We start from the raw sequence: 72,089 nt of genomic DNA on the forward strand, positions 1-72,089 counted from the left end.
AATCTTCTCAAAAACAATATTATTCGTCCTTCTAAGTCGCCTTGGAGTTGCTCTGCATTTTATGTTAACAAGAGTGCAGAGAAAGAGAGAGGTGCCCCAAGATTAGTTATAAACTATAAACCATTGAATGTTGTCCTTAAATGGATCAGATATCCCATCCCCAACAAAAGGGATCTCTTGAAAAGAACTTACAAAGCTAATGTTTATAGTAAGTTCGATATGAAATCTGGTTTCTGGCAAATTCAAGTACCTGAGAAAGACAGATACAAAACAGCTTTTAATGTTCCTTTTGGTCAATACGAATGGAATGTAATGCCATTTGGGCTCAAGAATGCCCCATCCGAGTTTCAGAATATCATGAACTCCATCTTTAATGATTACAGTTATATGTCTATTGTTTATATAGATGATGTTCTTATATTTTCTGATAACATAGATTCTCATTTCAAGCATCTCAACACCTTCCTGAAAGTTATTAAGAGAAATGGTTTGGTAGTTAGTGCCCAAAAGATTAAGCTCTTCCAAACCTCTATCAGATTTTTAGGTCACGACCTTTACCAAGGTTCTTATAAACCTATTTGCAGAGCCATCGAGTTCTCATCCAAATTTCCTAATGAAATTACTAATAAAACCCAACTACAGAGATTCTTAGGAAGCCTCAACTACGTTGCTGATTTTATCCCCAACATTAGACAGGTTTATGAACCTCTTTACAAATGACATAGGAAGAATCCTACCCCTTGGAGTTCAGAACAAACACAGTCTGTCATCCAAGTCAAAAAACTTGTGCAAAACCTTCCTTGCTTAGGAATCCCTAACCCAGAAGCTTCTATGATAGTTGAAACAGATGCTTCAGACATAGGTTACGGAGGTATCCTTAAACAAAAGATTTTCATTGAGTCTTCTGAACAATTGGTTCGTTTTACTTCAGGAATCTGGAATTCCGCTCAGAAAAATTATTCTACTGTTAAGAAAGAAGTCTTGTCTATAGTGCTATGTATCACTAAATTCCAAGATGATCTTGTTAACAAAGAATTTTTGGTCAGAGTAGATTGTAAATCTGCTAAAGAAATTCTTCAAAAAGATGTCAAAAATCTCGTTTCAAAATAGATATTTGCTAGATGGCAAGCTCTACTGTCTAGCTTTGATTTTAAAATCGAATTTATTAAAGGAGAAGAAAACTCTTTACCTGATTTTCTAACAAGAGAATTTTTACAGGAAAAAAATGAGGCCCTTCAGACCTAACGCTCCTTCCAGAGAAAAGGAGATCAATAAACCTCAAATGGCTAGACCATTTGTCCCTCTTCCCATTACTCCTACTAAAACATCAGCCCCTCAAAGGCCACAACTTTCTTTCCAAAACCGGTATACAGCTCTAGCTGAATACCTAAAATTACCAGCACCAATTCCAGTTCCCTCAGAGAAACTTACCAACCCCCAACCTAAGCCTTTAGAAAAAGGATCAGCATCTAGCTCTACAGTTCAGACAAAAGAGAGCTACGCCATGACAGTTCCAGAAACTTTTGCAGAAGCAGTCAACCCTTCAGTTAAGAAGGCATCACAAGAAGATCTTCACAAAGAAGAAAGGTTCGAGTACATTACCCTCCAGGTATTACCCATATTAGCTCTAGATAAGGAGTATGAAGGTCTCAGACTAGAAGACCTAATCAAACCATGTTTTACGGATTTCAATTATGTGGACACTGAAAGTCCATACAAGACGAGGAAATTCTACGAAGCTATCCTCATCGATACAGACTCCATTGAAGAAGAACATACTTTATGTGATAATAGACCAGGGTTCATTAATTACTCTAGGTTTACTATTAAAAAAATCTTATCACCCTTTGAGTGGTTTGTAGACCATTTGCACACACCAATAGCACTTACCATGACACATCGTCCCCAGACTTATAACTGGCATGATTATAAAGTAGCATGGTTTAATTTTTTGTATCATAGGCCAGGACACACTTGGTTCGTCAAGTATAGCTTAGATATTACTAAAGCTATAATTCCTAGACGGTTCTACGAATGGTGGAACTTATTTGGAGGAAACAGAGAAATCCTCCCTCAGCAATTCCTCAACAGGTTTGAAGATTTTCAGACCAAAGAGGCTATTTCTACTCTACCAGAGCACATCATAATGTGCAAGTATTTTATCCAAAAACGTATATCCTTCATTATCAGTTGGAACTTCACTAAGGCGGAATTTGATAGAATCAAATATCTATCTAAAGAAGTCAAGATCAAGGGATGGACTCCTAAACAGCAAGTCCCCAAAATCCCAAAGAACGTTCAACCAAGCTTCCGGAAAGCTTCACCTTCCAAGACAGCTCTCAAAGATAAGCTGAAACAAGCTCTACAGAACATAGACGACTATGAAGAAAATCAAATCATGCAATTGATTGAAGATGTTGCTTCTATAGGAGAAAGTAGTAATTGTGACATGTGCGATCCAAAAGAAATTGCTTTGGCGTACATGGACCCAAATTACGACTAAAGTCTACCGACAAAGTCTCCATCAGCAAAGGAATCTTATCCTTTATATTGTTCACCTTTTTAAAAGAAGACAACTTTCACTGTTTACTTTTTAAAAGATTGGACCCCCCATTACTGATTGTCGACCACCTTAGATTGTCGATTAAATCAGACAGCACAATTGTACGCCTAAGATGAAAGGCATATTTCTTTCAGTCTATTTAAGACTCCCATCTCCTATTGTAAGAGGCATCAGAAAATTCTCCAATTTTCTAAGACCTCTCCCCCCTGTACTATTCTAATATTTTCCGCTGCAATGTTTTTAATGTTCTATCAATAAAACTCTTGTAAGTTTTAAGGGGCTTTTCTTTTACTGTTTTTCAGTAATTTTATACTGCACCCGTTTCATCTCCATTTGGTATCAGAGCCATGTTGGCAGTATGCGTACTTAGTATGAGCAACTAAGTATCCAGGAAAAGGAATATCTCCTCCATAGGCTTACAAATGAACGCTTTCATAATTACAAAAATTATCATAAGCGTCCCTCATTCCCAGATATTCAATATGAGGAAAATCACTTTCTTGCCTCTACTTCTCACGAAGGAAGAAGCTTATCGAATGGAATATTGATGCTCTAGCAGAGCACCAAATATACCATAAACTCCATGAAATGGGACTTTGTATTACAGCTTACAAGATAAGAGGATCTTCTGATAAAGAAGCCACCTCTATGATTGTAGCTGGATTCACGGGCATGTTGAAATATTGGTGGGATAATTATTTCACTGAAGATGTTAGACAAGCTATTTACTCTGCTACGGCTGTTGAAACCGTAGTCAAAACCGAAGGAACTACCTCTACTGCTATGGTCATAGGTGGTACTACTACTCCTATGGAAACTACCTCCCAAATAACTAGAGAAGATGCATGTGCTACCCTTCTCTATCACATAGCAAAACACTTCATCGGAGAACCAAAACTCTTCCAAGACAGGAGTCTACAAATCCTGAACAATCTGTCTTGTCCATCTTTAGATGACTTTATTTGGTATAAAAACCAATTCATCAGCAAGGTTATGATTAGACCTGACTGTCATCTAGACTTTTGGAAAGAACGCTTCATCAGCGGTCTTCCTTCTTTATTCGCTAGCAAAGTCCGAACCAAAATCCAGGATCGTTGTGAAGGTAAAATTCCTTACCATCAGATGACCTATGGTGACATTGTTAGCATTATCAACGTCGTGGGTCTAGAACTCTGTACTGACATCAAACTTAAGAATCAGCTCAAAAAAGAGCAACATTCTTCTAAAAAAGAATTAGGAAGTTTCTGTCAAGACTTCGGTTATACAAACATTGTTGCTCCTTCTACTCATTCATCTAAGAAGGACAAAGCTTACAGGTCTTCCAGAAAGACCCGTCACCACAAAATCAGGAGAAATCTTGATGATCCTCCTAGGAAGAAATCTAAATTCCGAAGACCTTCCTCCAAAACCAAAGATGTCTGTTGGAACTGTGGTAAAACCGGTCACAGAGCCAATCAGTGCAAATCAGACAGAAAGAAGAAGAAGATCAATCTTCTAGAAATCAGTGAAGATACCAAAAAGGAACTCTTCTCAATCCTAGAAGAACCCAATTTAGATTCTTCTCCTAACTATTCCTCGGATGAGTATAGCGATGAGGAAGATATCAACATCGCCTATAACTCTGACTCAAGCCAATATGGCAACGAATGCCACTGTTCTGGAGCCTTTTGTACCTGCGACAAAACCCAGGTTTCTATCAGAGTACTTTCAGATAGCTCCAAAGAAGCTCTGTTTGATGTTGTTCCAATACATCGCTGATGATGAGTCTAGGAAGAAATACTTGATTGAACTTAAGAATCTTATTCTCACTCATCAAAATGACAGACCTAAGCCTAGGTCAGTTGTTGAACCATTCAGCATGAAGCAAGTTATGGCTCGCTTCGACAAACCAGCTGAACCTTCGATTTTAGATCTGAGAAACGAAGTCTCAGAACTTAAAGAAGAAATCAAAGTTATTAAATCTAGACTTGGAAAAGTTGAGGTTGATATCTTAACAGAACAGGTTCTCAAGCAAGCCAAGACTTATGAATATAAGTCAGAAAACGAAGAAGAACCTAGACTTCATGAGAGTGAGTATCATTCTGAGAATGAAGACTCTATCGACCTTCGTCTTACCAAGGATAAGACTTCATCGTCCCAAGCTCCTGGCCTTACGGTCATCACGAGTATCAAACCTCAGAGTTACCATATTCCTATCAAGATAGTTATTAGCAAACACTTCGCTATTAACAAAATCGCTTTGCTTGATAGCGGTGCAGATCGTAACTGCATCATGAAAGGTATTGTTCCAACCCAGTACTTAGAAAAAAGTACTACCAAATTATACTCCGCTACAGGAGAACAACTTCGTATTAATTATAAGCTTTCAAAGGCTCATATTTATAATAATGGTATTTGCTTGACAAATAATTTTATTATTACTGAAGATATTAATGAAGCTATCATTCTAGGAATTCCTTTTATCACTCAGATAAAACCTTTTATTAGTGGCTTAGACGGTATTTCTACTCAAATATTAGGAAAAGAATTACATTTTCCTTTTGTTAAAACCCTTTCACAAGATGAAAGTAATTTTATTAAAAGAAACACTGTTTTTCGTATAAACAAACTGTCTCAGCATGTTACCTTTTTAAAGGATGAAATAAGAGTTAAGAAAATCGAGCAGATTTTAAAAACCCCGAAGATAGTTACTAAAATAGCTAATCTTCAAAACAATTTTGAAAAAGAAATATGCTCTGGAATTGCCACCGGTCACAGATGACTGGGTCGTCCAAGCTTTCACCCAAGGGTTGAATGAGCAAAGTTCAATAGCATCACATCGGCTGAAACAAAATTTGATCGAGTATCCAGCAATAACTTGGGCGGATGTCCACAACCGATATCAGTCAAAAATTAGGGTCAAAGACGACTAGTTGGGAGCTCATTTCGGATCCATGCATCAGAACAGGACAACTATTAAAAACCAGAGGGACATCGACAGAGAGCAAAGGTCAAACAGAGACCGATATCAACCGTATGTCGCAGATCAAATGAACAACGGTTCAGCGCGCAATGCCGCTCGGAACAATCGAAGGAGTGATCGAGGACAAAATTCTTGGGGGCTTATGAGCAAGAGTGGCTTCGATAAATATGTCGATCCTATAGAGGCATCTCGGCTATCGAAGTAAAATTTCAGCGTCGACGCATCGGGCATTGTATCGGCGATCGGAAGAATCAAAGATACTAGGTGGCCCAGACCCATGCAAACTGACCCTTCCCAAAGGAACCCGAATTCAATGTGCAAGTATCATGGTAAGCATGGCCACAGGACCGAGGATTGCAGAAAATTAAGAGAAGAGGTAGCCCGCCTATTCGATGAGGGCCACCTTCGAGAGTTCCTCAGTGACCGAGCCAAGAATCACTTCAGAGAAAGGGATGCCGACAAAAAAGATAAACAAGAGGAGCCTCTGCATATCATTCATATGATCATCGGTGGGGTCGATACTCCATAGGAGAAAAAGGAACTCGAGGCAACATACCTGAGGGCACTTTATCATTCGGAATTGAAGAAGCCGAGGGCATCTCTCAACCTCACAATGACGCTCTGGTAATTTCTATCCTATTAAATAAAGCTCAAGTTAAGCGTGTTTTAGTGGATCCAGGTAGCTCTGCGAATATCATCCGATCTTGGGTAGTAGAGCAGCTCGGTTTGTAGAATCAGTCGTGCCCGCAGCTCAGGTCTTGAACGGCTTCAATATGGCCAGTGAAATAACTAAAGGGGAGATTACTCTACCAGCGAATGTAGCTGGAACCATCCAAAATATCAAATTCTACGTAATCGAAGGAGATATGAGGTACAATGCCCTACTCAAAGGCCTTGGATCCACAATATGAAGGCAGTGCCTTCGACCCTCCACCAAGTAATTAAATTCCCTACGTCGGACGGCATGAAAACAGTATACGGGGAGCAACATGCTGCGAAGGAAATATTTGTGGTCAATGAGGTAACACCGATACCGACGTTATCAGCCTCGAAAAGATCAAGCACTAAAGATAGAAGAGAAACCAAATAGCAATCTTAGCCACCAGTCTCGACCGAAACGGTGGAACAGGAAATAGAGGATGACGAGGAAGCATTTCTGACACCTCGATCTTTCATCGTCCCTGACGACTCCGACGCAACCAAATCTACGATCGAAGAACTGGAGACGGTTATATTAATCGAATATCTGCCCGAGAGAAAGGTATACCTGAGAACGGGATTGACCCCCGAACTCAGGGAAAAACTTATTCAATTTCTTATCGGTAACATAGATTGTTTTTCTTGGTCCCATTTAGATATGGCAGGGATCCCACCATCGATAACAACGCACCAGCTGAGCTTGGACCCTAGGTTCAAACCGGTGAAGCAAAAAAGAAGACCTCAGTCCGAGTTAAAACAAGCATTTGTAAAGGATGAGGTAACTAAAGTTCTCAAAATAGGGTCAATTCGGGAAGTACAATATCCCGAGTGGTTAGCCAACGTAGTTGTAGTCCCTAAAAAGGGGAACAAAACTTAAAATGTGCGTATATTATAAAGATCTAAATAAAGCATGCCCCAAAGATTATTTTCCACTGCCTAGCATTGATCGCATGATCGATGCCATAGCAGGCCACGAGATCCTTACTTTTCTCGACGCCTACTCCGGGTACAATCAAATTCGAATGAACTCGGAGGATCAGGAAAAGACTTCATTTATCACCAAATACGGAACCTATTGCTATAATGTAATGCCATTCAGGCTAAAAAATGCAGAAGCTACTTACTAATGCCTAGTAACTAAAATGTTCGAAGAACAAATAGGTAAGTCGATGGAAGTTTATATTGATGACATGCTAGTTAAGTCCCTGCGCGCAGAGGACCATTTGACTCATTTGCAGGAAACGTTCAAGATCTTAAGGAAATACAACATGAAGCTCAACCCCGAGAAATATGCTTTCGGTGTTGGATCGTGCAAGTTCCTTGGTTTCATGGTATCAAATCGGGGAATCGAGATCAACCCTGACAAAATTAAGGCCATCGAAGACATAACCGTTGTGGATAGCGTGAAAGTAGTGTAAAGGCTAACCGAACGGATAGCTGCCTTAGGCCGATTTATTTCGAGGTCATCAGATCGAAGCCACAAATTCTTCTCTCTACTCAAAAGGAAGAACGATTTCGCCTGGACCCCGGAATGCCAACAGGCACTAGAACAATTAAAACGGTACCTATCAAGCCCACCACTACTTCACACTCCGAGGACAGATGAGAAGCTTTACTTATACTTGGCGGTATCGGAAATCGCGCTAAGTGGCGTCCTAATTCGAGAAGAGCAAGGTACACAGTTTCCTGTTTATTATGTAAGTCGGACCTTAGGAGAAGCAGAGACTAGATACCCTCACTTAGAGAAATTAGCACTTGCATTAATAAGCGCCTCTAGAAAGTTAAGACCATACTTTCAATGTCACCCCATATGCGTTTTAACCACTTACCCACTTCGTAATATTTTGCACAAGCCCGAATTATCGGGTCGATTGGCCAAATGGGCCATCGAACTCAGTAGGTACGATATCGAATATCAACCCCGTACGACCATCAAATCCCAAATTTTAGCGGACTTCGTGGTCGATTTCATGCCAACCCTCGTACCCGAAGTTGAAAAGGAACTCTTGTTAAAATCGGGTACGTCGTTGGGGGTTTGGACCCTCTACACAGATGGTGCTTCAAATGTGAAGGGGTCCAGGCTTGGTATCGTAATGAAACCTCCCACAGGTGGAATTATTAGGCAATCCATCAAAACCACTAGATTAACTAACAATGAGGCCGAGTACGAGGCCATGATTGCAGGTCTCGAGCTAGCTAAAAGCATGGGAGCAGAAGTCATTGAAGCCAAATGTGACTCTTTACTAGTGGTGAACCAAGTAAACAAAACTTTCGAGGTTCGAGAAGATAGGATGCAAAGGTATTTAGACAAATTACAGGTAACTCTACACCATTTCAAAGAATGGACCCTACAACATGTGCCTCGAGAACAAAACAGTGAGGCTGACGCACTCGCAAATTTGGAGTCGTCAGCCGAGGAAGATAAGATCAACTCGGAGACTGTCGTTCAACTCTCGAGATCTGTAATCGAGGAGGGGCTGCCGAAATAAATTCCATGAGCTTAACCTGGGATTGGAGGAATAAGTATATTGAATACTTAAAGAACGGAAAACTCCCATCGAACCCTAAAGAATCGAGGGTTCTACGAACCAAGGCTGCTAGATTCACGCTGGTTGAATATGAAACATTATACAGAAGGACGTTCGACGGACCACTGTCGGTATGTTTGGGACCAGGAGACACCGATTATGTTTTACGAGAGGTCCATGAAGGCACTTGTGGAAACCACTCCGACGCCGAACCATTAATTCGCAAAATCATCAGAGCAGGGTACTACTGGGGTAGCATGGAGAAGGACATGATAAATGTCAAAGGTTTGCACCAATGATCCATCAACCAGGAGAGCAGCTTCATTCGGTCATTTCTCCATGGCCATTCATGAAATGGGGAATGGATATCGTCGGCCCTCTACCATCGGCCCCAGGTAAAGCTAAATTTATTTTGTTTCTGACTGACTCTTTCTCTAAATGGGTTGAAGCACAGGCATTCAAAAAAGTGAGAGAAAAAGAGATTATAGATTTCATCTAGTACCACATCGTGTGTCGATTTGATATACAAGCAGAATTAACATGCGACAATGGTAAACAATTTATCGGCGGTAAAGTAACAAAATTCTTCGAAGACCATAAAATAAAAAGAATACTATCAACACCATATCATCCTAGCAGGAACAGACAGGCCGAATCAACGAACAAGACTATCATCCAAAACCTGAAGAAAAGGTTGAGCGAAGCCAAAGGGAAGTGGAGAGAAATTCTGCCCGAAGTCCTATGGGCATATCAAACAACATTGAAGTACAGTATTGGAGCAACTCCGTTTTCCTTAGTATATGGCTCCAAAGCCTTAATTCCAGTCGAAGTCGGAGAACCCAGCGTAAGGTTCCGACATACTTCAGAAGAGTCGAACCACGAGGCTATGAATACTAGCCTCGAATTATTAGATGAAAAATGAGAAACGGTACTGGTCCGAATGGTTGCACAAAAACAACGAATCGAAAGGTACTACAATAGAAGAACTAAACTCTACCATTTTGAGGCCGGGGACTTGGTCCTAAGGAAGGTCACCATCAACACTCGAGATCCTAATGAAGGGAAGCTTGGCCCGAATTGGGAAGGACCTTATCACGTCCTTGATATAGTCGGAAAAGGGTCTTATAAACTCGGAACAATGGATGGCAAACCGTTACCAAACAATTGGAACATATCACTTCTCAAACGATATTATTGTTAAGGTATGATTTTCTCCTTTCTATCATCTATATATATATATATTCGGCACTAACTCATTGTAGGAATTCGACAAAAGATATCAAGACCTCTGGTTTTAAAGCATGCGTTGTACTCTTTTTAGGAATTCGACAAAAGATATCAAGACCTCTGGTTTTAAAGCACGCGTTGTACTCTTTTTTTCCTTAGTTCGGCTTTTATCCCAAATGGATTTTTCCGGCAAGGTTTTTAACGAGGCAACAATTATGTGCTACCTGAAGGCAATTCAACAGTATCCGAGGCTTCTTCATAATAAACCCCGAATATTGGGGGGCTACCATCAAATAAATCAAGTTCGACACAAGAAAGTTATTTCATATCAAATTCATGTCGGGCAGGGTCTCGATAGAGAAAAGTGAAAGGGCCAAATGGTCAAAACGAACCATGACCATGTAGTTTTGCTCAAACTCTGGCACAAGATACAAACATATGTATAATGACTTATAAAGGAAACCTTCTTCTTCTCAGATATCTCTTACTTTGAAAAGATCTTCCTACTTCATGATTCAAACAGGCTTAAGGGCTAACCAATATTAAAAGGCCTACGAGCTACGATATTTTGAGTTCGAGTTCGAAGCAATCACTCACTCAATCATTAAGCCTAAGGGCTATCTTACATCGAGTTCGAGCGAACCCCTTACCCGATCATAAAAAGCCTACGGGCTAAGATGCTTTGAGTTCGAGTTTGAAGCAAACACTCACTCAATCATTAAGCCTAAGGGCTATCTTACATCGAGTTCGAGCGAACCACTCACTCGATCATAAAAATCCTACGGGCTAAGATACTTTGAGTTCGAGTTCGAAGCAAACACTCACTCAATCATTAAGCCTAAGGGCTATCTTACATCGAGTTTGAGTTCGAAACAATCACTCACTCAATCATTAAGCCTAAAGGCTATCTTACATCGACATCGAGCGAACCGATCACCCGATCATAAAAGCCTACGGGCTAAGATACTTTGAGTTCGAGTTCGAAGCAAACACTCACTCAATCATTAAGCCTAAAGGCTATCTTACATCGAGTTCGAGCGAACCGCTCACCCAATCATAAAAAGCCCACGGGCTAAGATACTTTGAGTTCGAGTTCGAAGCAAACACTCACTCAATCATTAAGCCTAAGGGCTATCTTACATCGAGTTCGAGCGAACCACTCACTCGATCATAAAAGGCCTACGGGCTAAGATACATCGAGTTCGAGTTCAAAGCAATCACTCACTCAATTATTAAACCTAAGGCTATCTTACTTCAAGCTCAAAATAATCACTCACACAATTATTAAGCTTAGGGACCAACACAGCGAGAGTTTGAGGCTCTATTCTCGCTTAGAATAGACCAAAAGGGTTCCATTACTCCAAAATTCAAGATAACTCGTTCGAGCAATAACAAAATCTTCACAAAAGCAAAAACACATTCGAGCATGAAAATGAAAAGACATTCAAAAGAAGCTCTATTATTAATAAAAGGGGGTATGTACAAAGAGAACAGTCAAAAGTTTGCAAAAGAGAAACTAACTCCTAACTACGGCCGGTGTCAATGTCTCCTTCAGGAGCTGATTCTTCTTCAGGCTTTTCATCGGACCCGCCCCAACTACCTTCTTCATCATCATTGTCGTCGTCAAAAGAGACAAGCTGCCTTGCTTCAGCTTCGAGCGCCTTAGCTCGGGCGATCTCCTCGAAAAGTTTAAAATCTCGAGTGTGGATTTCCTCGAGGGTTTCCCTCCGAGATTGGCACTTTGCCAAGTCAGTAACTCATTGCTCCCGATCAGAAGCCTCCCTTAGTTACATTCGAGCAGCCTCGGCATCGGCCCGATACACAGCAATGGACTTGTCCGCCATGACTTTTGATGACTCGATCTCCGCCTTGGCCTCAGCAAGCCCTGTCTCAGCTCTTAGATCCTCCTGGCCTGGGCCGAACCTTTATGCTTGATACCCCGAAGTTGAACATCGGCCGATAATAGTTTGGCCAAGATGGTTTCTTTTTCTATAGCTAGGCTGTCCATAGTCGCCTTCCACCGATCATACTCGGCCTTGATCTGATTGACTTCTCCCCGAAGCAACCTGATCTTCTCAACCTTTTATTGCAGCTGAGATAACGAAGGGTTAGCTTCCACAGTTGGGTCGAATCCATACTCTAAAAGAACGATGCTCACCTGTTTATCCAGTTCGGCCTCTTCTTCATGAGCCTTGGCCAAATCTGCTTGGAGGTCCTTTATAACCTCTTTCTTTTGGCCACAAAAAAGCTTCAGAGCATCTCTCTCCCCCGAGACCTTTTGAAGCTCGGCCTCACACTGGCTGAGATCGACTCGAAACTTGCTAAGGGCCTACACAAAAGGAAAAAAATGCAAGTCATGCTTAGAAAAGAACGAAGAAACCAAGCGAAGTAAAATCATTACCCAAGAAATGAAACGTTGGGCCTCTTCTAGGAGAATAGAAGCATCATTAATATCGGAGGCATCATCGACTCCAGCAAAGCAATCCACTAAAGGGTTCCCTACACTAGAGCCTCCGCCCATATCGGGGGTCTTCAATTCTCGAGCTTCCCTTAACACCTCCTCGGAAAAGGTCGGAAGAGAAGGCAAGTGGCCCACTGTCATGGTCCCGAGAAAATCGCTCGGGACTCACTGATCGACCCTTGGGCTATCAGAACCGACCCCGTCCGGTGTAGCTATCATCGGCTCGGAAGGTCTGACGACGTCGAGTGCCAAAGCTTCTTCCTCTTCTTCTTCTTCTTCTTCTTCTTCTTCTTCTTCTTCTTCTTCTTCTTCATCTCTCAGTCGTTGGACCGTGTCCATCGTAAGAGCGATTACCTTTTTCTTCACCCTTCGAGTTTTGGATTTAGTGTCCTCGGACTGAGAGGCAGTTTTTCGTTTTCTATCTTTCCCCTATTTCGGAATCAGGGACTTGGTTCCTTCCTCACCACTCGAAGGCCTCAAAACGGCATCCTTGGTCACGCCTGCATAAAAGGAAGTCAGTAACGAATGGAGCACAAAAAATATTTCAAAAAACATGAGAAGTGACCCTTACCATGATTCTTGGCCTCCCACCTACCTTTCGCCAAATCACGCCAAGCGTGTTCGGCATAAGAGGAAGTCGAGGCTAACTTTCGAACCCAATCCTCGAGGTCGGGTACCGCTTGTGGCATCCAAGGGGCAGTTGTATATCGGAGGGATATATCAGATAGAATCATATAAAGGTACGAAAAGCAACGCCTTATGAAAATCACTTACGGTCGAAATTCTATTCCTCAGGGAACGACATCTTCTCTTCTGGGATAAGGTCACGGGTCCTCACCCGAATATAACGGCCCATCCAATCCTGATCCTTATCTTCATCGATGCTCAATATTAAAGATTTCGATGCCCGACGATAGAGCATGATTAGTCCTTGAAAGTTTTGAGGCCGATACAATCGTATGAGGTGATTTAGGGTGAAATCCAACTCCCCGACCTTGTTGGAGAAAAAGCGAAGTAAGATTACTATGCGCCATAGAGAAGGATGAATTTGACAGAGGGTGACCTGATATCTTCTGCAAAAATCGATGATCATAGGATCGACGGGACCCAACGTGAAGGGGTAAGTGTAAACACTTAAAAAATCCTCCACGTGAGTGATGATGCTCTCTTCGGGAGAAGGAATTTGCAGCACAACCTCGGGACCCCAGTTGCAGTCCTTCCTCACGGCCTCGAGATGGCCCTATGTTATCGAGCACATATACATCGACACATGCTCACATCGGCCCGGAACCGATGAAGGATTCTCAACCTTAAAATTGGCCTTTAGAATACACGGGCCAGGAACATACTCATGGGGAAGCGGTTCCGCCGGCGCCTTATCGCCGAACGGCCGAGAAGAGGAAGCTTTCTCCTTCAGCGGTATGATTTTTGAAGTTTTTGCCATAAGGTATAAGTAAAAGAAAAGCAAAGTAAGATAAAAGGATTATGGTGTCAAACGCTGATGGAGGTGGCTCTACCAACGACGAAATGGAGGCGGAAAGAGTAAGAAAATTTGGGGTTTTTTTGATTACATATTAAGTTTGATTTAGGACGGGCTATTTATTGGCTAAACAGAGGCGGTTCATTCTCACATAATGGCCGACATCGACTGGCACGCATTAAATGCCTCGGTAAGTTGAACCGACGGGACAGCTACCTTGTACTTCATGGTCAGACTTGATACTGATGTCAATATATGTCTAATCATACCATGGGAAATCATGTCGTTTCTCGTCACATCCTCTCCGAGAAACGAGGGGACTATCTGTATGCGGTCGAAACCTATTAAGTCAGTCGTACGGACTGGTCGAGATAACAATACTTCGATCGAAAGGTATCTATGTAAGGTCAGGTCGAGGGAAAGTGTTCGATAATACTTTTAAGTTTTCAATAGTTCTATACTTCTATTGCTCTGTAAAATCTTATCTAAGATCAACAATATCTCAAGAAAGATTAAATGGGTTGATTATATTATCAATTGAACATGAACTATTAGAGAAAATCTATTATAAAAAAATTATTAACAACTTTATATATCAAAATGTTAGTAGAATAGACTTCAAATAAAAACATATCTTATAACTTTCTTTTAGAAATTTAGGCCTCATATTAAGCTATGGTTAGGCACCTGCTGGTATATTCATTTGAATATGTTTTCTTGAATTGGTTGTTATATATGTAATTCAATAACATGTTTACAAATTTGATAAAAAAATGTTGCTATGATTACATCCATCGATATAGTCTTTTCAATATCTAAGTTCTACAGTACAAAAAGTTAATTTTAGAAAATAAAATTTTCATTTGTCGCGAGTATTAAGTTATGTTTGAATATTAGACAAGATTAAACTACAGACAAGATTGTCAAAATGTAAAATATCATATATCAAAAAGAGTCGAAAAGTAGAAAAAATCAATTAATATATGTTATGATAATTCAGATTTTTCGACGAGACAAAAGAGAAACCTCATGGCGAATTTTTTAGCAATCGGTCAAAGTGAATATCTTCAATTGTTTTTTAACCATCTGGTATTCAAGTATTCAAGACATATTCTACTATGGATGGTGTTAGCGCTCTCCCAAAGGAATTTTCATTGATTATGGGTGAGGAAACCTTTACCACCACGCATAGCTTGATGGTTCTTCAATTGTCGATTGCATATTCTGGCTGTCTCTTTTAGTGGAAACACATCAAAATAGCTTAAGCCTCATCCACATACAACGACAAATAGGACTTGAGAATCTACACTAAGATATGTGCAGCAAATAATGGTATTCACCAAATGAATAAAAAGATTATTGATGGGAAAGAGAGAGAAACAACTCATTGTCAAAAATCATTTTCCTTTTGCATTTTTTGGGTGTTTTCTGGATCTATCGATCGGCGAGATTCTTTCCATAATTGGGTTTCAATCCCCAATTTCTTGAGCTCTATGAGGCCACGCTCGACTGCAAAGTGAAAGAAAAACTTCATTAAGTTATTTGCGTTAGAAGTGGATATATTTTGTTGTCTGGCTACAACAACAACCCGGGGTAATCCTACATGTGGGGTCTGGGGTAGAGTGTACCAAACAGACTATTAATATGTTTAACTGCAACTGCGCCTCCAAAGTAGTCAATCAGTTATTACTCTTTTTTCCCCCTATATTCATTATTCTCCTTGTAGATTGAGAGGAGAGGGAGAATCTCTTACCATGAACAGCATCATGTGAAGTGAGAGGTTGACCACCTTGGTTAATCCAAAACTGTAATCTCTCCTCTGCAATATCTGGTTCCACTCCATGATTTTTGGTTCTTCTCCACAAGTATGTGAGCCACGCCTGAAAGAATAATACCAAAAGAGAATCTTTGACTACGTAATGGGAATCGGAAAGAAATTCAAAACAAGTGTATAACATCTATTTTTAAATTAATTTTCCAATAACGAGCACAACAAACTCATAGTATCTCTGAACCTATTTTTTTTTTGGTCCGTTCCAAAAAGAATGACCCATTACTAAATTTGAAAACAATTTAGCTTAAACTTATAATTCTACTCTTAATGAGAAACTTTTATAACCACACAAATACTCTGAGCCCCTTTTTGACTTGTTTAGGACCACAGATTCCAAAAGTCTTTATTTTTTCTTAAACTTCGTGCCCAGTCAAACAGGTTCACATAAATTGAAATGGATGGAGTAAATGATTAACAAGAGAAAAGAGAGGGGGACAATTGAGACCTCTTATTCAATTGTAGCTTGTAAGCTTAGAGAGCCCCCACTATAATTCTTATAAAATAGCTTTTGTTTTTATGAAGAATAGTAGTATCTATTTTGAAATGGATCGTTTAGCCTATATAGTCATTGGTTTTCTTACAGAGACAAAATTGTCACCCGGATTCTATCACAGATAAAGAAAACAAAAACAATCTTTAATCATATACTCCCTCCGTTTCAATTTAGATAAGATAGTTTGACTCGGCACGGAGTTTAAGAAATAAAAGAAAACTTTTAAACTTGTGGTTTTAAAAGCTTAAGGGGTAAAAGCTTTGTGGGACCATAATATTTTTGTGGTTATAAAAGTTTCTCATCAAGGGTAAAATGGCCAAAATGAAGATTTTAAAGTTGAATTATTTCTAAATTTAAAAATGTGTCATTTGTTTTTGAACAAACTAAAAAGGAAAGTACCTCATCTAATTTGAAACGGAGGGATTACTAGTTATTTTTATTTTTTGAATATTTCGTCAGAGAAGTTATGCACAATTCAAAATCAATGAGCAATAATTACGCAGTTTTAGTTATTCAAAGGTTTTCTAACCAGCAAGTAAGTAATAGCCTCAAGGGAAGACGGAAGGTGGAAAAAAGAGGGAAAGTCAATGTGAAGAATTAATTAAAGAGTCAAAATGTCAAATACCTGCTTAAATTGCACATCTTCTGTCTCCTCCGGACTCAATTCTGTGATACAGACATAATATTAGTAATACGAGGTAGCAAAGAAAGTTCTAATGCTAATATCTACTAACCACTCCTTTTGAAAATATAGGCAAAATTGGAGATACAATGAATGGAATGGCTAAACCTGAACTAAAAACTCGACATTAGATTATTGCGTAGTGGTGTATCAAAAGTACTCGAATCACATGGTTTGTTAAACTAGAATTAATTCACTTCCCGAGCGAAAGGCTCTCAATTTGGCATTGAATATAGGATATCTCAATAACAGCAAGGAAATAGGTTAAGCCACCTCAAATTAAGTCAACAGCAGTGAAAATTATATCCTTGACAAGAACTCCGATGGTGATTTTTGAGAAAGCTTAATCTTATACCATGGCGAAGAAAACCCATTCATACCTTTCTGGGTTGAGCCATGCACTTATTGTTACACAATGTAACTTGAATAGTTAAGATTTTCCAATGTTATATGTATAGAAGGAAGAATGTCATGCAATTAAAAATGACTTATCAAAAGCAAGTAATGTTTATTCTGTTGAAACAAGAAAAAGAAGAAAGAGAAATGATTCAATTGTGCAAAGGGTTCAAAGTAAGCTAATTGACTGACAGTAACTTGAATAAACTCACCAAATGCTTCTGAAAAGCTTTGGCCTTCCATTGGTAGCCTCATGTCATCTGCAGCCATAACATATGTAACGGCAGGTCATTATATCTATCAGTCAAGATTTGAGATGGTTTACTATGATCAGCATGGAGACTAAAAAAGTTCAGTAGCTCCAAGTCTTAACCCTACAACAAATGCATATATCTCTCAAAAAGTTAACCCAATCCGAGATGCAGCATTGTACACATTGAGGCAAATTCCTATAACCAAAAGAGAAGGAGATATGATAGAAGTCCGAACAACTCCACAAACTAACGCTCAACTTTTGGATCATCCACAATTGTGAAAACTACAACAAAGGCAGAATCCCAAACCAGTTAGGATAAACAAGAAAAAATTCAACATATACCTGACATATATTTGGTGAATGAATCCCAAGAATATAGTTAACATGTGATAAAGGTAGATACGCCATACAGTTAAATATGAATATCTACTCTGTTACCTGTAGCTTTGAGTGCAGTTAGACGCCTTTGTTGGGCCATTGCTAGGGCTACTGCTCCTTCTACCTTTAAAAAGGGAAAAAAAAGGATGAAACAGAAAACTAAATCAATTACACAAGAGATTTCATCAAATTCACAGAAAATTAAATCAATTACGCAAGAGATTTCATCAAATTCTAACACATAATACAACTTTTATTTCCATTTTTAAGCATGTGAATAGCAGTTCCAGACCATTGATATTATAACTGATTTCTCATCAACCTTTCTGCTCAGCGTTCATTGTTCAGTAACAAGACATGAAGCTTTAGCATCTTACGTTCAAGATTATACGACAAGAAAAATGAGGTTATAATTTATTATGAAACAAGTTTGAAATTATTACTCCCTCTGTTCCGTTTTGTTTGGCACTGTATCCTTATTAGTCTGTTCCAAAAAGAATGACTATATTATAATATTTCATTAATGATAATCTTTATAGCACACAAATGCTATAAAATGTTTAAAACCTCAAGTTTCAATTTTATAGCCACACAAATATTATGTCATATTTAAGATCACAAGTTTCAAAGGTCTTCCTTCGTTTATTAAACTTTGTGCCAAGTCAAACTATGACAAACAAAGTGAAATGGAGGGAGTACTTTGGTATTAATCTACTATCTTTGGTCCTACAGAATTATTGTCGGATGACCTTTCTCCAACTATTTCATGAATTTCTTGCCCCGCAACAAATAAGAAAAAAGAAGAAGACAGAAAGCAAAAACAAAAGAAAAGCTACCTACACTAGTCCTGATTTATGTTGGCCACTGTTACAGAAAATCAGTCTAATATGGCAAAAGAAGAACAACAGTTGTGCTGTCATTTTCTTCGCATTTTAGAGAAAGGAAGAGCATTTATCAGAGACGCTGAAGATAAATATTCTTAAAACAAAGTTCAGTTGAATATAATGGTGATAAATTTTTTAGGGATCTTTTATGAATAGTGTATCAGGTTCTATATCAACAAAGAACACTTATCTGGCTTGCTTGACTTCAAGTAAAACAACAATATTTGATGATTTCAGAGGTTAACGTTGAAGAAAAGTTTGCATTTTGCAAAGGCAATATACTATCACTCAAGTGGTCTAAAAGGTCTAGTAAAACTAAGCGACGTGACTCTCAGGATAAGCTGAGTGTGAAGTTTGGGCTCAAAGACCCACATACAATTTTGGCCATATTTATTCCCTGCTCACACTTTGATAACTCTTCAGATTTTCCTCCCCCCAGGGTAAAGGATCAACACAGATATACAACAAAGGGAAATGGATGGAGTTAGCAAGCAAATGAAAATGGTATTCTCTTCAATTGTCGCATTGTAATCGAAAGGGATTAGTCTAGTTTGGTAGCACCTTTTTGATAAAAGACTACATGGGTTGTAATCCTATTATCCTTGCCTACTCTTCTATTGTCTACTTCCTTGATCCTCACCGTAATTGCTTCGGTATGAGAAAACATCAAAGCTTTGCTGGAATTGTTCCACTCCTCTCATTGGAACAATTCCATAGAAGATGATTTCAATGGCCACATTGGAGCGAATTCGGGGGGTTATGATGATGTGCATGACGGCTTTAGTTTTGGATTTAGAAACAGAGGAAGAACATCGCTACTGGATTTTGCTAGAGCTTTTGATTTGGTGATAGCCAACTCAAGTTTTCTAAAGAAGGTGGAACACTTGATCACTTTCCAAAGTTCGGTGGTCATGACCAAGATCGATTATCTGCTCGTCCGGAAGTCCGATATAAGCCTTTGCACGGATTGCAAAATCATCCCGAGTAAGAATCTCACGATCCAACATAGGCTTTTGGTCATGGACCTTAAGATCACAAGGAGGAGGAGAAAGAGGGTTGTGTCTGGTCAACCGAAGATCAAGTGAGGAGCCTTGACTAGGGAAAAAATTAAGAGTTGAAGGACAAGTTGCTGGCAATGGGGGCTTGGAGGAGTACTGGGGACGCAAGTGGTATGTGGACCGCGACTGCGAATAGGATTAGGGAAGCTGCTAGCAGGATATTAGGGGTCTCGAGGGGCTATTCGGGTGGTCACAAATGGGACTGGTAGTGAAATGACGAGGTCCAAGAAAAAGTAGAAAACAATAAAGTGGCATATTTTAAGTTACTGGAGAGCATTGGCGAGGAGGTGAGGAGGAAGAATAGGGAGTTGTATAAGGTGGCTAAGACGAAGGCGAAGTTAGCGGTTGCGGCAGCTAAGACTGCAGCGTTTGGACGATTATATGCTAAACTTGGGGGGCAAAGGCAGGGATAAGAAGTTGTACAAACTAGCTAAGGTAAGAGAAAGGAAGGCTCGTGACTTGGCCCAGGAGAAGTTTATTAAAGACGAGGATGGTAGAGTATTGTTGGATGAGGCACTTATTCGTCGGAGATGGCACACCTACTTTCATAAACTCTTGAATGATGAGGGGGGCAAGAGCATTATCCTGGGTGAATTGGAACACTCTGAGAGTCGTAAAGACTTCGGGTATTGTAGGCGTATAAGAGTTGAGGAGGTCGGAGGGGTTATGCGTAAGATGCGCAGGGGAAGAGCGACCGGGCCAGACGAAAACCCGGTGGAGTTCTGGAAGAACGCGGACAGGGCGAGCTTGAAATGGCTTACTAGGTTATTTAATGCCATTTTCAGGACGAAGAATATGCCCGATGAATGGAGTATGATGATCCCTTTGTACAAAAATAAGGGTGATATCCATAATTGCAACAACTATCGAGGTATCAAGCTGCTAAGCTACATTATGAAAGTCTGGGAAAGGATAGTGGAGTTGAGGGTGCGGAGGAGTATAGCTATCTCCGAGAACTAGTTCGGATTTATGCTGGGACGTTCGACTACGGAAGCCATTCACATTGTTAGGAGATTGATGGAGCAATATAGGGATAGGAAGAGGGATCTACATATAGTGTTCATCGACCTTGAGAAGGGCTACGATAAAGTACCTAGAAATGTGATATGGAGATGTTTGGAGTCTAGAGGCGTTCCTGATGCATACATTAGGGTGACTAAGGATATGTATGATGGAGCTAAGACCCTAGTGAGGTCCATGTGAGGGGAGTCAAACCATTTTCCAGTTGAGATGGGGTTACATCAGGGGTCAGCTCTCAGCCCATTTTTATTTGCACTGGCTATGGACGTGTTGATGCGCCACATTCAAAAGGAGGTGTCGTAGTGCATGTTATTCGAAGATGACATTGTTATGATTGATGAGACGCGAGGCGGTGTTAACGCAGGGCTGGAGGTTTGGAGGCAGACCCTAGAGTCTAAAAGTTTCAAGTTGAGCAGAACCAAAATAGAATACTTAGAGTGCAAGTTCAGTCGTGCGGATCAGGAAGTGGACGGGGATCTGAGGTTGGATTCACAAGTCATTCCTAGGAGAGATAGTCTCAAATACCTTGGGTCAGTTATACAAGGGAATATGGAGATCAACGAGGATATCACACATCGTATCGGGGGTACATATAATTTGTATGCACTGGCTTGAGAGAGTGTTAGATAGTTATGTAAATAACCCTAGTACCACATAGAATAGGAGTAGAATATGTATTGTGTATAGTTATAAATAGGGTTATTGTAAAAGGCTTAATAGAATATCAATAATAGATTTTTCTCTCGTGCATTCTGACAATTATGTTGTAAAATGTTATAAAAAAGTTTAATATACATTGTTAATGCTTGTCCCATGTCAAAGGTCCTAGATCACTTTGAATATCTTAAGAGTCTAAAACCTACTCCACAAAAATGATATGATGTGCAATATAAAAAAGTTCTGAAATTGAATAAACCAAAATCCAAAGAAAAAGTTCATGGAAGAAAAGAATTTGTAAAAGACCTTTAGTGATGTCAGTTCCCGAAGACCTTTATCCACTAGTAGCATACTTTCAACATTCCCGTCTCCTGAAAGTTCACTCAGATCATGCGGAAGTGCTTCCCTTTCCTCTGGATCATTGTAAACTACAAAAAAAATTATTTTAAATAATAAGTTAAACAAAACAGGCTTTAAATGGTTTAGGTTGCAAGAAATAAACATTAACTTTTGCGAAAATCTCACGTAATGAGTTCTCATCTTTAGCTTTTTGCCCTGCCTCCAACACAACTTCCAACGGTAAAGGGGCAAGGGATGACCAGTATTCTTGTTTTGCTCCAGCTATGTCTGTGTGAATACCTGCATGATGTTTAACTTTACATGAATAATCCAAATGGGAGCAAAGACAAACTAATTTTTCTACACCTAAGTCCAGGAAAAAAGAAATGTAGAATTTCACTTGGAAGATTAAATTGGTACCGGAGCGTAAATAGATGTGAATTATTTAACAACTTTTCTGACTGATCTCACTTAAACTATATCAGCATTAGGGCACAATAACCCTTGAATTAGTTTTGGAGTACTTCGTACAATCCATTAAAGGAAACAAATGAAATGATAATTTTACTTTTAAATGTCTGGAAAAGCCTTCACATAAATCACAACTTTTTGATGTTCCCTCTTTCCTAAATTATTTAGAGCCCGTTTGGACATAAGAAATTTATTTTTTTTCCTAAAAAATTTTTACTTTTTTCCGAAATCAGCATTTGTTCATAAAATTTTCACACTTTAAGATACATTTTGAAAATTTTCAAAAATTTAAAAAACTCCAAAAAGCTGTTTTTCAAAATTTTCACTCAAATCACTCACAAAACTTCAAAAATAACTCAAAATTATATTCATGTCCAAATACAACTCTAAAATTTCAAATACCATTTTCACTTGAAAAGAAAAAAAAAATTCCCCCTATTTTGGAATTTTATAATTCTTACGTCCAAACGCCCACTTAGGTACTGATACTGAGCAGATTATAATTTCACTGTATCCCCTATCTTCCCCCATACAAATTGTGCACTTCAAATTTCTGCTTAGGATTCAACTGTCCATATGCTACTTCTTTTTGAAGACATGTAGTAACATTTTTGTCATATCTTGTACGTTTCAAAGAAAAATAAAAAAGGTTTCATGTGATGAACCTCCTAAAGGGTATGACAGATTTTACACAGTAGAAGAACATAAATTAGAATGGATTTGAGATTTTCTCTTTTATTTTCAGATAAGTTTATATTTGTGTTCATATTGATCTTCTTACATATTGACTAATGCTTATGTTGGAAATCTAACTTATTAAGGGTTCCCTACTTCATTGATTGTTACTTTGTCTAAAATATTTGAAGAACACTAGATAAATAACATTATTTACCAAGACATGTCACTTTGGCATATTCTATAGAAAGCCAACATTTTGAGAACATTATTGGACATTCACTCAACATCAAACTTTTCTCACAAAGACTTAGAGCCTTCCTACTGGAATACTCCTCCTTTATCTGCGTTGTTTCATTATCGTGAAGACTTGGTTGGAACTACATCTCCCAGATTAGTTCCTGATTGTAATGATACTTCTTAACTTTCTTTACTACTCCCAATAAAATGCACTTAAAAAAAAATATCTCACAAAAAAGAAAAAGATTAAATATATCTTGTTTGACAATTTTGCCAATAAGCTAAAAGGGAAAAGACAATTAGAGATTCATTGTAACTCTCACAATTATTTGGAAAATACTTTTTGGGATAGTTTACAGAAATAGGATGAAACAATTGGGATCACATCCAGAGCAGAAAGTGTTTTAATAGGTTCTAGAAAAGTGTACAGAAGGTAAAGGAGAAATCAAGGATGAATAAAGGCCAAATACCTATGCGGCCCCTTAAACTTGGCTTAAGTTTTCATTTTGACACTTTAACTAAAGCCAGTACCTATTGAACACTAAAACCCTGTCTTACTTGTGCCTACTAAACACAATAGCTGACATGGCAAAAAAATATGTATTTCACTACTCTTAAGCGCGTGAATGGATCTGAAATTATATTTTTTCTTCTTTTTTATTTAAATAAAAACCCCTTTTTCTAAAGAAATCATATCACCACCTTATTAACTCCATTACTGCCGCTCCTCCGCTATTGGTGCGACCATTTTCCTTCGTTCTTCTTTCTCCGCACACCACCCTCCACCCTTCCCCTTCTTCCTCCTTCCTACCCACCACTGCCACCACCAGCCTCGATCCTTTCCCTTCCCTCCTTACATGAAACGGAGATTTAAAAATTCAGAGACGAAGAACAAGTTGACTCAGAAGGTTGAATTGATGAGATAACTAAAATTGATCAGAAATTGGATTAAAAAAAATTGGTGAAGTATGAGATTGACGAAGAAGACGACGATGGAGAATTTTTCGACCATGAAGCTCTGCAAATTTTCCCTGAACTTCAAATTATTTTTTGTCTTCAGATATTTATTTTTTAGTTAATGGACCAATCTCATACATCGTCAATCTGCTGCAGAACTTGAAAGAAATCAGATTCCATAGGAGACTCTCCCCAATACTCAGCATTTAAGCAGATTGAATGAAACCCATTTCTCTTTCTCTTTTTTCCTTTCTAGATTTTTTACTCTTCTTTTTCTCTGCTGACTTGTCTTTTTCTTATTGGTGTCATTTTTTAGGTCAATGGCAAGTAGCTTCACGCGTTGAAGTCTGTTGAGAGTTATAAAAAATGTGTTTAATAGGTATAAGTAAGATAAGGTTTAAGTGTTCAATAGGTACTGGTCTTAGTTAAAGTGTTAAAATAAAAACTGGAGCCAAGTTTAAGGGGTCGCATAGGTATTTGGCCATGAATAAATCTAAGAGACAAGGACGTACAAATATATTTTTGTATATAATGTGGGTCGTTTGGTAGCCGGTTAGAGATGAGTTATCCATGTATTAAAATTAGGATAACTTTATACATTGTTTGGTTAAAAGAAGGGGAAAAAATAATCTCCACATAAAAGCTAGCATAAGTTATACAATGTTTGGTTGTTTTTTCCTCTTTTCCACATAAAATGTAGCATTGCTAATACAATGTTTGGTTCATGTTTTTCTTTTCCGCATAACTAATACATGTATAAGTTATGAGGGAATCTATGTATTATTTATGCAGGGTAGAAGGTGGAATAACTTATACATATATTAGAAATACTTTTATTAAAATACAAAATGACAAGAATACCCTTTATTCAAACTTGTATTTTTTTGTTTAAAAATATATATATATATTTAAACTATACTAACAATTTTAATAAAATAAAGTAAGCTAATAATAAATAACACTCACATTACATTTATATTACTAATCCTTATATAACTACCGCATAACTAATCCCAATATAACTCAACCTTGCATAACTAAACCTTGCATAATTAATACCTGCATAACTAAACCTTGCATAATTAATACCTGCATAACTAATACATGCATAACTAATACATGCATAATCCTAACCAGCAACCAAATGACCCATATATGATAGAGCTACATCGGGTAAGTGAAGTTTAGAACGTGGCAAGGCAGAACTGGAGCTGAGCTGGTGGTGGATGACAGCTGTGTGGATATTAGTTGTAGCTTAATTAGTGATTACCTAGAGTTTGTTGTAGTTAGTTAGTTAACTAATCCTTGTACATAAATATCCGATTGAGCTAATAAAGAAGAAGCAGTTTCATTTACTCCCAAAATATTTGACCTTCATGTCTCTCTTCTCTCTCTCTCTCCCATTCTTCCCCTAGGCTAGAATTGTCATAATTCTCCGAATTCTTCAGATTTTAGCAAAAGAGATGAAAGAATATCAGATTCTACTTCTCAGAAGAAAGTCATTCGCACTCCGTAAGCACCAGGTTTAGTTAGTCTAACTCTAGGAGCTAATATCAAACAATTTAGGGAATGTAATTTTTATAAAAGTTACATTTATTTATTGTGGTTTAATAATCATTTTTTATAGTTTACAGTTTTATGTAATTTCCAGTGTCCATTTTCAAGTGACATCCGAAAACAAACTCAACTACAATGACTTCTCAATTTTATGCGTAGAAGGCGGAGCAGAGAAGAAGGCATAGTTGAAGAAACTGGGGTCCTAAATGCCAAAAAAAGAAAAAGAAAAAGAAAGCTGATGATTGTGAAAAGTAATAGAAGAAATTTATTTTTACGCCAATAAATGTGGTCAAGGTGTCCCAAAAGAAGTACAATATTAAAGGAACATTGAGGTCTTAATCTCAATGCTTCAATGCTTAAAGGAAAGTAACTCCATGGTTTATCTAGAAAATCATTTATAAAATAAAGTAATTTAGTGATCACAGTTTTACTTTAAGAACACAAATATAATTCTAATTGTCTAGATATATTAAGCACCACAAGTCAGAAAAAATTCTTGGCACAAGAAATTTAATATACCATAGCGGACGCATAAACTCCAATAGCGTGCAAGCCAACACCTCTTGAGAACAACCTCTTCCTAAGGTGTGAAACTGTGAATTACGTAAGTATGCAAAAGGAAAGGGGGAAAAGTTACAAAGAAAGACCACAAAATAATTACATACATACCATCTCTTCTTGACTCAGTATCATTCTTCGAGTCATAGTTCGCAGGGACTACGCAAAAGAAAGAAAAGAAACGCGTATGCTATTAAAGATGCGAGATAGTTTATTATTCATGCTCATAAGAGTATTATGATTATAGATGAGTATAATATCTTTGACGTGGTGGACAACATACAGGAATAAATCATGATTACAATAACCGAAAATCTTTGTCTACTCTATGACCTTGTTAAACTAACTGTATTTCAGTAACCAAAAATATTTACTAAATGTTATCTGCTAACAAGTTTCCAACAGTAAATTACATGCATTTCAATTATGTCCCAGCACTACTGTTTACCCGAAAAACGGATAGAGTTGAATTTGTACGTAGTTCTAAGAATATGTGGTATAACTTAATACAAATTGTAAGGATAAATAAAAATATCAAATACGGATTACAAAAAATGCAAAATAAACAAGGTTGGAAAGAAGATGATTTTTAGGACTAAGCAAGATGAATCAATCTATGAAACTTAAAAGAATAACTCTTCAATATAGGAGTGTATGGTGTTTTAGTTACAATGTAAGCAAAGAACTGTCTTTTACAGAAATGTAGCCATCCTCTTTATAGTGGAGGATCCTATTTTAGATATAATTAAAAATACATCGTGGGGAACCCATGATAAATCAGTTTTTTCCTAATTCCCGCCGAGATTCTCTCCCTTAGTGCGTTTGCAACGGCTCTTTGTCTGTGAGCTCGAGCTCGATCACCCTCGGTGCTGGTCGGTATTGTTTTTAGAGCTCGATGCGGACTTGCTCGATGCCGACTCGGTATCAGGTGATGATTCGGGCTCGGTATCGGTTGGCCTCTGTCCCTTAAGCTCGATTCCACAACATCTCATCATAGTTTGATTCGGACCCGAGCTCGATAATGACTTCGAACTCGGTGTTTGACCTATACCTGAAATCTGAAGCTCGTCCGTACCATCTTCAGAACCCATCTCGATATTACGAAGTCTTTCTTTGGTCTATTATGATCCCATCTCGATCAGTCGTACGAATGCCGAAATTAATTTCGACCGTATACAGATAGTCCCCTCGTTTCTCGGGAAGGATGTGGTGGGAAACGATATGATTTCTCAATGGCTCGATTGGACATGCACTGACGTTTGTATCGAGCCCGACCATGACGTACGTGATAACTGTCCCGTCGGTTTAGCTTACCAAGGCATTTAATGTGTGTCAGACGGTGGTCGGCCACCGCTGATATTGAACCGCCATTGCTTCAATCTATAAATAACCCTTCCTTTTACCATTTATCACTTTTCAATCTTCCAAATTTTCTAAGTTCCTTTTCGTATCTTCTGAGTTCATTCGCAAATCTGTGATTCGTTTTTACAAAATCCTTCTTCAAAACCACAAAATCTTTGTCACTTTTTTTAAATCCAAAACTGCTGAAAACATCAAAAACCGTTCCCCAAAAAGAAAAAGCTTCTTCTTCCCAATCTGTCGCTGACAAAACACCGGTGGATCCACGGCCTGAGGAGTGCGTCCCGACAGCGTGTGTTCTTACCTCCGATTTTAAGGTCGACCAAGTCTCTTTGGTTCTGGGCCGAAGTAAGCCGGTATCGAGGTATATGTGTTCGATAATCGAGAGACACCTCAAACAGCTAAAGAAAGATTACAATTGGGAGAACAAAAAAATAGTAGTCCCATTTTCTGACGAAGATATCACCACTTATGTGAAAGGGTTTTTAAGTGTGTATACTTACCCTTTAACGTTAGGCCCCCTCGATCCCGTTATTATCGATTTCTGCCGCCAATACCAAATAACCTTAGGCCAGATCCATCCTTCTTTTTGGCGGATCGTTATTTTGATCTGATACTTCGTGAACAAAATTGAGGGGATGCCTTTCACCCTTGACCATCTCATCCGATTCTACTGTCCTCGCCTCTTTCAAGGCGGGTTAATAAAACTTCAGCGTCGGGCTACCAAGGTTCTGTTCTCGAGCATAGACGAGAACATGGATCGAGGCTAGATGGGCAGGTTTGTTCGAGTAAGGACTTCGGACCTAATTCTGACTGAAAAGATACCTTTTCCCGAGGAGTGGAACATGAAGCGTAAGTGTAATTCTGTTGTTATCCCCTACTATTTTGCCCTTTCATTTATTTCTCACCGGTATCCCCTTTTTGTGATGCAGCGGTTCCCTGGATGCCAGACGCAGTTCCCGATCTCAAGAACTAGGTACGAGATCTGGCTTCGACCTTCACATATGCCGAGCGCTCATGGCGTGATTTGTCCAAGGGTCGATGGGAGGCCAAAAATTATGGTAAGCTCCTTTCTCGCATCATTGATAGTTCGAACTGTTTTCCGTATACTTAAATCAATTTTCTTGTGTGTAGGTTTGGGCAAGGATGCGGTTTTGAGACCCCTGTCCGGCGAGGAGGAAACTTCGGCCCCGGTTTCTAAACCGGCGAAGGACAATAAGAGAAAGAGGGCCTCTACTTCCGAAAACCCAAAACCGAAGGCTCGTAAGTCGAAGAAGAATACCATACCTTTAACCTCAGAATCACTTCGGCGTTTGAGGGATGAAGACGAGGAAGACGAAAAAGATGATGGGCCCATACTGATGGCCCGAATGAAGAAAACCATCGACGCCCCACGGGAAACTGGATCGATGGTGGTTTACCAGGCTCCGCCTCGAACTGAGGATATATCGGAGAAAGATTCGGGCAAAGTCCCCGAGCCATTGGGAATCGAGGATATCTCCCATCGAAGTCAACAAATAGTGGATATGACTGAGGGGGTCGTTCCTGACTCTCTTCGAACCGAAGAGAACACCCCAAGTGACTCACTTGGGGCAGTAGTAATCGAAGACTCGCCCACTTTCCCTGCTTTTTCCGAAGGGGCGATTCGGGAAGCCCAAGCTTTGGGTGCCCTTAAGGTAGATGGATCTCATGAGGGAGATGATCCTTTTCGTGATTTGTTTACCGGTGTCGAGGACGTTGTCGGCACTAGTGATACATCAGATCTTCTCCTCGGAGTGCAGCAGGCTTTGAATCAGGTAAGCCTTAACTCACTTCATTGGTAATGCTTTTATGCGTGTTTTCTTTTTCTAACTTCGTTTTTTCTTTCTTTGCAGGCCGCAGCAGTTCATCGAGAAGCATGTTCTCGGTCTCGAACTGAGCTGCGTCGATACGAGGCCGACCTTCGACGGGTCACGGAGGAGAAGAACTCCCTTAAACTCCTCTTAGGGCAAAGGGGAGAGGAAATTAAAGACCTCCGAGCTGAGTTGGCTAAGGCTCACCAAGATCAGACCGATCTGTCCGAGCAGGTAATGATACTTTTAAAAGCCTATGAGCTCGATACCAGAACGATGGCCAATTTTTCGATCTCACAGCTGCAGCAGAAAATTGAGATGATCGAAAAACTCCGTGAGGAGGTCTATGTGATAAAAGCGGAGTCCTTGAAGTGGAAAGAAGGTATGGACCGCTTCGCTGTAGAGAAAGAGGCTGCTCGAGCCCAATTATCATCGGCCGAAAACTAACTTCAAAGTATGAAGGAGAAAAGCTCGGTTCAAGCAAGAAGAATAGAGGAGCTCGAGGCTCGGTTGGCCTCTGAACTTGCCAAGGCCGAATCTGACACCGAAAAGGCAAAGGCCGATGCAGATGCACTCGTAGCCGTCTATCGGGCCGATGCTGAAGCTGCCCAGGTACAAGCAATAGAGGCAGCCGAGACTGCCGATACTCGAACACATTGGGTTGCTGAACTTGCTAAGTGCCGATCTCGGAGGGAGATTCTCGAGGAGATCCATGCTCGAGGTTTCGACCTCACTGAAGAGATAAAAAGGGCTAAAGAGCTCGAAGTCGATGCTGAATCCTTGGCTTCCGATGATAACGATGATGATGATGATGATGACGATGATGGGAGCAAGAGCGGGTCCGAGAACGTGGAGGAGCCCGATGGAGAAGAGACCGCTCCCAGAGATAACCAAGAAACTTAGCCCTTAATTTCTGTGTTGCAAACAATCATGTAAACAATCTTGTATATATATATAAATATCTTTTTCTTTTACCGACTTGCCTCTGTTTAATTTCCTACCTTGTGAAGATTTTATTTTATTCATGCCTTATGAATGTTTTCATAAGGCTTTAGGTAATTTGATCGAATTTGAACTTCGTAGCCTTTATATCCGAGTGAGCAATTACTCAAACTTGAAATAAGGTAGCCCATAGGTTTAGTAGTCGAGTTGAGTGATTGTTTGAACTTGAAGCAATACAGCCCGTAGGTTTGTTAGTCGAGTGAGTGATTTCTCAAACTCGAGATGATGTAGCCCGTAGGTTTTATTAGTCGAGTGAGTGATTCAAACTCGAAGTAATGTAGCCCGTAGGCGTAAAGGGTCGAGTGAGTGTTGCTCGAACTCGGAATAAAAGTAGCCCGTAGGCTTAGTAGTCGAGTGAATAATTTCGAACTCGAAGTAATGTAGCCCGTAGGCGTAAGGGTCGAGTGAGTGCTTGTTCGAACTCGAAATAAAAGTAGCCTGTAGGCTTAGTAGTCGAGTGAATGATTCGAACTCGAAGTAATGTAGCCCGTAGGCATAATGGTCGAGTGAGCGCTTGCTCGAACTCGGAATAAAAGTACCCCGTAGGCTTAATGGTCGAGTGAATGATTTGAACTCAAAGTAATGTAGCCCGTAGGCGTAATGGTTGAGTGAGTGCTTGCTCGAACTCGAGATAAAAGTAGCCCGTAGGCTTAGTAGTCGAGTGAATGATTCGAACTCGAAGTAATGTAGCCCGTAGGCGTAATAGTCGAGTGAGTGCTTGCTCGAACTCGGAATAAAAGTAGCACGTAGGCTTAGTAGTTGAGTGAATGATTCGAACTCGAAGTAATGTAGCCCGTAGGCATAATAGTCGAGTGAGTGTTGCTCGAACTCGTTGATTTACCTTAATCCTGTTTGCATAATAAATCTCGAAATAGAGGAATATTTCTTGGATATAAGATATCGGTAAAGAAGAAAACTTTCTTTGCAAGTCATCATACATGTGTTCATGTTTTGCGTCAGGGCTCGGGCCAACTACATGAGCATGGTTCGTTTTGACCATTTGGCTCTTACAATTTTTCCTATCGGTACCCTGTTGTTATGAAGCAATTTTCTTGCATCGAACTTGATATAGGGCTAATGCACAATTTTTCCTATCGGTACTCTATTGTTATGAAGCAACTTTCTTGCATCGAACTTGATATAGGGCTAATGCCCCCCAGTATTCGAGGTCAATTGTAAAGAGGCCTCGGATACTGTCGAATTGTTTCTAGGTTAGCATGATCAATGGTTACCTCATTAAAAACCTTGCCGAAAAACCCATTTGGGATAAAACCGGTCTAAGGGAAAAAGAGTGCAACACGTGCTTTTAGACCTAGGGCTTCGTATCGAAGGATTCATCATTGCTCCTTATTGGACTCTTGCAAGGGTTAGTTTTGAAATATAAACGAATATGGGAGGGTCGTACCTTAGCAGTAGTATTTTTTTAGGTGAGACACATTCCAATTGCTTGATAGTTGTTTGTCGTTTATAATACCGAGCTTGTAGGATCCTTTTCCGACAATTTCAAGAACCTGATACGGTCCTTCCCAGTTTGGACACAGTTTTCCTTCGTTTGGATTTCGGGTACTGAGCGTGACTTTCCTTAGCACTAAGTCCCCGAGTTTAAAATGGCGAAACTTGGTCCTTCAATTATAGTATCTTTCGATTCACTGCTTTTGGGCGGCTAATTGGACGAGAGCAGCTTCTCGTTTTTCATCCGATAATTCGAGGCTAGTATTCATAGCCTCGTTATTTGACACTTCTGTTGTATATCGAAACCTGGCACTGGGTTCCCCGATTTCGACTGGAATCAAGGCTTCGGAGCCATATACTAAGGAAAACGGGGTTGCCCCCATACTAGATTTTGATGTTGTTCGATATGCCCAAAGAACTTCGGGTAGGATTTCTCTCCATTTTTCCTTTAGCGTCGTTCAACCTTTTCTTTAGGTTTTGGATGATAGTTTTGTTCGTTGATTCGGCCTGTCCGTTCCCACTAGGGTGATACGGTATTGATAATATCCTTTTTATTTTGTGGTCTTCAAGAAATTTTGTCACTTTGCCGCCGATAAACTGTTTCCCATTGTCACACACTATTTCGGCGGGTATCCCGAATCGACACACGATATGATCCCAGATAAAGTCTATAACCTCTTTCTCTCTTACTTTTACGAACGCCTGTGCTTCAACCCATTTAGAGAAATAGTCAGTCATAAATAAAATAAACTTAGCTTTACCTGGGGTCGATGGCAGAGGGCCAACGATATCCATTCCCCATTTCATGAAGGCCATGGGGATAGGACTGAGTGAAGTTGCTCTCCGGGCTGATAGTTCATTGGTGCAAACCTTTGATATTTGTCACATTTTCGGACAAACTCCTTTGCATCTTTGTCCATATCGATCCAATAATACCCTGCCCTGATTATTTTTCGGACTAATGAATCGGCACCGGAGTGATTTCCACAAGTACCCTCGTGAATCTCACGTAGGATGTAGTCGGTGTCTCCTGGCCTAAGCATACTGCCAATGGTCCATCGAATGTCCTTCGGTATAATGTTCCATCTGTAGTCAATGTAAATCGAGTAGCTTTGGTTCGTAGGGCCCTCAAATTTTTAGGGTCCGATGGGAACTTTCCGTTCTTCAAGTATTCAATATACTTATTCCTCTAATCCCAGGTTAAGCTTGTAGAATTTATCTCGGCATGACCTTCTTCGATTACGGATCTCGAGAGTTGAATGATAGTCCCCGAGTCGATCTCATCTCCCTCGACCGATGACCCCAAACTTGCGAGTGCATCGGCCTCACTGTTTTGTTCTCGAGGCACATGTTGTAAAGTCCATTCCTTGAAACGGTACAAAGTTACCTGTAATTTGTCCAAATACCTTTGCATCCTATCTTCTCAAACTTCGAAGGTTTTGTTTACTTGGTTCACCACTAGTAAAGAGTCACATTTGGCTTCAATGATTTCTGCTCCCATGCTTTTAGCTAGTTCGAGACCTGCAATCATGGCCTCGTACTCAGCCTCATTTTTAGTCAACCTAGAAGTTTTGATAGATTGCCTAATAATACCACCCGTGGGGGTTTCAAAACGATGCCAAGCCCAGACCCCTTCACATTCAAAGCACCATCTGTAAAGAGGGTCCAACCCCCCGATGACGTACCCGATTTTATCAAAAGTTCTTTTTTAACTTCGGGTATGAGGGTTGGCGTGAAATCGGCCATGAAGTCCGCCAAAATTTGGGACTTGATGGTTGTACAGGGTTGATATTTGATATCGTACCCACTGAGTTCGACATCCCATTTGGCCAATCGGCCCGATAGTTTGGGCTTGTGCAAAATATTACGAAGTGAGTAAGTGGTTAACATACATATGGGGTAATATTGAAAGTATGGTCTTAACTTTCTAGAGGCGCTTATCAGTGCAAGTGCCAATTTCTCTTAAGTGTGGATATCTAGTTTCTGCTTCTCCTAAGGTTCGACTTAGATAATAAATAGGAAATTGCGTACCTTGCTCTTCTCGAATTAGTACGCCGCTCACCGCGATTTCCGATACCGTCAAGTATAAGTAAAGTTTCTCATCTGCCTTCGGTATGTGAAGTAGTGGAGGGCTCGACAAGTATCGCTTCAATTCTTCTAATGCTTGTTGGCATTCCGGGGTCCAGGCGAAATCGTTCTTCTTTTTTAGTAGAGAGAAGAATCTATGGCTCCGATCCGATGACCTGGAAATGAATCGGCCTAATGCGGGCTATCCATCCGGTAAGCTTTTGCACAGCTTTTACACTATCCACGATGGCGATGTCTTCGATGGCTTTGATTTTATCGGGGTTGCTCTCGATCCCCCGATTTGATACCATGAAACCGAGGAACTTGCCCGAACTGACCCCAGAAGCACATTTCTTGGGGTTGAGCTTCATGTTGTATTTCCTTAAAATCTCGAATGTTTCTTGCAAATGAGCCAAATGGTCCTCTACGCGCAGGGACTTAACTAGCATGCCATCAATATAAACTCCCATTGATTTACCTATTTGTTCCTCGAACATTTTATTTACTAGGCGTTGGTAAGTAGCTCCTGCATTTTTTAGCCCGAAGGGCATCACATTATAACAATATGTTCCATACTTGGTGACAAATGAAGTCTTTTCCTGGTCTTCCGGGTTCATTTAGATTTGATTATACCCGGAATAGGCATCGAGAAAAGTAAGGACCTCGTGGTCGGCCGTGGCATCGATCATGCGATCGATGTTGGGCAGCGAAAAAGAATCTTTGGGGCATGCCTTATTTAGATCCTTATAATCTATACACATTCTAAGTTTGTTCCCTTTTTTAGGGACTACAACTACATTGACTAACCATCCGGGATATTTTACCTCCCGAACGGACCCTATTTTGAGAAGTTTAGTTACCTCGTCCTTTATGAATGTATGCTTTACCTTGGACTGGGGTCTTCTCTTTGGCTTCACCGGTTTGAACCTAGGGTCCAGGCTCAGTCGGTGCGTTGTTATCAACGGTGGGATCCCTGTCATGTCTGAATGGGACCAAGCAAAATAATCTATATTATCGAAAAGAAATTGAATAAGTTTTTTCCTGGGTTCGGGGGTCAATCCCATTCTCAGGTATACCTTTCTCTCGGGCAGATGCCCGATCAATATAACCTGTTCCAGTTCTTCGACCGTCGATTTGGTGGCGTCAGAATCTTCGGGGATGATAAAAGTTCGAGGGATCAAAAAATCCTCCTCATCTTCTTCTATTTCCTGCTTCCCTGATTCGGTCGAGGCTGGCGGCTGTGATTGCTATTTAACTTCTCGTTTACCTTTGATGCTTGACCTTTCCGAGAGTGTTGACATCGGCGTTACCTCATCGACCGCAAACATTTCCCTCGCAGCATGCTGCTCCCCGTACACTTTTTTTACACCATCTGACGTCGGGAATTTTATTACTTGGTGAAGAGTCAAAGGTACTGCCCTCATATTGTGGATTCAAGGCCTTCTGAGTAGGGCGTTGTACCTCATGTCACCCTCGATTACGTGGAACTTGGTATTTTGGATGGTCCCAGCCACGTTTACCGGTAGAATAATCTCCTCTTTAGTTATTTCACTGGCCATTTTGGAGTCGTTTAAGACCCGAGCTGCGGGCACGACTTTATTTTGCAGATCGAGTTACTCCTCGACCTTCGATCGGATGATATTTGCAGAGCTACCTGGATCCACTAAAACACGCTTAACTTGAACTTTATCTAATAAGATAGAAATTACCAGAGCGTTGTTGTGGGGCTGAGAGATGCCTTCGCCTTTTTTGTTGTTGAATGATAAAGTGTCTTCGATCACGTAATCTCGGGTTCGTTTTTCTCTAGTGATCGGTATCTTTGAGCATTTGAGTATGGGTTCCTGTGGAGTGTCGACCCCACCGATGATCATATGAATGATATGTTGAGGTTCCTCCTGTTCATTTTTTCTATTGGCATCTCTCTCTGTGAAATGGTTCTTGGCTCGATCGCTGAGGAACTCTCGAAGGTGGCCCTCATTGAATAGACGAGCTACCCCCTCCCTTAATTGTCTGCAATCCTCGGTCTTGTGGCCATGTGTGCCATGATATTTGCACATCGAATTTGGGTTTCTTTGGGAGGGATCGGTTTACATGGGTCTGGGCCATCTAGTATCCTTGATCCTTTCGATTGCCAATACAATGCCCGATGCATCGATGCTAAAGTTATATTCCGATAATCGAGGTGCCTCTATAGGATCGGCATATTTGTCGAAATCGCTTTTGCTCATAAGTCCCCGAGAATTCTGTCCTTGATCACTCCTTCGATTGTTCCGGGCGGAATTGCATCCTGAATCATTATTCCTTCGATTTGTGGTGTATGGTTGATATCGGTCTCTGTTCGACCTTGGCTCTCTGTCGATGTTCCTCTGGTTTTTAATAACCGACCTGTTTGGATGTACTGATCCGGAAGGAGCTCCTAATTGGTCATCTTCGACCCTGATTTTTGACTGATATCGATTGTGCACATCCGCCCAAGTTCCAGCTGGATACTCGAGGGAAAAAGCTTTTGCAAGAATTTTTTGGAATCCAACCCTTTTATCATTAGTGGTGCCTCCAGGATCTGATCGACCCTGGAGTTGTATGTTTTTACTTTTTTATCGTTTGCTTCGATCCACTTTGTGAGCTCCTCGAGTATCTTAGCAATTTCGGGAGTAGTCCCCGATTCTTGCTCATTTGACCTACTACTGTTGGCTCCGTTCTGTGGGCAATTTCTCGAGGTGGATTGGGCTTTGGCCTGCTTGGTGTCTAGGTTTGGCTCTGCAACTGAGCTATCGCTACCTATTGGGCTTGCAACATTTTAAAAATAATACGCAAGCTGACTCCGTTTTCCTCAACGTTATGGGTGTCTCGAGTCGCAGATCGAGTACCGCCATGAACGCTATTTTCAAGTTCAGAACATTGGTTCGCCTCAAGGGCCACATGTGAATTAACGTCTAGTGGTACTTCGATCCAAGCTTCAGGTGCTCCGACTCGAGCTTCCATGGCATCGACAAGCGGCCTTCCGGCCCTAGGCGTCAAGTTGTTGGTTTCGTCTTGAAGGCCGGTTTCGTTTTCGATAGGTAAAGCCATTAATTGAGGGTTTGCCATTTCTAATCCGAAGCCAAAGACACTTTCAAAAGACAGGCGTAAAATGGCGTGTATTTGCAGATTCGTATCAAATAACCATTGTTATCCTTAGCCCTACGGTGGGTGCCAAACTGTTTACCCGAAAAATGGATAGAGTTGAATTTGTACGTAGTTCTAAGGATATGTGGTATAACTTAATACAAATCATAAGAATAAATAAAAATATCAAATACGGATTGTAAAAAATGTAAAATAAACAAGGCTGGAAAGAACATGATTTTTAGGACTAAGCAAGATGAATCAATATATGAAGCTTAAAAGAATAACTCTTCAATATAGGAGTGTATGGTGTTTTAGTTACAATGTAAGCAAAAAACTGTCTTTTACAGAAATGTAGCCATCTTTTTTATAGTGGAGGATCCTATTTTAGATATAATTAAAAATACATAGTGGGGAACCCATGATAAATCAGCTTTTCCCTAATTCCCACCGAGATTCTCTCCCTTAGTGCGTTTGCAAGGGCTCTTTGTCTGTGAGCTCGAGCTCGATCGCCCTCGGTGCTGGTCGGTATTATTTTTAGAGCTCGATGCGGACTTGCTCGATGCCGACTCGGGATCAGGTGATGATTCGGGCTCAGTATCGGTTGGCCTCTACCCCTTAAGCTTGATTCCACAACATCTCATCATAGTTCGATTCGGACCCGAGCTCGATAATGACTTCGAACTCGGTGTTTGACCTATACCTGAAATCTGAAGCTCGTTCGTACCATATTCGGAACCCATCTCGATATTACAAATCTTCCTTTGGTCTATTATGATCCCATCTCGATCAGTCGTACGAATGTCGAAATTAATTTCGACCGTATACAACTACTAAGTAAGAAAATACAATGACATTTCACGACTATAAACTGCCAAAGAAAAATGCAAATGTCTTTTTTGAATTCTTTGGAAAAATGAAATATTGAAATAATATCCACGATATACTCCCTCTGTTTCAATTTATGTGAATCTATTTGACTGGCCACGGAGTTTAAGAAAAAAGAGAAGACTTTTGAACTTGTGGTGTAAAATGAGGCACATATATTTTGTGTGACTATAAATCATTGCATAAAGGTAAATTGTTTCTAAATATGGAACTGGGCTATTTTTTTTGGCACGAACTTAAAAAGAAATAAGTTCACATAAATTGAAACAGAGGGAGTAAGTTTTAAACATTTTCTACTTTTTTTTTATCTCCAAACTTTTGAATTTTCAGTAATTATGTTCTATACTATTCTCTAAGACTTGTTATAAGCTATTAGAATACTTCAATTCTAAAGGCCTCACATCCAACGACTCATCGTGAAATCAAGATTGCAAAGCTAAAGAGGTAGATTCACAAAACTTTTAAGTTCTTTTTCTTTCTGAAAGGATAATATTGAAGTTTTAATTTGTAGTACTTATATCTCAGAAGACTAAAATAGGAATTCTTAGTCCTTAATCATAGATATAAAGAATGAACTATTCCTGAAATATGAAATCAAATATAAAGGATGAAGGTTACAAATACCTCAGCTTCTGTTCGAAGAGCTGCAAGCTCGTCACTTTTTCCACCGTAAGTTTGTGCTGCAACTTTTAGAGCAGCCTGTGAAGTACACATCTTTAATTTCATCCAAGCGGAATAAGTGAAATAAATATGATAATATCATACTGTCGCTTTCCTATTTTATGTGAAAAGTTTCTACTAAAAGATCATACATTTCTTTACACCTAACAAGTTTAAGATTCAAACTGTACTTCGATTGTTATGTGATGTTCCCTATCGGATTAACTCTACAATATTTTTTTCTTCTACTATATTAATGTACAGTAAATTATACTATCTCTTTGAAGTTATACATTCAACTGACGTGTGTCACAAAATATAAAATAAGGAAGAATGTATTGAACTCTTTATCATACATACCTCCCTTTGTTGTAGAGCTGCTTGTTTCCTGTACAAAGGAAAAATAAAAACATATTGAATTTAGCCTAGATGATTTTAGAATGAAGGTCAATGTTCTTTGATTATGAAGCTTACCTGCTTAAAAGACGAGCCTCCATTGACACACCTTCCCCAAGACTGGCAACCTAAAAGCAAGACATATGTAATTATGGCCAATATTTTGACTAGTGGAGTGCATCTCACATTAGCATAAGCCTATTTACAAAGTAGACTTTGTTGGTAATATTCTTTGGGACCCAAATGGATATCATTTGCACAAGTTGTATCTTTTCTTTTACAACTAAGAGGCCAAGGCTTTTTTGCCTATAAAAGGAAAGGCAATTAGTTCATTTTAAACACACCAACAAGACGTGAGTCTTCATTTCTTGTTTCTTCTTCTCCTTTAGTAATTGAGAGTATTTTGTAAGAGAGTGAGTGTTGAGAAACACTTGTGTGATCCCCTTTCTTTGGAGCGATCTTGTGAGGTTATTCTCTCGGGGGTATTTGTCGTTGTTATCAACTTGCATTATCTTTGTTATTGTCATTATAACATTGTTTGGCTAAATTCCGCACTGCCCGAGTTCCCGATCCTAACAACATATGTTAAGCAACTCAAATATTGTGAAGGCTCAAGACTTTTCTGCGAACCTCTTACTTTCAGCAGTGGAATTACTCGAACCACTGCTCGAACCCATGATCACTACTAGAAATTCGGTAAAAACCGACCAACGTTGGTAGGTAATAGCCAAAAACCGACCAAAACACGACCATTTACGTGTGGATGGTATTTTTATGGTCGGAAAGGAATACCAACCAAAGTTGGTCGGAAATTACTGACCAACTTTGGTCGATCAATTAAATTCAAAAAAAAAATATTGCAAAAAAAAAACCGACCAAAGTTGGTCGGTTTTTTCCGACCAACGTTGGTCGGTATTTTAATTATGTAATAAAAAGATTCACTATCAGGGAATCGAACCGGGGTCTATACTGTGGCAGGATACTATTCTACCACTAGACCATTGGTACATTTTGTTTTAAGACTGTCTTTTATTTGATTTATACTCTTTAATTGTATTTTCGCATGAAAATAACCGACCAAAGTTGATCGATTTTATTAAAAAGTAAAATTACCGATCAAAGTTGATCGGTTTTTTTAAATGACCCGCCGAATTAACCGACTAATTTTGGTCGGTTTTTTTAATATTAATTTTTATTTATTTTAATTGAAAAACCGACCAAAGTTGGTCGGTTTCTTGAAACATAAATTTTGCGGGACTCAAAAATAATTTCCCGCATTTTTGCACCAAAGAAAACCGACCAAAGTTGGTCGGTTTCGTAAAAAAATATTTTGAAAAATTGTGAAGGCTCACGACTTTTCTGCGAATCTCTTACTTTCAGCAGTGGAATTACTCGAACCACTGCTCGACCCCATGATGAGCTTTCATCACTTTGCAACATCCAACAGTGGTATTGCAATGTTGGCAGCATCAACATACAGTCTGAAAGCAAAGGAGAAAAACTAACTAATGCGAGAAAAGTAACAAATATGTTCTTGAAGATTTACCTGCTGCTCAAGCTGCCTAGCCCTTGCCTCAGCTTCTTCACAACGCTCTTCTGCAAGTCGAAGCTGAAAGGATATATAACGATCCACTGCCCGTGAGCACGATGGATTGAAATGATAAACTAATTCTATTAGAAAAATTAGCGTTACCCAGCGCCTAAGTACCCAACTGATTGCTTTTGAGAAGGAAGTTGTTCTTACCTTTTCGAGTAAACTTTCATTCTCTTCTTGAAGCATGTCAACCTATATTTTGGATCAAATCTCATTCACATCAATATTGTAATTAGAGATCATGGGAACTCAATAGAGATTCTAAAAAAAAATAGCAACTTATCCAAGAGAACTCCTCTGTTCAGGAAGTTCAACTCTATAAACTTTCTGGTTTTTAGAAGGTTTGACATGTAGTTGAATGATTGATACAATTGGTAAATGAACTAACCTCATCTTGTAAAGCAGATGAAGATGGCTGAGTGGGAGGTTCTTTATACTTGAAAGTGCCAAAATCTACTGATAACCTGCTCAGTGACCTAATAAATGAAAGATTAGAACACATTCAGTAATGCACAAGACTGTTTAATGTACTCCCAGTTGATATTTGCGTTTACCCTTGGTCCTGTTCAAAGACTAACATCTAGAATGTGGGATGGACGGACAAGTGTTTTACATTTCGGAACAAACTTCAATTCTAGTTCTAGAGCTGAAGAGTGCGTAGTAATTATATGACTAAATTGTCAACATTTGTAATAAAACTGGTAAAGCTACTTTGTCAAAATAGTGAGCATCAAAACCTTATACGACATGCTCGTGTAGTTATTTGTGCATTCAAACTAGTAAAAGCGTTTTTGAACAAGGAAAAACACTTGAGACTTCACCATGCTTACTAGCTTAACTCTATATTCATAGTAACTTATTAGTTTCGAGGGTGCACACATGTTGAGATGGGTCCAATCAAAGAAATGCAAAATTCAAAGAATTATGATTACCGATTCAAAGAATCAAAGATTACCTTTTATCTTTACGAGCTTCAGGATGAGGCTCAATTGCAGCTGCATTAGAACCAACTGGTCTGAGCGAGAAATGCACATTAGAAGGTACAACAGGAACTGGCTTGCCACCGAAGTGACCCAAGCGGTTAGCTGCTAGAGCACGAGCAGATAGAGGCTGTTCCGGGATGCTGGATTGAGACAATAATTGATTGCTAGCCAAAGGTGTAGTTGGTGCGCGAGCAGATAGTGGTTGTTCCAAAGTGTTTTTAGATTGAAAAGTTAGCTTACTCGGGATAGCTGCAGAAGTAGAAGAAGTGGTTTGGATAGATGAATGAGAATGTTGATGAACATGTACATGCTGTTGCTGTTGCTGTTGTTGATGTTCCAAGGAGGAGCCTGATCGGAGAGAAGTTCGAATAGGTGTCGTTGAACGAGTTGACAAAGGCTGCTGATCTAAAGACTCTGAAGACGAAGATGGTCTGATTCCTAATATTGACGTTGGATGTGTAGTCAGTGCATGTTGTTCTATGGATGTACGGATTGATGCTGGACGTGTAGATGATGCATTTGCTTCTATGGATGCACGAACTGGCTGAGAGAGAACAAAGAAATCAAAACTTCAATCTTGATTCTTGCATAAAAAAAATTACAGGCGATCTCAATTTATTTGGCTTTGATTGGACACTGAGTTTATCTAAGTAAGACAAGTAATAGTACCAAAACTACTATCCAATTGTGATCTATAACAAATACTCATTTATAACAAAATGTAAATGTGTTAATTTTTTAGAAGAGGAAAAAGTAACAGAAGGGGGAAAATTGAGAGTGAGGAAGTATTTTAATGGTGTTATGTAAGAGTACCTTTTGACCCAAAGAGTCAGTAGATGCAGATGGTCGGATTCCTAGTGATGCCGGACGGGTAGTCGATGCCTGTGGTTCGATGGATGTCCGGACTGACTAACACACAACAAAAGAAACCAAAACTCAAGCTACTTACTTATTTCTCAAAGAGAAAGATACTCTCTCCGAGCTAAAATAGATTATTTGGAATATAATGCTACTGTGGTCCATAACTTTCTTTTCAGTAATTTTATTAAAAACACCAAAGGAGCATGTGCAAGTTTTTTAAAGTATATATTTACCAGAGGAGTACGAGTTCGATTGGGCCTTCCACCAAGGCCAATAGCAGCTGTAGAGGGAGCCACAACCACAGGGTTGTATTCATACAGCTCGTCTTCCTCGTCGTCGTCATCGGCTTGTTGATACGCCATTACCTGAGCCAGCCTCTGCGCCGCCGCCTTTGCATTCTGCGGCTGCCGTCCCGCATTTGACCCTGACCGCGCGTGCCCCTGACCCTGCATCTCCGCCCACCCAATGCCTCCACTCTGCGTTATTTTCCTCTTCCCTTCAATTTATTTCTGCGATTTCACCCCCAATTAAATGAAATTATTATACATATCAAAAGATAAGAATTTGAATGAAACAATAATAATTGTTCTAATAGTCATGTAGTAATAGGAGTAATTTTCTTTTGCCTTAGACATCATAGAATTTGGAACGAAATGAAAGTAATACCTTTTAAGTACAGTCTATGCCAGATCCTTCTCAAATGCTTTGATGTTAGAAGATGAATCCATGCATCAAGATAATTCCATCAATCTTTGATGTTAATTCAATACATTCTTCTTATTAGCCCACCAATTCAATGTCCTGTAGATTTATTTATATCAGGGTAACAACATATAAATGAGCTCAATCACTGAATTTCTTTTTAGAATATAGAATTTTGGTTCTTGTTGTTTCGCGAGTAGAATATTGTGGACGAGATTGGAGTCGTCACCTTGCATTGCATACGGGGAAGTTGAAATATGAGATGCGAATAATAATAATGCCTATGGTTACAAGCACTAGTAGTGCTAGAATCTCGTATAACAAGTCAAATCAAATGATGGGTTTATATAATTAAACTAGTTAATCTGTGCGTATTAAAACTTGTCTAAACAACTATGTTGTTACTTTAGGTTGTATGGTTCTTGCTTAGAATTTGCTATTTATTAATATTGGGTCAGTTGCCTTTTATCCTTTTATTAAAGACAATTTCAAGGTTCTACTCGCGGGAGTGGTATGATAACGACACGATAGGGATCCAAGAATTATTAAAGAAAATCAAGAAACGTGCGGAAGCTAAAAGAAAATAAAGAAACAAAAAAACAACGGAAAATTAAAGATAGATTGAATTCAAGAAAGAGTTTCTTGAATTCAAGAAGTCTATTCTTGAAGTTGAATCCTAACAACAACAATTAGCTAACAAAGAACTAATCGCCTTTGGTAGAGAATTAAAAACAAGAGATAGATTGTGAAATACGACCCTTTAGAATAACAAGAACAACAATAAGCCTAAACTTATCACCTTTCTTGAATACCTAGAAGTGATCTAAGATTTCAAAAGAGTTTAATCTTACCACCTTAAGTTGAGTCTTGAAGGTTGAAGAATAAATCCAAGAATAGCCACACACAAGAGTGCAAGAAAAATCTCACAATTTTTATTGATAATAGTCTATGTCTAAAAGCAAAGAAGACACCCCTTTATATAGGGAGGGGGTCACGAAATTCTACCTAAAAATTAAGGAAATAAAGTCCTAAACTACTTTGGACAACAAGTCCAACTATCATAGGAAAAGGTAAAACTCTAAGAAATAAAAACTAAGTCAATCTTGGAAAGTAATTCCAATAATCTTAGGAAAATAAAAATAAAGCCTTAACTACCTAGGAAAGCATCAAATATGTCCTAACAAACTAGAAAACAAAATAAGGAACTTTGACTCCTTCTCCTATGTCTTGGCCGCCCCTCCTTGAGCTGACCTGGGCGCCAAGTTAGCTCCTTTGTAGGTTGATTTAGGTGCCTAATTTAGACCCTCCTTGGCTGGTGCTTGGACCCCAATCTACCTCCTCTTAGACTTGGACTTGGACCATGAAATGAGTGTAGCACTTAGCTAAGTCATCTCCATAATTCTTGAGCTCTTCTTCCACCATTAGCGCCTTCTTGATCTCCCATTGAAGCCCAACAACCTTGTCTTACTTCTCCTTAGCTTGAGACCTTGTGAATGGCTTTTTTGGTGCTTCTAAAGCTTTATCCTTGTCCGTAGAGCTATCATTCCCCTCCTCTTGAAAAGAATTCATCCTCGAATTTGAACCTACATCAAATAAGGATAAGTCAGCAACATTGAAAGTAGCACTTACTTGAAACTCACCTGGAAGGTCCAATTTGTAAGTATTATCTCCAATCCTTTCAAGTACTTTAAATGGCCCATCTCGGTGCAATTTTGTCTTCCTTTTTGAAGGAAATCTCTCCTTCCTCATATGAACCCAAACCAAATCACCAGGCTCAAAGATAACTGGTTTTCGACCTTTATGTTCTTCGTAAAGTTGTTTGCTCATTCTTCCTCTCAATTGCAAGTCTTGTATGCTCATGAATAGTCTTCATCAAATCAGCTTTCTTTTTTCCATCAAGACTAACCACCTCATAGGCAAAGGCAATAAGTCAAGGGGTGTAAGAGGGTTAAAGTCATAAATAACTTCAAAAGGAGAATAACTAGTAGATGAATGAACAGTTCGATTGTAAGCAAATTCTACCATAGGCAAGTAATCCTCCCAAGAAGTTAATTTTCCTTTTAGAACAGCCCTTAACATATTTCCTAAGGTTCTATTTACTACCTCAGTTTGTCCATCAGTTTGTGGATGACAAGAAGTAAAAAATAACAATTCTGTTCCCAATTTTCCCCAAAGCACACGCCAAAAGTGGCTTAGAAACTTAGCATCCCTATCACTAACAATAGTTCGAGGTATACCATGCAATTTAACAACTTCTCTAACAAATAAATCAGCAACATGAGAAGCATCATTAGTCTTTAAACAAGGAATAAAGCGAGCCATTTTTGAGAACCTATCTACCACAACAAAGATGCTATCCTTACCATACCTTGTTCTAGGCAATCCTAACATAAAGTCCATAGAAATATCAATACAAGGTGAAATAGGCACAGGTAATGGCGTGTATAAACCATGTGGCAACACTTTAGATTTAGCTTGTTTGCATTCAAGACATTGAGCACAAAATCTTTCTACATCTTTTCTCATATTAGGCCAAAAAAAATTTTCAGCAAGGATGTCAAGTGTTTTAGGCACACCAAAGTGTCCTATAAGCCCCCCACAATGTGCTTCCCTCACAAAAACTTCTCGCAAAGAACAATTAGGGACAAAAAACTTATTCTCTTTAAAAAGAAACCTATCTTTCAGATTATACTTCTCAAAAGGCCCATTTAAACATGCCGAAAATGCTACATCAAAATCAGAATCATCAACATATAAATCCTTAATATGATCAAATCCCATCAATTTAGAAATAAGAGTAGAAACACGAGCATACCTTCTTAAAAGCGCATCAGCAACTATATTGTCTTTACCTTGCTTGTAGCTAATCACATAAGGAAATGTCTCAATGAATTCAATCCATTTGGCATGTCTTCTACTCAATTTACCTTAGCTTTTCAAGTATCTTAAAGACTCATGGTCAGTTTTTATCACAAACTCCTTTGGCCACAAATAATGTTGCCATTTAGCAAGAGCCCTTACCAAGGCATATAATTCTTTATCATAAGTAGAATAATTCAATGCAGCCCCATTCAACTTCTCACTAAAATAAGCGATTGGTTTAGAATCTTGCATTAAAACAGCCCCAATACCTCTACCAGATGCATCACATTCAATTTCAAAGGACTTATTAAAATCAGGTAATTGTAACAAAGGAGCAGAACATAATTTATCCTTCAGAATATTAAATGCATGCTCTTGTTCTTTTTCCCAATTAAAGACCTTATCCTTCTTAATGACTTCAGTTAAAGGTGCAGCAATTGAACTAAAATCTCTAACAAATCTCTTATAAAAGCTAGCAAGTCCATGAAAACTTCTAACTTCAGTAATGCTCTTAGGTGTAGGCCAATATTTAATCGCCTTGATTTTATCTTCATCTACCTCTACACCTCTAGAACTCACAACAAAACCCAAAAAAACTACCTTATCTACACAAAAAGTGCACTTGGATAAATTTACATATAATTGTTGCTCCCTAAGCACATTACAAACTTGTTTCAAATGTTCGACATGCTCTTCTAAAGATTTAGAAAAGATCAGAATATCATCAAAATAAACAACTACAAATTTTCTATGAAAATCCTTAAAGATATGGTTTATTAACCTCATGAATGTACTAGGTGCATTAGTTAACCCAAACGGCATCACTAACCATTCATACAATCCATATTTAGTTTTAAAGGCAGTTTTCCACTCATCTCCAGGATTCATTCTAATTTGGTGATATCCACTCTTCAAATCAATTTTAGAGAATATTTGAGAACCATGCAATTGGTCAAGCATATCATCTAAATGGGGAATAGGATGGCGATACTTTACCGTTATTTTATTAATGGAGCGGCAGTCCACGCACATCCTCCAAGTACCATCCTTCTTTGGCACCAAAAGTACGGGCACAGAACAGGGACTCATGCTTTCTCTTATAAATCCCTTATCAAGCAGCTCCTCTACTTGTCTTTGCAATTCTTTTGTTTCTTCGGGATTGCTCCTATAAGCAGGCCTATTAGAAATTTGTGATCCCGGCATAAAATCAATTTGATGCTCTATTCCTCTAAAAGGTGGTAAACCTTTAGGAAGGTCCTCAGGAAAAACATCTTCAAAATCCTGCAAAAGATTAGAAATAACACTAGGCAAAGAAGATGTTAGTGAATCATTATTAAGCAGAACTTCCTTATAAGTGAGCAAGATAATAGGCAGCCCTTCTTTTTTTGTAATTAAACACTCTTTGGCTTTTGCAAGGCTCACTTTTTTTTTCAATCTTAGCCTCTTTCCTCTCACCAATGCTTTCTTTTTTTTTTTTCACTCTTCCCCACATTTTCCTTTCTCTCTTTGCTGCCCTCTCTCTCCTCACACCTCACTTCATATTTTCCCTCTTTGTCTTTCCTTTCAGTCTCTCGTTTTGATCCCTCCCCATGTTTCCCCATTGATTCTTTCATCTTTTTTTGATCTTCGTATACTTGGGAAGGAGTTAAAGGTGCAAGAATGTACTTCTTGACATTATGCTCAAGAGAGTATCTATTTTTCCTCTCATCGTGAAAAGCACTCCTATCATACTGCCACGGGCGCCCCAACAAGATATGACAAGCTTGCATGGGTACTATATCACATAGAACTTCGTCAGCGTACCTTCCAATCTTGAAGGAGACCATGCATTGCTTATTCACCTTGACCTCTCCACTATCATTGAACCATTGCAACCTATAAGGTCTAGGGTGTTTCGTCCATTCCAACCCTAACTTTTCCACCAAATATGCACTCACAACATTAGCACAACTCCCATTATCAATTATCATAGAACAAATTTTATCTTTAATCTCACACCGAGTATGGAATATGTTTTCCCTTTGTTCTTCATTAGAGTGACCCAAATTAATGTGCATAAGCCTCCTAACCACAAAATTCACCCCACTATCAATGTACTCCATCTCTTCTCCTTCTTCACTCTCTACAAAGTTTTCTTCTTGTTCTTCACTTGGTTCACTTTTTTCACTCTCATATCCCCCATCCTCTTTGATTAGAATGTTTCTTCTACTTGGGCATTCATAAGCCTTATGCCCTCTCCCTTGACACTTGAGACATTGAATAAAAGAAGTAGAAGTAGAAGTTTTAGGCATAAAAGGCTTACCCCTATCCTTGGATTATAATTTGCTCCTGCCCTTGTCTTCATGGAATTTAAGAGTAGGTGTCTCCTCAGATTTCGGCCATTGCTTCTTTGGAATAGTAGTTGGCCGGCTTCTCCATGAGCTAGATTGTTGTCTCCTTTTGTTTTGTCCTTCTACCTTTACAGCTAATTCAACTAACTCATCTAAAGTTACATATTGTTGTAATTCGACTACATCAGCTATTTCCCTATTTAAACCATTCAAAAACCTAGCCATTGTAGCCTCCTCTTCCTCCATACAATTAGCTTGGATCATAACCATATCCATAGCCTTAAAGTACTCATCTACAGACATGGACCCTTGCCTCAAAGTTTGAAGACGTTGTTGTAGATCTCTTTGAAAGTGTGATGGCACAAATCTCTTCCTCATTACCCTTTTCATCTCAGCCCACGTAGCAACAAGGGCTTGTCCTTCTTGCAATCTGTCCCTAGAAAGCTTTTTCCACCAGATTGCTGCATAGTCAGAAAACTCAACAGCAGCAAGTTTAACTTTCTTACCCTTAGAATAGTTGTGACAGTCAAAGATGGCTTCAACTTTTCTCTCCCAATCAAGGTACAAGTCTGGATCCCTTGTTCCCTTGAAAGTTGGCATCTTCATCTTTATACTACTTATATTATCATCTTCTAGTCTTCCTCTTTGTCCCCTCCTATCTCTTCCTAACCTATCAAAATCAATATCATCATTAATATCATCGATAGGGTTTTCTTGATTTACAATGGGAGCAAGGGGTACATTTCTCCTAGCTTGGGGTCTAGCATTATTTCCCCTCCTAAGTTCAGCTATTGTAATATTTTGTTCAGCAATGGTGTCCCTCATCTCTTGAAATTGCAAATTCCACCTTTCAAATTGTTAGTGCATAGCTTGCAAGGTGAAATCATTCCTTTCTTTGATTTCGTCTTCTTGAAGAACCCTTTGTTCATCATCACTACCTGTATGAGACATCCTGAACAAAGCAATATATATCTCTCAATTTGGCTTTTTCCCTCTGATGTTCTCACCTCTCTTGCCTTTTTCCACTCAATGCAACTCTTGGTCGTTAATCTTTAGATTTATTAATAAACCTTACTAGTCACAACCCTTAGTGATAAGAATATGGAGTTAGAAAAAGAAAGAAAAGTGAATGACCAAATCTAGGAAGAATAGGAATTGGTTAGTAGAAATGAAAAAGGAAAGAATTTTAGGAAACCCAAAACCCACAAGAATAAGGGAAGGAGTTTCCTTAATCTTCAAGAACAAGGATCCCCTCTTCTTGTTTTCTTTCTTGAATTGGAAACCAACTAATAATTGAATTCTAAAGTAATAATGTGTAATAACACTTTTTTTTGGGGCTGATTTTTGTTTTTTTTGTTTTTTTGGTTTTTTTTTTGTTTTATTTTGCTCAAGAACCTCCCAAGATTATCAAGATTGAAATCTTGATTAGCCTATGCTCTGATACCACTTGATAACAGCACGATAGGGGTCCAAGAATTATTAAAGAAAATCAAGAAACGTGCGGAAGCTAAAAGAAAATATAGAAACAAAAAAACAACGGAAAATTAAAGATAGATTGAATTCAATAAAGAGTTTCTTGAATTCAAGAAGTCTATTCTTGAAGTTGAATCCTAACAACAACAATTACCTAACAAAGAACTAATCACCTTTGGTAGAGAATTAAAAACAAGAGATAGATTGTGAAACCCGACCCCTTTAGAATAACAAGAATGACAATAAGCCTAAACTTATCACCTTTCTTGAATACTTAGAAGTGATCTAAGATTTCAAAAGAGTTTAATCTTACCACCTTAAGTTGAGTCTTGAAGGTTGAAGAATAAATCCAAGAGTAGCCTCACACAAGAGTGCAAGAAAAATCTCACAATTTTTATTAATAATAGTCTATGTCTAAAAGCAAAGAAGACACCTCTTTATATAGGGAGGAGGTCACGAAATTCTACCTAAAAATTAAGGAAATAAAGTCCTAAACTACTTTGGACAACAAGTCCAACTATCATAGGAAAAGGTAAAACTCTAGGAAATAAAAACTAAGTCAATCTTGGAAAGTAATTCCAATAATCTTAGGAAAATAAAAATAAAGCCTTAACTACCTAGGAAAGCATCAAATATGTCCTAACAAACTAGAAAACAAAATAAGGAACTTTGACTCCTTTTCCTATGTCTTGGCCGTCCCTTCTTGAGCTGACTTGGGCGCCAAGTTAGCTCCTTTGTAGGTTGATTTAGGTGCCTAATTTAGACCCTCCTTGGCTGGTGCTTGGACCCCAATCTACCTCCTCTTGGACTTGGACTTGGACCATGAAATGAGTGTAGCACTTAGCTAAGTCCTCTCCATAATTCTTGAGCTCTTTTTCCACCATTAGCGCCTTCTTGATTTCCCATTGAAGCCCAACAACCTTGTCTTGCTTCTCCTTAGTTTGAGACCTTGTGAATGGCTTTTCTGGTGCTTCTAAATCTTTATCCTTGTCCGTAGAGCTATCATGGTACCTCCCGTTTTCCAGTTTTCCTTTGTTGTGTGAGTTAAATTGTTGTCATCTTAGTTCGTATTAGTTTATTCACCGTATTAGTGTGCCTGTTGTTGTAACTTGTCTTCTTCTGGTTTGGTCTGTTGCCTTGTGTGTGATAGTGATTCCCCTTACTCTACCGTAGGTATAGTGGTTGTGGTCTAGGATGGTCGAGTGAGGTCATGTCCTCGGGGGGAACGGGGGTGGGGAGGGAGGCAAGGGAGGTAAAGGGAACAAGCGTGTCTGTAGGTTGAGAATTGGGTCATAGAACGTAGGTACATTGATGGGTAAGTCTATAGAGTTGGCGAAGATCCTCCAAAAGAGGAGGGTCAATATAGCGTGTGTCCAGGAGACATGGTGGGTAGGGTCGAGGGCGAGGGACGCAGATGTGTATAAACTTTGGTACTCAGGAGTCCAGAAATATAAGAATGGAGTGGGCATCTTGGTGGATAGGGAACTTAGAGAGTCTGTGGTTGATGTTAGATGAGTGAATGATAGATTGATGATTATTAAGTTGGTAGTTTGGGAGTGCACCCTAAACGTCATTAGCGCCTATGTGCCGCATGTGGGCCTAGATGAGGAGGTTAAACGACGCTTCTGGGAGGTGTTAGATGAGATTGTGCGCCAGGTTCCGCCTGCTGAGAAGTTATTCATATGAGGGGATTTCAATGGGCATATTGGGTCGACCACATGTGGTTATGGCGAGGTGCACGGAGGCATCGATTTTGGGGAGAGGAACGGAGGAGGTACATCGTTGTTGGACTTCGCTAAGGCTTTTGGGTTGGTGATTGCGAACTCTAGCTTTCGGAAGAGGGAGGGGAATTTGGTTACTTTTCAAAATGCGGTGGCGAAGGCTCAGATTGACTATATCCTCCTCAGGAGGTGTGATAAAGGGCTGTGCAAGGTGATTCCGGGTGAGATACTCACGACGCAGCATAGGCTCTTGGTGATGGACATTGGTATTATGTTAAAGAGGAGGAAAAGGTCTACTCGAGGAAGAACGAGAATCAGGTAGGGAGCCTTAACTCAGGATAAAGTGCCACGCCTCAAACTCAGGGAGCGCGACCGGCGCTCAACCGAGAGAACCCGGCTGAGCAAGCCTATTAGACTTCCTTTTACCCAAACTCATCCATGAATAAAGAGGAGATGTACTCCATTAATCAATCACTGAAAAGATTTTATTAACAACTTCCTTTTCATTCCCATTAGCAGCTTCATTCATAATTTCCAAAACATTTCGAGTTTATAGAATTAATGAAAAACATAATTTCCAAGTACCAATATTTCTAGTTCAATTCCCAACATCAACCATAACCCACAACCTGTCTACGGAGCCTCTAAGTAAAATAGAAGAGTAATATGAAAATGCCGACAACAAGGCCCCGACTATACCTCAAAACACAGTACATGAGAAACAAAAGATACATGACCCCGAAATGAAATGGGGCTCACCAAATCAGCTGAAAAGAGTGTACTGCTATCACTGATCAATGTCGCCTGCTAAAAAACTACCTACATCCATTAAAGATGCAGCGCCCCCGGCAAAAGGGACGTTAGTACTGTCGAATAACACTAGTATGTATAGCTAAAAATCCTCTTTCAAAATAGAATGCCCATATAAGAAAAGGCAACACATAGAAACAGCAAGTCACAATCAACAATATCCAAACATCCAGTTAAAACATAATAATTTTCAAAATACGAACTTCATATATAATTTTGGTTGGGAGATCATTAGTACCGATATACCACCGTCTTTGTTAGCACGGAGTCCGATCACGCCCGATTGGCTAGGCCATCTCCCCACGAACAATGTGGTTTGACATGTGATGCGAAAGAAAGTTGTTACCAAGAGTAGTACCACCATATGCGCAATATGGCGTCTGATCTCCACCCGATCAGCTAGGCCACCTTCCCACATATGACATGAGGGTTGACTTTTCCAATCCACAAAGGTTCCAGTTTCATCCCAATTAAGGGGAATAATATCACAATCCACCCCTTCCAATTTCATCCCAAATAAGGGGAATAATCCCAATCCACCCCTACACCGGCACGTGTAGTTTCAGGTGTGGGCCTTATGACCCACCCTTCCTCGGTATTGCTAATGATGCTCCCAAAAATAGTTTTGATTTGATTTGCAAACAGAAATATCATAAATACAATTGTACTCACCTCAACATCTTTCACATTGTATGAATTCTCATTAGTATTTCCAGTCATTCACAACAAAAATATTTCCTTGGCTCATTAGGCCATTCACAAGATTCTTTATTCCTGGCACGATGGTCGTATTTCATATTCCACTCTTTCACCTCTTTCAATTTCAAAGATCACCATCAAGTATCATCATATAGGATATTTCAGAAATCATATACTTCAAATCCATTTGAAATAGAAACTTCAAACACAAATGGTTTCTTCCCAAAGAATGAGGCATACCAACCTACAATAGAAATACACATGAAAAATCATAAACAGTCAATACACCATTTACTCTTGTAATACTTTTTCCCAGAAATGACAATGTACAATTTCAACACATGAGTATATAGAACTCGAATCACACTGGATATATTTATAAATCAAAGCATTAGTTAAAGCAGCCACTAATGGACATGAATTTAGTACAAAAACTTTTAGACAATTCTATCTTCGAAGTCATTTTTAAACAATTGAGTCGAGGCTCATTTCACATTCTTTATCGCATCTTCTCAAATTATTTGCACTACTAGACACAATCATAACTTAAATTCTTGGCACATTGGCCACACTCTATATCCCCAATTAACTTATTTCACTTCCAACCATCTTTATAGATTATCAATAATAAGACATTTCCAAATTAAGACTTTAGGTACACATATGAGCAATTAAGAGTCTTAAGAATATTGAGATTTTCTCACACAATTTGGCATACTATCTTTCATTGAAACACGACTCAAAGCCATAACCTTTTAATACATAACCCATACATTGAAACTTACGGAAACATTATAATTCAATTCCAAGAGAGAAAGTTTAGCCAACATACCTCAATCGAGCTTCCTTAACTCTAGAATGATCCGGAATTCTTAGCAATCCTGATCTATTTTGAGACATAACAAAATTGAACCATAATTAGGAAGATATTCATGGTCTCAGCTTATTTGAGCATTTTATCAGACACTAGGTGTGCAAATTTAACCACAAGGTTCTTCTACAAGATTTCCTTCACTCCACAACCCAATCCTTACTTATTTCAGCTCAACAATCTTCCCACAATTCTTATTGGTACATGCATGTATAAATAATAATCTCATACCCATGAATCATACTCCTAATCAACCATCTTCTATCCAAATTCGAAATTGAAAACTAGGGTATGGAACCTTACCTCTTAGATGAAGAACTTGTGGGTTTTCCTTGTTAATCTTCCAAGATTTGAGCAAGACTTGATGAATAATTAGCCTAGGGTTTTCCTCTCTCTAAAACACTCTCCCTTCTCTCTAAAACATCAGATGTTTGCTCAAAAATGACCTAGAGCGTGTATTTAACGAAGTAGGGTCGGGTTTTAAAAACCCAAAAATAGAGCTCCGGAACAGGTTCTGCGGTCGCATATGGATATGCGGACCACATATCGGTCGCATAATTACAGAACAAAATGATCAAAAATCTGTCTGTGTATGCGGTCACTATGCGGTCTGCATAACTGTTATACGATCGCATAATGCACCGCATAACAGTTATGCGGTCGCATAGCCGATCGCATAATGTCCCCCAGACTGGCCCTTCTCCTGCTCACTTCTGCGGCCATTATGCGGTCCGCAGAGTGATTATGCAGTCGCATAATGGACCGCATAAACGCGCTTTTCTGCCAAAAATTTTTCTTTACTTTCCGGTGCATTGTTCAACCCAAAAAGTATGAACTTATACCATCCTCAAACACGTAAGCCTACTCCGGCACCACGAAACCTTGAATTCACTTGCGAAATTTACGGGGCTTTACACTGAAATACTTCAAAAAATTTCGGGGTGTTACATAAATCCTAAGAGTTGGACGGGCGGTTGTCGGCTATGGGAGCTTGGAGGAGCAGTGGTGACGCGAGTACTATGTGGTCAGCGATAGCAGACTGTATTAGGGAGGTTGCGAGAGAGGTGTTAGGGGTATCGACGGGCGTCTCTGGTGGGCACAAAGGAGACTGGTGGTGCAATGAAGTGGTCCAAGGTAAAGTGGAAGCGAAGAAAGCGGCGTGCCTGAAGTTAGTGGGGAGCATAGGTAAGGAGGAGAGGCGAGCGTGCATGGAGAGATATAAGGCATCTAGGAAGGAGGCTAAGCTGGCGGTCACGGAGGCTAAGTCTCCTTTGTGCCCACCAGAATCTTCTGTGGGGGAGTTAAAAATTTCAGCAAATATGGCCACCATGCCCTTCTCACCAGCGTGGATGATGACAATGACCATGGATGGATGGAGCAGTTTGTCATCATCGCTACTAGGGATATCCTCTCGGCCACAGCTCAATCTTTTCCTGAATCATAGAACCGTTCTCGTAAGTTTGTAATTTGTTCATCTCTTTTCTTTGTAAGAAGACCATTTTGCGTCATTGCTGACCTCTTTGTTTCCGTTATTTCAGCTACCCGATGGGAACCACCAAGGGTTCAAGGTCTGGACCAGTAGGTTCAGAAGATTCTAGATATTACAACATCAGAATCCTGCCGGTGGAAGGAAATGGCCCCCAAATATGGGTGGAAGGCCAAGAACCATGGTAAATCGAGTCCTTTTTCCTTTTGTCTTTGCATGAACATAGGTAATTTTGCTAACTCCACGTTTTACTTGATTCAAGACTCCTGCAGGGCTCTGTCACCTGCCCCAAGGTTGATGTTTTGGCTAATCCCGCGGAGGCTGCGAGGGTGCTACAAAGTGCCCTTGCTCGAAGTAATGCTCACGGATCTGCTTCTGATGGTGGTGCTTCCTCTCGGAGTCCCCAACTAGAGAACAAGCAACCAAAAAGGCGGCATTCTTCCTCGACTGGGGATAAAAATAAGAAAATAAAGACAACAACCACCGATCCGGCCACAGTGGTTATTGTGGAAGATGGAGAAGCTAGTGATGAAGTGGCTCCCCTGCAAAGGAAAAGAATATCTTCATCAGCTCAACTGGTGGCTCAGCTAGGGGAGCTTCAAAACCCGACCGTAGAGGAGGTCCGACCACTTTGGGGCGAGATGGATCTGGTAGATAATGTCGATTTCCGATGTCCTGTCCCCATTGCTATTTCTGGTCCAAGGAGTTCGAAACTTGGGCCTCTTCTACCTTCGAACACTAAGCAACCAATAATCAGCGCTGCTCCTGCCGCAACTGCTTCTCAACCTTCAACTCCAACAACTTCACGCCCCTCAACACCAGCTGCATATTCACCACCAGCATACACTACATCTCCTCCACGGGTAACAGACGCTCGAGAGGAGGGTGCTTCTCCTCCCCGGTCTCTCGACTATGTTAATTTGGGGCACAATTACTCACCCCCTTCCCCTGATCCCTGAGGGAGGAGGAGCGCTACTCTTTCGATTTTGAAAGAGTATCATATGCTGTCCAGGCCGGTGGAGCTTGCCAACTACCTGAAGCCGCTGGCTTCAGAGATAGATAATAAGAAAATACGCTCCCTTTCGAGAGAATGTTTTTAGAACAATGGAATGCATAATGCGGCAACAATACTGTACCTTTTTTCTTATCACTTTCTCTCTATTTGTCTGTTATAACGAGGTTTATAACCTTGATATTCTTTTTACAGGTTAACTTCCTTGCTACCGAGGGTCTACAGAGGTTGATCCGAGATAAACAAGGACTCACCTCCGAACATGATCATTTTTTGGCTGAGAGAGACCAACTTTGCTAAGGTGAGCAAGATTGAGGCCCGGTTGTAGCAAAGCGAACAAGAAGTGATGGCCCATAGCAAAGAAGCCACTCAATTACATGCACAATTCCAGGAGGCTAATGCAAGTGGACCGAGCTCCAAGATATTGTGCTTGCTGCTGCCAAGTGCGAATCTGCCTCCGAGGAACAAGTGAATAACTTGAAGGTAGCCTTGAGCTCCAAAACCGAAGAGGCCAATGCCGCCGAGGAGAAGAGGGCCAGAATGGAGGAGAGATTCAAGAAGATCATGGAGCAAAGCATCGATTCATCTATCTACAACCTGTGATCTTGATTCTAGCCTCGGTGCCATGAGATCCGAGAGGGATGGCCTTCAGGCCGAGGTTGACAAACTTAAGGCAAAGCTCTAGTACCAAGGGGATTCCATCGTCTTTGAGAAGAAGTATGCTATATATAATATGAGGAGAAAAACCTTGGAGGAGGCCAAAACGGGCTTCGTTGATATTGATGATTGCATTGCCAAGGCCCGAGAACTGGAACTAACTGCTCTAGAACACCTCCCTGCTCGGCCCGTCGCAACTGACTCTTCGAGCACCAGTTTCGGTTATTCAGGAACCGAGGATGAAATTGAAGAGAATGATGATGAAGGTCCAGGCTCCGAACCGGCAGCTGATATGTCCTCTTCTACCAAGGCGGACGCAGATGTCTCTCTCCACCCGGGCTCCGGCGTCGATAATGTTTAGCTTCTTTCCTTTTGTTGTTTTTACCCTTCTTCTTTTGTACTTTGTAACAATGCCAAAATTTTCATCGAATTTGGCACTTTTGATTAATAAAGAAGAATTTTTCTCAAATGTTGTGTTAGATACACTTTCTTTGCATTGGATTAGTTAAAGTTTCGGGCATAGTTTCATCCGATAACTTCTGATTCCAGGCATGAATTCTTCCAAAATCAACCCTTTACTATGAGAGTTTCATAAGAGAGGGCCCTCTTATATTTACGTTGCTCTTGAAGAGGATGTATCCTGTTCATTCCGGCACAAGCATTTGAAGTATTTTTTTTATTTTTAACTTTCAAATGATAAAATCAACTCATCGTTTGGACAAGAAACAAGATAAAAATAAAAGGACTTTATTGTATTCCTTCTATCTTTAAAAGTACATAAGTATTCGTTTTCTTAAGGAAAAAAATATCGCCAATACATGTGCCTAAGTTATACAACTTATTTCTACGGGGCTGGCCGTGCAGTCCCCGGTTCCGATGAGACATTATTGTTCCTTGTTCTCGCATTCCTCGATTTTAGTGGCATTCTTATTGTCGTATCTGATACTATCACCTTAAGTGTTTGAATGCGAAGTATGTGAATTGGAACACTGGAAGTCTTGCTTCGTTGGTGGAAACAACTCATGAATGGTTAAATAATCTTTGGTTCGATAGCAAGTTTTGTTTCCCATTAGGAACTTACCATCAAGCCAAATATTATTTAACCATCTCAGAGTGGTTTATGATTTCAATGCCTTGTCATTTAAAGGTCTTAACCTTGCCGATGACGCTCCTCTCGTAGTATGCTTTCCGTTGCTGCCTCATTAAAAACCTTGCCAAAAAAACTCGATTGGGACAAAAATTGGTCAAAGGGAAAAAGAGTGCAGCCCACGCTTTCAGTATAGGTAGGATCTATCAGCAGTAATACCTTTTGAGGTGAGTCACGTTCCAATTGCTGGGAAATTTGATTCCATCTTGATTTTACAGCTCGTTCGATCCTTTACTAATGACAGTTAAAACCCGGTAGGGACCTTCCCACATCGAACCCAACTTCCTAGCGTTGATTTACCGAGTGCTATGAGTCTCCCTCTTCAAAACCAAGTCTCCTACTTTGAATTAACAGAGATTTGCCCTCCGATTATATTATCTCTGTTACATCTCGCGTTTTCGTACGTTAAAGTTTCGTCTTCAGTTAATCGACGTAGACTCAGGGATGAGATTATCTTGAGGTTAACGTATTTATGCTATTTATAACAAGTGGTAAGTAAGTGCCATGAACGGTAAAGGGTACACGAATTAAAGGAAATGAGTTTCGATTGAAGATTGTCGATTTGAGATAATTCTTAATTATGTGGGTGATTGGTTAATTATCGGTAACAGGATATTACCAAATTAATTAATAAATTAGAGGATAAAGATTAAAATCCCCACCCCACCCCCACGTGGCAGCAAGCCACTTCCTAAAGACATGACTCTTAGTCATTATTGATTAGGTGGCAAACAAATGTGTTAGTTACAAAGACACTTCATCTCTAACATCTTCAATACAAAATACCTTACAATCAGATGCTAACTTCATTCTAACATTTTGAATATAAAGACACTACAATCAGATGCTAATTTCATTTCTAATATTTTGAATACAGAGACTTATCAATTCCTACAAGTTTTCAACAAAACTTCTTGCAACCAAATAATTCCAATGAGAATTATTAGCACCTTAGCAACATAAGATTTTGCGGTTCTAAAGGAGTATGGTGCAACCTTTTCCAAGAATATCATACGGAAATTTTCCTACTCCAGGTATGTTAAGGTCATCCCTTCTTTCTTTTTGGCATGATCCAAATGATACAAAAAGAAACGAACAAACGCACAGTTTTCATAAACGACTCTATTCATAGAAATACTAGGGGTCTATATGTTCTTGATTCCCCATGTGACATATTATTATATCTTCTATTCATGGGTATCAGAATGATACGCAGTTGATAAAGTTTATCCGAAACGAATATTGAGATTATTAATATATTTTCATACATTTCATTCATTTATACATGTACATTGACCCATAATCAGATGGCGTTATATACGAGTATTTATATGTATACATATGTATATGGGATATGGAAAAAGGTTACGGCGTTATATACGTACCACCACCTGATCAGTTTGCATATATTGATGATTTTGCCCACAGTGGCCGACATGATATGATGGGATGCCCTCAGAGGCATGATGATGTTATATATACCTATACCCATGCATGACACGACATTTGTACGCACGTGCATGGCATTATAAATATTTCAGTATTTACAAGTTATTTAAGACTTACAGGCAGAATTCTTTATTCCGTGTTTCATCTATGTCTTCTATGTACTGATTTTCATGCCTTACATACCCAGTACATTATTCGTACTGACGTCCTATTTCCCGGGGCATGCGTTTCATGCTCGCAGGTGCAGGTAGGCAAGCAGACGGTCCCCCTTCTTAGGATCCTTGATCAGCGAGAGTTGGTGTGCTCCACTTGATCCGGAGCTGCTTTTGATTTTGGTACGATATGCTTGTATAGATGTATCGGTATGACATGGCCCAATCCCGTCCTTGTACAGTTGTATATTCTATTAGAGGCCTGTAGACAGTATGTATAGTTGGATAGTATGTGGCCTTTCCGGCTTCCAGTTTTGGATATGTAGTTGTCTATAATAGCCTTGTCCGCTCGCCCCACGTGTTCCGCACGTATATGTACATATGCCTTTTGGGCAGGTTTCCTTCATGTATGTTATTCTCATAATTCAGCAGATGTTATTCAGGTTTATATCTTAGAAGAATGCTTAGGGGTGTTCGACAGGTAGGACTCGGGCACCCGTCGCGGCCCATCGATATGGGTCGTGACAAAAGTGGTATCAAAGCAGTTCTGTCCTAGGGTTGTCTATAGACCGTGTCTAATATAATCTTGTTTATGGGTGTGTTGTGCACCACACTTATAGACAGGAGGCTATAGGACATATAGGATGTTATCCTCTCTTTTTATCTTTAGATCGTGCGATATAAGAATTCATGTTCCTAACGATATGTTACGTTTTCAGCGATGCCTCCGAAGACTACAACTGCCCAGAAGGGAAAGTCCATGGTTGGTGAGACTACTAGTCGAGCACCACGAGTTACCAGGGCTCAGGGAGAGTCTCATAGTGAGATTCCATCTCAGACTTTACATACCCTGCCCTCTCCAGAAGGGCTTCGAGGAGCACCAGCTACAGTGCCCGCCCCTGTATATTCAGCCCCTCAGCCAGATGCACCGGGTCAGGAGATGAGAGATGTTATTCAGCTGTTAACTCGATTAGTAGCCGCACAGGCTCGGCGTCAGGAAGTAGGTATTGGTCATGCAGATAGGTCCGTTAGTGCGAGGGTTCGTGATTTCATTAATTTGGACCCTCCGGTATTCACTAGGTCAAATCCAAATGAGGACCCTGAGGTATTTATCGATAGAATGCAGAGAACTTTGAGGGTAATGAAGGCCACTGCAACTGAGTCAGTTGAGCTAGCTTCCTATAGACTCCAAGACGTTGCAGTTAATTGGTACGAGTCTTAGGAATTGTCCAGATGTGAGGATGCCCCTCCAACGGTATGGCAGGAGTTTACAGAAGCTTTTCTTCGTCATTATCTTCCACCAGAGCTTAGAGGGGCCAGAGTTGATAGGTTCTTGACCCTTCGGCAGGGTAACATGAGTGTTCGGGAGTACAATCTTCAGTTTGATTCGTTGGTTAGGTATGCTCCCACTATTGTATCTAAGATTGAGGATCGGGTTAACCATTCGTGATGGGGTTAGAGACGCACTTGCTTAACGATTGTATGTCGGTCTTACTTCAGGCAGACATGGATATTTCTCGTATTCAGGCATACGCTCAGGGTGTAGATGAGCGTAAGCAGAAGCAGAGGCCGATTGTGAGCATGATAGGGCCCAGAATAAGAGAGCATGGTCTTCGGGTCCTTCTGGTGAGTTTCGAGGTGGTCAAAGACAACAATACCCGAGGTATCCAGCCAAGCCATCGGCTAGCGCGCCCCCTCAGTTTGGCGGTAAGAGATTTGATCGTTCCACATATTCAGGGCCTGGTCAGAATTCCAGGGCCTCGGGTTCTCAGTATAGGGGTGAGTCAAGTCAGATGAGGCCGCCCTTGCCACGATGTGCTTAGTGTGGTAAGCAGCATGCCGGGCAGTGCCGTATGGGGTTGGGTATTTGTTATACTTGTGGTTATCCGGGCCACGTTATGAGGGATTATCCGATGAGAGGTGATGCAAGCATAGCTCATCCAACAGGATCTGTAGCTGGTTCGTCATCATCAATACGCCCCCTGGGCAAGGATCACAAGTACCAATAAGTCATGGTAGAGGCAGAGGTGGAGCATTTAGCTCAAGCAGTCCTCAGAACTGCATTTATGCGTTGGCAAAGACGACAGGATCATGAGTCACCGCCTGATGTTGTTACAGGTATATTGTCAGTCTTCTCATATGATGTATATGCACTGATTGACCCAGGTTCCACCTTATCATATGTTACTCCGTTGGTTGCTAGTAAGTTTGGAATAAAACCTGAATTGGTTAAACCTTTTGAGGTGTCTACACCTGTTGGGGACTCAGTAATAGCTAAGCGAGTATATAGAGGTTATATAATAGTAGCTCATAGTCGATCTACCGTAGCGGACCTAATCAAGTTAGATATGATAGAATTTGATGTTATAATGGGTATGGATTAGTTGGCTTCTTGTCATGCCAACGTTGATTGTAGATCGAAGATAGTCCGATTGCAATTTCCAGGGGAGCCTGTTTTGGAATGGAAATGTAACACGGCATCACCGAGAGGTAAATTTATTTTCTATCTCAAGGCAAGGAAGATGATCAGAAAGGGCTATATTTATCACTTAGTTCGGGTTCGGGATGTGGAAGTAAAGTCACCAACCATTCAGTCCATCCCTGTGGTTAATGAGTTTCTTGATGGTTTTCCCAATGAGCTTCCGGGTCTTCCGCCAGAGTGAGAAATTGACTTGCTATTGACCTACTACCAAATACTCATCCAATATCTATTCCTCCCTATAGAATGGCCCCCGCAGAGCTGAAAAAGTTGAAGGAACAACTAAAGGACTTACTTGAGAAAGGCTTTATCAGACCTGGTACATCACCGTGGGGAGCACCTGTGTTATTTGTAAGGAAGAAAGATGGTTCCTTATGGATGTGTATTGATTATAGAAAGTTGAATAAGGTAACGATCAAGAATAAGTACCCTCTCCCGAGGATTGATGATTTATTTGATCAGTTTCAAGGTGCCAAGTGTTTCTCAAAGATAGACTTCAGGTCTGGGTACCATCAGGTAAGGCTTAAGGAGAAAGATATTCCGAAGACAACATTCAGGACCAGATACGAGCACTTTGAGTTTCATGTTATGTCGTTCGGTTTGACCAATGCCCCAGCAGTATTCATGGATTTGATGAACCGTGTGTTCAGACCCTTTTTAGATCTGTTCGTAATTGTATTTATTGACGATATATTGATTTATTCTCGTTCAGAGGCTGAGCATGCAGATCATTTGCATACTATGCTTAGAGTTCTACAAAAAGGAAAGTTATATGCAAAAATTCTCTAAATGTGAATTCTGGTTGAACTCTGTAGCCTTCCTTGGGCATGTCATTTTGAGTGAAGGTATTCGGGTTGATACACAAAATATTGAGGCAGTAAAGACTTGGCCTAGACCCACAACACTGATGGAGGTTCATAGCTTTCTCGGTTTGGCAGGTTATTACAGGAAATTTGTAGAAGGATTTTCTTCCCTTTTGTAACGACCCAGCCAGTCGTTTCGAGAGTTATAGCCCCGTTTTCCCCGTTTCTACTTCTTTTTGTGTTATTCAGCTATATTATATTATATTGGGTTAGTTGGTTCGGGACCAGAGTGGTTTCAGAGTGAATTGAGGTACTTAGTCTCTTAAGTTGAAACTTAAGTTGGAAAAAAATCAATCGGATGTTGACTATATGTAAACAATCTCGGATTTGAATTCTGATGGTTCCGTTAGCTCCGTTAGGTGATTTTGGACTTATAAGTGCGTCCGGAATGTGATTTGGAGGTCCATGGTAGAATTAGGCTTGAATTGGCGAAATTGGAAATTTGGCGATTTCGGTCGGCAGTGGAAAATTTGATATCGGGGTCGGAATGGAATTCTAGAAGTTGGAGTAGGTTCATAGTATCATTTGTGATGTGTGTGCACAATTGGAGGCCATTCAGACGTGGTTTGGTTGGTTTCGGCATCGGTTGCCGAATTTGGAAATTTAGAAGTTCTTAGGCTTGAATCCGAGGATAATTTGATGATTTGATGTTGTTTTGAGTGATTCAAAGGTTCGACTAAGTTGGTATGTTTATATATGACTTCTTGGTATTTTTGGTTAAAGTCCCGAGGGCCTCGGGGTGATTCCGTGTGGTTAACGGATTTGTCGAAGTTGGAAAATGCAGCTGAAGCTGCTGCTACTGCTATTTTTGCACCTACGGAAGAAAGAGTCGCAGGTGCGAGGCCGCTGGTGCGCGTAGGGAGTGCGCAGGTGCGGGCAATTCTAGGCTAGGCAGGTTGCGCAGGTGAGAGTTGGAGGTCGCATCTGCGAGCCCGCAGGTGCAAAACCTGGGGCGCAGATGCGGAAAGGGGGACACTGGGCAGGCTTTGCAGAAGCGGAGGAAACGCGCAGGCGTGGGGTTTTGGGCCGCAGATGCGAAAGCTGGGCTCCTAAGTGAGTTCCACACCTGCGATGGATTTTTCCACAGGTGCTGTGGCGCAGAAGCGTGAAAGTTTCCGCAGGTGCAAAAAACCTGGCAGAAACCATAAATAGAACCCTTCGCGAATTTGGTTCATTTTCCATCATTTTCAAGTCGGGTTTTGGAGCTTTTGGAGGGATGTTTGAAGGGTGATTGAAGGGCTATCAATGAGGTTAGTTGCTTGAGCCCTAATACTCGTATATATGGTGATTTTCCGTTGTTTAATCATTGTAATTAGTAAAAATGAGGGGTTAGGGCTTGGGAATTTTTGGAGAGTAATTTAAGGATTTGAAGGACCAAACGATGTCGGATTTTGATGAATTTGATATGGTTAGGTTTGTGAGTGAATGGGCTTTCTAGTTTTGTAAATTTTTTCGGATTTCGGGACGTGGGCTCGGGGGCCGGGTTTGAGCCAATTTCGGGTTTTGGTCTAATTTTGTAGCTTTTCTCATGGAATTTATTCCATTAGCGCGCATTGATTGTACTGATTGTGAATAGATTCGGAGTATTTGGAGGCCGAGTCTAGAGGCAAGAGCATTGCGGGGTAGAGATTTGACCGGTTTGAGGTAAGTAACGATTGTAAATCTAGTCCTAAGGGTACGAAACCCCGGATTTTGTATCATTCTACTATTTTTAGTGACGCACATGCTAGGTGACGGGCGTGTGGCCGTGCATTGTTGAGGATTTGTGACTTGGTTCATCCCGTAGCAACTGTAAAGTTGCATCCTTTGTTGAAACTATATGATACTTATATGTTTTAGAAAGAATTTATGTAAATTGGGCTAAATTCCATTTTTGGGCCTTGCGCCAGTGCTGTTTGGACCCTTAGGGGCTGTTTCTTACTATCCTCTCATTGTTTTCGATTGAAAATCTATACTCAGTCATGTTATACTTATTTACCATATAACTCAGTTTTATGACTCTGTTTTGATCCATATAAATGTTTTGGGCTGAATGCCCTGTTTTACTGAAATGCCCTAGTGGCTTGAGAGGTTTATGACTGAGTGAGGTCGAGGGCCTGATTGTGAGGATGAGTATGGATCGGGGCTGCCCGCCTGCAACATACTTTATTATTATAGCACGTGAGTTGTCCGTGCAACACGTGAGTTGTCCGTGCAGATTATAGCGCTTGGGCTGAAGGAGCCCCTCCGGAGTCTGTACACACCCCTAGTGAGCGCAGGTACCTACTGAGTGCGAGTGCCGAGTGCTGAGTGACTGGGAGGCATGAGTGATTGTGAGGTATGCCCGAGTGGCAAGAGTGACTGTGAGGTTTGCCCGAGGGGCTGTATATGAGTGATGTTTTGCCCGAGGGGCTGTTTATGATTTCATCATTTTGCTCACCTTTGCATTTTTCCTCTGTCTGAAAACTGTTGAAAAATATCTTTAAATGATTTTTACTGGAACTGGGTTAAAACGAGATGTTTTGATTCAAATCCTGATTTTAAAAGCATGTGGTATTTTACTGAGATTTCTCGATATGAATGTTATATGCTTTATTGCTCATCACTACTACTCAGTCTTCATTTATTGTTGTTACTTACTGAGTTGGCATACTCATGCTACTCCCTGCACCTTGTGTGCAGATTCAGGTGTAGCTGGACACGGTAGCGGTTATTGATTGTTTTGGTTGCAGATTTTCTTATAGATAGCAAGGTAGCTGTTTGGCGATCGCAGCCCCTGCTCTTCTCCCTCTTATCTTCCTCTAGTTATATTTAGCTATTTTTTTCAGGCTGAATTAGCCTTGATATTGTTAGACAGATTGTAGTAGATGCTTATGACTAGTGACACCCCGATGTCGGGCTTTTCCTTCCGCACTTTTATTTTGATTGGAACTCCTTTACGAAGGTTTTTATGTTAAATAACATTGGAATTATCTTTGAAATAAAAATATCGGTTTGTTTTGGAAATGATTTGGCTAGCCTAGTTTCACGATAGGCGCCATCACGACAGGGGTTAGTTTGGGTCGTGACAGATTTGTATCAGAGCCTAGGTTACATAGGTCTCACGAGTCATGAGCGGGTTTAGTAGAGTCTTGCGGATCGGTACGGAGACGTCTGTACTTATCTTTGAGAGGCTGCAGAACCTTTAGGAAACTCCACATTCATGAATTCTTGTCATGTGAATCTGTTGATTCTAGTAAATAAACATCTGTTGTTTCATTCTCTCACAGATGGTGAGGACTTGTGCTACCGGTCAGGAGGACCAGCCACCAGTACCACCAGCCAGGGCTGCGAGAGGCCGAGGCTGCGGTAGAGGCCATGGTAGGGGCAGAGGTACAACCCGTAAAGCAGCTGGGGAAATACCTGCAGATCCACCGGTTATCCCAGATCAGGACCAGGTTCTAGTTGTTGATGCACCAGCTCGGGCACCACCTGTGCCTATTGTGATTCTAGGCCTTTAGGAGGCCCTAGCTCAAATTCTGACAGTGTGTACTGGCCTTGCTCAGGCAGTCTCTATTTCGACGGCTGCAACCACTTCTCAGGCCAGAGGAGGCACTTAGACTCCCGTTGCTCGCACACCCGAGTAGGTAATTCAAAGACTTCAGACACCGGAGGCACTACCAGCCCAGCCGGATGTTGTTGCTTAGGATTATGTGGTTCCTGCTATGCCTGAGGATGATCAGCGTAGGTTGGAGAGGTTTGGGAGACTCCAGCCACCACCTTTCAGTGGCATAGAGAGAGAGGATGCTCAGGATTTTTTGGACAGGTGTCAGAGGATACTCCGTACTGCTGGTCTTTTGGAGACTTGTGGGGTCTCATTCACTACCTTTCATTTTTCTGGGGCTGCACTTAGATGGTGGGAGACTTACGAGAGGTGTAGGCCTACTGGCGCAGTACCCCTTACTTGGCAGTAGTTCTCCGTGGTCTTTTTGGAGAAGTTCGTGCCTTGATCCCGCAGAGAGGAGATGCGCAGACAGTTTGAGCGACTTCGCCAGCGTGATATGTCTGTGACACAGTATGAGATGCGATTCTTTGAGTTGGCCCGTCATGCTATCTGATTGGTTTCCACGGACAGAGAGAGGATCATGAGGTTTATTGATGGCCTCACTTATAAGCTACAGTTGCTCATGACCAGGGAGCGGGTTTCGGGTGCTACCTTTGATGAGGTTGTCGACATTGCTCGGCATATTGAGATGGTTCGTGGTCAGGAGAGGGAGGCCAAGAGGCCTCGTGGTCAGGGTGGATTCAGCGGTGCTCTTTTTGGGGGTCAGTTCCAGCACGGTAGAGGTCATCATTTCAGACAAGCTCAGTCAGCTCGGCCATTTTACCGTGGTGCATTATCTGGACATGGTTTTCACAGTTCTCATCAGGGCCACTCATCACTTAGTGCCCTTCCAGCTCAGAGTTCGTCCCGTGCTCCACCTGTTCAGGGCTCTTCCATGCCAGGTTCTTGTACCAGTTATCCCGGTGCTAGGGGTTCCCTTCAGTTTCCGCCGCCAGCACCAGGGAGTTATTTTGAGTGTGGGGAGCTTGGGCATATATGGAGGCAGTGTCCTCGTTGTCATAGAGGTCTATCTCAGCAGAGTAGTCAGCCTCCGACTACAGCACCAGTTACCTCACCACCCGCCCAGTCAACTCGGGGTGGAGGTCAGTCAGTTAGGGGTCACCCTAGAGGGGGAGGCAGATCAGGGGGTGGTCAGGCCCATTTCTATTCTCTCCCTGCCAGACCAGATGCTATTGCTTCAGATGCTGTGATTACAGGTATTATCTCAGTTTGTCACAGAGATGCCTCAGTATTATTTGACCCTGGTTCCACGTATTCATATATTTCCTCGTATTTCGCCCATTTTCTAGATATGCCCCGCGAGTCTCTAGTTTCTTCTGTTTATGTATCTACTCCTATAGGTGATACTATTATTTTGGATCGCATATATCGGTCATGTGTGGTGACTATTGTAGGTCTGGAGACACAAGTGGACCTTTTGCTGCTCAGTATGGTCGATTTTGATGTGATATTGGGTATGGATTGGTTATCTCCATGTCATGTTGTTCTATATTGTCACGCTAAGACGGTGACGTTGACTATACCGGGAATTCCGAGGGTTGAGTGGAGCGGTTCTGTAGATTATGTACCAAGTAAGGTGCTTTCATATTTGAAGGCTTAACGCATGGTTGAGAAGGGTTGCCTATCTTCTTTGGCTTTTGTGAGGGATGTTAGTGCAGAGACTCCTGTCATTGATTTTGTTCCGGTGGTACGTGATTTTTCGGATGTGTTTCCTGCAGACCTGTCGGGCATGACGCCTGACAGGGATATTGACTTTGGTATTGATTTGGTGCCGGGCACTCAGCCCATTTCTATTCCACCATATCGTATGGCACTGGCGGAGTTGAAGGAATTGAAGGAACAACTTCAGGAACTCCTTGATAAGGGGTTTATTAGGCCTAGTGTGGCACCTTGGGGTGCACCGGTTCTATTTGTGAAGAATAAGGATGGTTCCATGAGAATGTGTATTGATTACAGGCAGTTGAACAAGGTCACAGTCAAGAACAAGTATCCTTTGCCTCGTATTGATGATTTATTTGACCAACTTCAGGGAGCAAGGGTGTTCTCCAAGATTGATTTGAGGTTCGGTTATCACCAGCTGAAGATTCGGGATTCAGATATTCTTAAGACAGCTTTCAGGACCCAATATGGCCATTGTGAGTTCTTGGTGATGTCTTTTGGGCTGACCAATGCCCCAGCAGCGTTCATGCATTTGATGAATAGTGTATTCCAGCCCTATTTGGACTCATTCGTCGTTGTATTCATTGATGACATCCTGGTGTACTCTCGTAGCCAGGAGGAGCACACTCAGCATTTAAGGATTGTATTACAGAGATTAAGGGAGGAGAAGCTTTATGCAAAGTTCTCTAAGTGTGAGTTTTGGCTCAGCTCAGTAGCATTCTTAGGGCACGTGGTGTCTAGTGAGGGTATTCAGGTGGATCCGAAGAAGATAGAGGCGGTGCAGAGTTGGCCCTGACCATCCTCAGCCATGGAGATTAGAAGCTTTCTTGGTTTGGCCGGTTTCTACCGTCGCTTTGTGGAGGGATTTTCATCTATTGCATCGCCCTTGACCAAATTGACCCAAAAGGGTGCTCCATTCAGGTGGTCGGATTAGTGCGAGGAGAGCTTTCAGAAGCTCAAGACTGCTTTGACCACAACTTCAGTGTTAGTTCTGCCATTAGCTTCAGGTTTTTACACCTTGTATTGTAATGCCTCGGGGATAGGCATTGGTTGTGTTTTGATGCAGGAGGGTAGGGTGATTGCCTATGCCTCGCGCCAGTTGAAGACCCATGAGAAGAACTATTCTGTCCATGATCTTGAGTTAGCAGCCATTGTTCATGCCTTGAAGATTTGGCGTCATTATTTGCATGGGGTTCATTGTGAGATCTATACTGATCACCAGATTCTGCAGTATCTGTTAAAGCAGAAAGATCTTAATTTGCGTCAGCGGAGATGGTTGGAGCTTCTTAAGGACTATGATATCACTATTTTGTACCATCCGGGGAAGGCCAATGTGGTGGCCGATGCTTTGAGTCGCCGGGCAGAAAGTTTGGGAAGTTTAGCATATCTTCCAGCAGTAGAGAGACCTTTGGCATTTGATGTTCAGGCCTTAGGGGGCCAGCTTGTCAGATTGGATATTTCGGAGCCTAGTCGGGTATTGGCTTGTGTGGTCTCCAGGTCTTCTCTTTATGACCGTATCAGGGAGCATCAATATGATGACCCCCACTTGCTCGTTCTTCAGGATAGGGTTCTGAGAGGTGATGCTAGGGATGTGACTATTGGTGATGACGACGTGCTGAGAATGCAAGGCCGGATATGTGTTCCTAATGTAGATGGGCTTCGAGAGTTGATTCTTGAGGAGGCCCACAACTCGCGGTATTCCATCCATCCGGGTGCCGCGAAGATGTACCAGGATTTGAGGCAGCACTATTGGTGGAGGCAGATGAAGAAGGATATAGTTGGGTTTGTGACTCGGTGTCTCAACTGTCAGCAGGTTAAGTATGAGCATCAGATACCGGGTGGCTTGCTTCAGAGATTAGAGATCCCAGAGTGGAAGTGGGAGCGGATCACCATGGACATTGAAGTTGGGCTCCCACGGACTTCAAGGAAGTTTGACGCTATTTGGGTTATTGTGGATCGGCTGACCAAGTCCGCGCACTTCATTCCAGTTGGCACTATTTACTCTTCAGAGCGGTTGGCTGAGATTTACATCTGAGAGATCGCTCGCCTGCATGGTGTCCAGTTTCCATCATTTCAGATAGGGGTACTCAGTTCACATCGCAATTTTGGAGGGCCATGTAGCGAGAGTTGGGTACTCAGGTTGAGTTGAGCATAACTTTTCACCCTCAGACGGACGGGCAGTCCGACTGCACTATTCAGATATTGGAGGACATGTTGCGTGCTTGTGTCATTGACTTTGGGGGTTCATGGGACCAGTTTCTGCCACTCGCGGAGTTTGCATATAACAACAGTTATCAGTCGAGTATTCAGATGGCTCCATACGAGGCTTTATATGGGAGGAGGTGTAGATCTCCGGTTGGATGGTTTGAGCCAGGTGAGGCTAGGCTCTTAGGTACAGACTTGGTCCAGGACGCATTAGATAAGGTGAAATTGATTCAGGAGCGGCTTCGCACGGCGCAGTCTAGGCAGAAGAGCTACGCGGATAGGAAGGCCCGTGATGTGTCTTTTATGGTTAGGGAGAAGGTTTTGCTGAAGGTATCATCCATGAAGGGTGTTATGAGGTTTGGGAAGAGGGGCAAGTTGAGCCCCCGGTTTATTGGGCCTTTTGAGGTGCTTCAGAGGATAGGAGAGGTGGCTTATAAGCTTGCCTTGCCACCCAGCTTGTCGAGTGTGCATCCAGTGTTTCATGTTTCCATGCTCCGGAAGTATATTGGAGATCCGTCCCATGTTTTGAATTTCAGCACGGTTCAGTTGGAGTGTGATATGACTTATGATGTGGAGCCGGTGGCTATTTTGGATCGGCAGGTTCGAAGGTTGAGGTCAAAGGATATAGCTTCAGTGAAGGTGCAATGGAGAGATCAGTATGTGGAGGAGGCCACCTGGGAGACTGAGCGGGAGATGCGGAGTAGATATCCACACCTATTCGAGACTCCAGGTATGTTTTTAGACCCGTTCGAGGACGAACGGATGTTTAAGAGGGGGAGGATGTAACGACCCGACCGGTCGTTTCGAGAGTTATAGCCCTGTTCTCCCCATTTCTACTTCTTTTTGTGTTATTCACCTATATTATGTTATATCGGGTTAGTTGGTTCGGGACCGGAGTGGTTTCAGAGTGAATTGAGGCACTTAGTCTCTTAAGTAGAAACTTAAGCTGGAAAACAAATCAACCGTATGTTGACCTATGCGTAAACAATCTCGGATTTGAATTCTGATGGTTCTATTAGCTCAGTTAGCTGATTTTGGACTTAGGAGTGCGTCCGGAATGTGATTTGGAGGTTCGTGGTAGAATTAGGCTTGGATTGGCGAAATTAGAAATTGGGCGATTTCGGTCGACAGTGGAAAATTTGATATTGGGGTCGGAATGGAATTCTGGAAGTTGAAGTAGGTTCGTAGTGTCATTTGTGATGTGTGTGCAAAATTTGAGGTCATTCATATGTGGTTTGGTTGGTTTCTGCATCGGTTGCCGAATTTGGAAATTTAGAAGTTCTTAGGCTTGAATCCGAGGGTAATTTGATGATTTGATGTTGTTTTGAGTGATTCGAAGGTTCGACTAAGTTGGT

The 72,089-nt window shown here is 40.6% G+C and overlaps 1 protein-coding gene across 1 annotated transcript; it reads right to left on the reverse strand.

Moving 5' to 3' along the window:
• Positions 1-15,155: 15,155 nt before the first annotated feature.
• Positions 15,156-43,574, reverse strand: LOC107792560 (uncharacterized). The gene is made up of 19 exons (XM_016614784.2): positions 43,241-43,574; positions 42,808-43,083; positions 42,527-42,622; positions 41,686-42,257; positions 41,119-41,206; positions 40,881-40,922; positions 40,683-40,745; positions 39,215-39,264; positions 39,101-39,128; positions 38,705-38,779; positions 26,487-26,534; positions 26,337-26,397; positions 22,104-22,217; positions 21,885-22,006; positions 18,020-18,083; positions 17,538-17,585; positions 16,873-16,913; positions 15,674-15,800; positions 15,156-15,429 (listed from the first exon to the last, which is right to left on the reverse strand). Exons 2-19 carry the CDS (start codon positions 43,024-43,026, stop codon positions 15,311-15,313), a joined length of 1,977 nt encoding a protein of 658 aa, XP_016470270.2. The 5' UTR covers positions 43,027-43,083; positions 43,241-43,574; the 3' UTR covers positions 15,156-15,310.
• Positions 43,575-72,089: the final 28,515 nt, after the last annotated feature.

The sequence above is a fragment of the Nicotiana tabacum genome, chromosome 24 (assembly GCF_000715075.1).
Source record: "Nicotiana tabacum cultivar K326 chromosome 24, ASM71507v2, whole genome shotgun sequence".
NCBI lineage: Eukaryota > Viridiplantae > Streptophyta > Magnoliopsida > Solanales > Solanaceae > Nicotiana > Nicotiana tabacum.

Coding starts and splice junctions, on each gene's coding strand:
- LOC107792560 (XM_016614784.2), bottom strand. CDS start 43,026: ATGCAGGGTCAGGGGCACGCGCGGTCAGGGTCAAATGCGGGACGGCAG. Junction 42,258..42,526: donor CTGACTCTTTGGGTCAAAAG/GTACTCTTACAT, acceptor GTTCTCTCTCAG/CCAGTTCGTGCATCCATAGA. Junction 17,586..18,019: donor AACTGCACTCAAAGCTACAG/GTAACAGAGTAG, acceptor TTATGGCTGCAG/ATGACATGAGGCTACCAATG.